Source organism: Aedes albopictus, chromosome 1 (assembly GCF_035046485.1).
Source record: "Aedes albopictus strain Foshan chromosome 1, AalbF5, whole genome shotgun sequence".
NCBI lineage: Eukaryota > Metazoa > Arthropoda > Insecta > Diptera > Culicidae > Aedes > Aedes albopictus.
This window is the reverse complement of record NC_085136.1, coordinates 268,365,172-268,437,260: the sequence shown is the minus strand read 5'-3', so window position 1 is coordinate 268,437,260 and position 72,089 is coordinate 268,365,172. Positions and strand designations below refer to the sequence as shown.

Below are 72,089 nucleotides of genomic sequence, written 5' to 3'. Positions count from 1 at the left end.
TAAAATTCCTGAAGAGGAGACCCTGGATAAATACACGGATGAAATCCTGGAGGAATGCCTGCGTGGATTTCTCAAGGAATCCTAGGAAGAATTCCTGAAACAATCCCAGGATAAACTCCTAGAACTCCTGGGGAATTCCTGGAAGAGTTTCTGGGGGAATCCGTGAAGCAACTCGTGGAGGAATATCTGGTTGAATTGCTGGAGAAATCGCTGAAAAAAAATCCTGGAGAAATCTCTGCAAAAATCCAAGGATGAATCTCTGGAAGAATGCCTGGAAAATTTCCTGGAAGAATGCCTAGGAGAATTCCTAGTCGAATTCTTGGAAGATTCCCTGAAGTAATTCCTTCAGAAATTTTTGGATGAATTCCTGTAGGAGTCTCTGGAAAAATCCTTAGAGGAATCCCTTGAAAATTTCCTGGGTAATTTTCTGTAGGAATTCTTGGAAGAATCCCGGAAGCAATTATTAGAGGAATCTTTGGAGGAATGCTTGGAGGAAGTCCTGAAGGAATGCATTGAGGAAAACCTGGAGGATTTCATGGAGGAATCTCTAAAAAAAACTTGTAGGAATTCTTGGGGGATCCCTGGAGGACATCCTAGAGGCAATCCTGTAGAAATTCCTGACGGAATCTCCAGAAGAACTCCTGGACAAATCTCTAGAGGATTTTCTGGCGGAGTTTCTGAAGGAATCTCAAGATGAAATGAAATTTCTAGAGAAATTCCTGAAGAAATTTGTGGATGAATCTCTTAAGCACTTCATAGAGGAATACCAGGAATAATTCCTGAAGAAATCGCAGATGGAATTCTTGGAGAAATTCTGAAGGAATCCTCGGAAGAGTTCCTGGTGAAACCCAGAAGGAATCCCGGAAGCAATTTCAAGAGGAATTCCTAAGGGAATTCCGAAACAGTTCCTGAAGGAAGTACTGAATTATTTCCTGGAGTTCCTTGAAGAATACAAGGAGGAATTTCTGGAGGAATCTTTAGAAGAGTTTCTGGGAGAATCTTTGTAGAAATTTTCAAAATAAATTGTTCCTGAAAGAATCACAGATCGTATTCCCGAGTTAAGCCCTGCAGAAAATCTTGGAGGAATTCCTGGAGGATATCCTAGAGAAATGCCTGTAGGATTAACGGAGGAATCCCTGGAATAATTCCTGGAGATATCTTTGAAGAAATTCGTGGTGGAATCCCTTGAGGAATTCCTGTTGGAATTCCAGGAAGAACTCCTGAAGAAATCGCAGATGGAATCCGTAGAGAAATCCTGAAGAAATTCTAAGAAGAGTTATTGGAGGAACTTCTTGAGGAATCCCTGCAGCAGTTCTTGAAGGGATCCCTGCAGAAGCTCCTGAAGAAATTCAAGGAGGAATCCCGGAAGCAATTCCTAGAGGTGTTCCTAAAGGAATCCCTAAACAGTCCATGGAGGAAGTCCTGGATTAATACCTGAAAGTTTTTTAAGAGGAAATCCCTTAAAATGTTCCTGGGGGAATCGTCGAAGAAATTTTAAATAATCCCTTGAGTTGTTCCTGAAAGAAACACAGAAGAAATTCCCGGGTGAATCCCTGGAGGAATTCTTGAAGGAAAACATGGAGGAATTCCTTAAAAAACCCCATGAGGAATCCAGGAAGCAATCCCATGAAGAATTCCTTAGGAAACCCCAGGAATTTTTTTTAACAAATTACTGGATAAAAATCTGTTGGAAAAAAATATGGAGGAATGCATGTCTGTAATAATTTTCGGTCGAATTATTGTTGGAATCTTTGGATGGACTCAAAAAAGAATGTTTTGTACAATGTTTTAAGGAACTCCTGATTTTATTTTTTGCAAATCTCTGATAAAATTTATTGTAAGGGCTTCTGGAAAATATTACTGCTAAAATATTTTGAATTATTCCAAATTGAATTTTATCTCTAGTAAAATTCTTGATGAAATCTCTGAAGAAACAGTTGCAGAAACACCTAGAAGAATTTCTGTTGACATTCCTTTGAGAATCACTGAAAAAAATCCTGGAGGGATCCTCGAAAAAAACACTGGAACAATCACTGGGGGAATCTCTATAGATATCCCAGAATAAATGTCCCGAAGGAATGTTGTTTAACCCATAGAGGGACTCTTGAAAAATTCTCTGGAGCAATCTAAATATGATGGAATCACTATGGGGAAAATCCTGGAGGAATTTGTCGATGCATCCTTGCAAAAGTATATATAAAAAAATCTGAAGGAATCGTGGGAGATATTGTTGATGCATTTCTTGGAACAAACCCTGAAACAGTCACAATCGGAACCCTGCAAGATTTCCATGGAAGAATTCACGAAGGAGAATCCCTGGAGAAGTCCCTTGTGAAATTCCTGAAAGAATTCCAGAAGAAGTTCCTGAATAAATGCCTAAAGGATTTTTTGAAAGTGTCCTTGAAAGTATTCGTAAAGAAATCCCTGGTGTTTTGCTCTTAGCATGACGTTTTTTTTTAATTAAATACTAGTGAAAATTCGTGTTGCAGTAGCACAGAACTGCAAAGTCCTTCCTTTTTCCTACCGGAACCGGTTCCGGCATATCTGGAAAATTTGGCATGCTGTTTTTGTATTCCATGAATAAACATCACCAAATTTAGTCTTTTATTCGGTAAAATAATCTAAGATAGATAAGATTAAAGTGTCTCTTGGAGAAATGTTTGACGAAATTTCCTGTGGTTCTCGAGTAAAAAAGGTTTGATAATTGTGGATAAAATCCTAAATTATTAAAATATTATTTTTTTTTGAGAATTTTTTTTCTAGAACTTTGAATTATTGATAATCTTTGAGTTGGCTTGATATTAAAAAAAATAAATCTGGCGGCCTGGGGGGGGGGGGGGGTGGCAACGCACCCCCCCCCTGCCCCCCTCTGGCTACGCCCATGGTTCCACGTACCGAGCTTCCAATCGCAAGTCCTTTTTGTTCGCTGGGGTCGTTGCCGTTGGTCTCGATTCGTATTATCCTGTTGCTGCTTCTCCGTTACAATGGGTTTTTACGGCTGGTTCACAAACCCCCTATTTTCTGGAGGACCATTTAGTGCACAGTTGAGCTTAGAGTCCTTCCCTGGCACTCGGACGTTGATCAGCCGCCCCTAACATGGGGATCAGACGCTGTTGTGAGCCGCTCCTCCTGGAGAGCAGAAGCAAACCCCCCTTCCCTGTCAGCATAGGACCAAAGTTTCCACCGGGGTTGTTTACCCGATCTTCCCTAAGGTTGCTCATAGTTTCCGGTCGGTACCACGAGGAGGTAGGGATAGGAGTTGCTGGGCAGAGGCTAGTGGATCACAATGGGCTTTTTGTTGCGCAGCATACACAGCCTTAACCGTGCTAATATTTATCTCTTTATAGCGAATCGACTCGTTCTAAAGAGTTGTCTCGCGATTTTCACGATGTAAATTTCGATTTCCATCGCACTAACGTAGCTAATAAACAATCAGCTCATGTAAAGCAAGTGAGCAAACACAATGATTTGTTTCTAGTCCTTAAGACTAAGATCAAAGTGTCCATAATTCAGCTGGTAAAGATTCTCCATGTGTGAAGCGCCGAGCCTCCAGACTACTGAATAAATTGATTTGATTACCCATTCGAGCCCCCCCATCAGTATCTTCGCCACAGTAATGCGTAATGTGTCGCTTTGATGTTGAAGCTACTGAAGATGGTTATCAAACATTTTCCAGCATCATTTCTACTCTTCTTTCTGATTTGTTCCACTTATTCGATTCGCACTACGTTGTTGGTGTCATGCGATAGCTAGCACCCTACGGCGCAATTTATTGCTTTGCACTTCAATTATCTGCTACTTACTATCCATATAATTCGGACTGAGCGAACCAATATTTGGATGGTAGGATTGAAGGAAAGTTGATGTATAGTAGAGCCTGAAAGCGGTAAATGTACTCGTATTCAGCAAGACCATGCTGAGGGTGACGGTTTCGATTCCCGGTCGGTCTAGGATCTTTTCGTTGTGTAATATGTTTTCTTGATTTCTTTGAGCATACAGTATGTTTGGCAAAAGGGAAAGAAACAGGTACTGTTCTAGCTGGAACGTAACGTTAGAAAGATTGAAGGAAAAACAGTTACATGATTTTCTTACAGTATTTGAAGAAGGATTTCGTTAAATTCTTTGGGATAACAACTTGAAATTGAATTGGCGGTTAAAATTTATGGATGGAAATTGCGTGGAGCAGCGATGCCTCCATCGTCTACGAACTACATTTCTGGAATTGTACCGGTCCGATGCGCAATTCGAATTCGCGAGTTTACCGTTCCAGTTAGCAAATTTTCCTGTCCAAAGCAGAAAAATATTATTTGTTGCAGGAATGTTGGTGTCATTATTATGTCAGTCACGCACGTGCTGGCTAATCTTCACCATTTGATAATAATCGCTAGCAATAGATTCCAGTAGGTCAATACTCTAGCCTAGCGCAAAGCGCAAAGATAAGCTCCTATCTATTAAGGGCAGAATGCTATCAGAAACGATCCAGATTTCGCCAATTCAATGGAATTAAATACACTGTCTTACATTTGATATTGATTATGGATTTTTTCATGCAAACAAAACCGAAGAAAGAATTCGATTTTAGTCAGACTGACACTGATCATCAGATAAATTTGATCAAATCCAAAAGCAAACTACCGAACCAGAGTGGATCAATTTGCGATGTGTGAAAATCCAAAGCAAACGATAATATCCACCACCTCACATCACAGCTTCTACAGTAGAAGTGAGTATTTTCGATCTTCCTATCGGTTCGTGGATCATCATCATCCATCAGTCAGTAGTGGCTTGGTATCTCGTCATCATGACATTCCATATTGTATGAACGAAGCAGCTGTAGCTCACCGGCAAACGGTCATGCAGGCCGAGTCTGCGCACTTCAGTGCGATAGTCTTCGGGATGAACTCTATCTTCTCACTGTAGTGTGAGAAAAACAGCTCGAATATCCCACCGCCCGGTGTAGGTAAAAGCACCACCGTCGAAGACGGAATCAATCGGGAAAACCGCGCTCGAACCACTTGTTGAATGCACGTCGTCCACGTTTGGATGTGCTTTTTTCGGTTTGGCATCCTCCTTCCGGGAAGTCAGTTCCGGTGCGGTGTTGGGTGGAAAATCGCTTGTATTACTAGTACAATCGGATTTCCCCCAGCAGAGGTACACACAGAATTCGCTCTCACTCGCAGTTAGGTAGGTAGTTCCAATCACGCGGAAATTGAATTTGAGTTTGTTTGTTGGGAAGCTGCAGTAGCAACCGTAGATCAATATTATTAGATTTGAAATCAACACGACAGTTTGGATTGGTGCTAAAAGGTGCACAATTTTCTCGGGAAAGGAAAATAGAGGTGGTGTGGCTTAATGATAGAGGGTACATACAATTGTTTTTGCCAGTGGTCTGCCGTTCCACGCATAATTGTCTCATGTTTTAAACATAATGTTAACTCAAATTCACTGAGCCAAAATTTAAACATCGCGCAACAATAATGACATCGACTCCGACCAAAATCTGGTGATGCACATTGGTCGGGCTCCATACAAAGGGGCGGCCAAAACTCTCAAAAAACGAAATTGATATTTTTAAACTTTATTTCACCTTATAACAAAGTTAATGTATTGTACTTTTATGATTCTTAATTAAAAGCATACCAGCTTTTGTATTTCAATGAAATTTTCACTGCCAAAGTGGCCTAAGTCATAAAATTGAAAATTCGAAAAAAGTAAAATAATAATATTATGAGAATGGAATATATGTTTTAAGTTATCCATCATATGAAAGCTTGTTATTGGACTGTTTGAATGCACGTATGGTGCAAAATTAATATGTCACAAAACTTTTCAAATTTTCATATACTGTACCTTGGAAATTTTGGTAATTTTTAAGTTAAAAAACGGTTCGTGTCGTCACGTGTCGCCGCAATTTCGAATAGTACATCTTAAACATCATGCTTAGAGCTGCCTAAAAACGTTTAAATATTTTGCAGAAATTTGCAGTTTTTCAAATTAGAGCTATTTAAAAAAGTAATGTTTTTTCATATATTTTACGTTATTTTCCATTTTTTACTGAAATAAAATTTATCTTTCCACATTTTTCACACGTTTTGAACAAACTTGATTGGATTTGATCGATTTGATCGATCATTTATTCAAATTCGAATTGATTTTCTAACAAAAAACGCAAAAATATGGGGTTTACTGATTTTTACCGTTTTTGAAATTACGTAATTTTTGAATACCCCTTTTTAAACACTAAAAACACTATATAACATATCTAGGCAACATATAACTTCGATTAAACACATAAAAAGAGTTTTGGCCGAACTTTATCTTTTTCCAACCATTGTGTGATGGTCAAACTGCGCCCAAAACTCTCCGTCATCAACAATGTACGGTACCGGCGATCGCCACGGTACAACCTAGAGCGACTGAAACAACCGGATGTCACCTCAGCATACGCGCAGAATCTTGAGGCCGCGTTGCCAGACGAGGGCGAGCTCGATCTGCTGGAGTACAGTGAATGCTGTCATCAACGACGCAGCCGAGTGCACCATCGGATACGTGGAACGGAATCGACGGAACGAATGGTTCGACGAAGAATGCAGAACGGTTTTGGAGGAGAAGAACGCAGCGCGGGCGGTAATGCTGCAGCAAGGGACACGACAGAACGTGGAACGTTGCAAACAGAAGCGGAAACAGCAGACCCGCCTGTTTCGGGAGTAAAAGCGCCGCCTGGAAGAAGCGGAGTGCGAAGAAATGGAACTGCTGTGCCGTTCCCAAGAAACACGAGAGTTCTACCAGAAGCTCAACGCATCCCGCAACGGCTTCGTGCCGCGAGCCTAAATGTGCAGGGATAAGGACGGTGGCCTCTTGACGGACGGACGTGAGGTGATCGAAAGGTGGAAGCAGCACTTCGATCAGCACCTGAATGGCGTGGAGAACGTAGGCACGGGGGCCCACGGCAACGGAGGAAACGACGACGCCAGTGCAGCGGAGGACGGAAATGAATCAACTCCCACGCTGAGGGAAGTTAAGGATGCCATTCACCAGCTCAAAACCAACAAAGCAGCTGGTAAGGATGGCATCGCAGCTGAACTCATCAAGATGGGCCCAGAAAAGTTGGCCACCTGTCTGCATCGGCTGATAGTCAGGATCTGGGAAACCGAACAGCTACCGGAGGAGTGGAAGGAAGGGGTAATCTGCCCCATTCACAAGAAAGGCGACCATTTGGAATGTGAGAACTTCAGGGCGATCACTATTTTGAATGCTGCCTAAAAAGTGCTATCCCAGATCATCTTCCGTCGTCTGTCACCCAAATCAAATGAGTTCGTAGGAAGTTATCAAGCCGGCTTCATCGACGGCCGGTCGACAACGGACCAGATCTTTACCGTACGGCAAATCCTCCAGAAATGCCGTGAATACCAGGTCCCAACGCACCACCTGTTCATCGACTTCAAAGCGGCATACGATAGTATCGACCGCGCAGAGCTATGGAGAATCATGGACGAAAACGGCTTTCCTGGGAAGCTGACTAGACTGATTAAAGCAACGACGGACGGCGTGCAAAACTGCGTAAGGGTTTCGGGTGAACTATCCAGTTCATTCGTATCCCGCCGGGGACTGCGACAAGGTGACGGACTCTCATGTCTACTCTTTAACATCGCGCTGCAAGGTGTGATGCGACGAGCCGGACTCAACAGCCGGGGAACGATTTTCACAAAATCCGGTCAATTTGTGTGCTTTGCGGACGACATGGACATTATCGCTAGAACATTTGGAACGGCGACAGAACTGTACACCCGCCTGAAACGAGAAGCAGCAAAGGTCAAACTGGTGGTGAATGCCTCAAAAACAAAGTACATGCTGGTAGGCAAAACCGAACACGACCGGATCCGTCTGGGTAGTAATGTTACGATAGACGGGGATACTTTCGAGGTGGTGGAAGAATTTGTCTACCTCGGATCCTTACTGACGGCTGACAACAACGTGAGCCGCGAAATTCGGAGGCGCATCATCAGCGGAAGTCGGACCTACTACGGGCTCCAGAAGAAACTGCGGTCGAGAAAGATTCACCGACGCACCAAATGCACCATGTACAAAACGCTAATAAGACTGGTGGTGCTCTACGGACACGAGACATGGACCATGCTTGAGGAGGACCTGCAAGCACTCGGAGTTTTCGAGCGACGCAGGATAAGGACGATCTTCGGCGGTATGCAGGAGAACGGTGTGTGGCGGAGAAGGATGAATCACGAGCTCGCTGCACTTTACGGCGAACCCAGCATCCAGAAGATGGCCAAAGCCGGAAGGATACGATGGGCGGGCATGTTGCAAGAACAACAACAACCCGGACAACAACCCTGCAAAGTTGGTTGGTTTCAGGTGCGTTACATGGGGCCCGAGTGTGTTTATTTATTTATTCATTTATTTATTTATATCATCATTTATTTATTTATTTATATCATCGAGGGGATTTTGGAGGCATTTCAAGACGTTTCAGAGCATTTTCGGGAAATTCAGAGGCGTAACGGAGGTGTGACGGAGGAGTGCTCAGGGGTTTCGAAGCCTCTTACGTGCGTTACATGGGGTTCCCGTGGGGATTTTTGAGGCATTTTAGGAAGTTTCGCCTACCTCTACCGGGTTCTCTACTGAATATTGTTTTCGCTGAAAATGCACTTCTAAACGATAACTTTGATGGAACACTAGGACCTCTGGTAGAACAATTACGGCAATCAAATGAAAAAAAAGTTAAATCATAAAAACAATATTTATTCATTGTTTTTACTTATTCGTTTATTTGGAGGGCATAACTGAGCCGAAATCATTTGTTTTAACATTGATTTTACATTTTACTATTTATTACTGCCATTATACTATGTAGTTTGGGAAGCCGAGGTACTCGCGGCTGTTTCGAGGTTAGGGTTGAAGAAAAAAAATATAAAAGAAAATGGAAAGAAGGGATTTATGGGCTTAAAACTAAATTATTTGCTAACTTATACTAAAAACATTGATGGGACAAATTGTCCAAATCTGTAACGGAACAAAAAAGAAAGGACATTATCGGTAGACAGCGACAAGAAGAGGGCAAATGTAAGGAGGACGACGACAGACAGGGGCGAACAACAAAACCAAATGGCGGGCAACGAAAACAGGAGACGTATTACATCAAACTGTGACATCAACACGTTTCAAAAATTGATATAAATGAGATTCATGTATTCCAAACCAAGGTTTCTGTTGTTTTCCCCCGACCCGGAGAATTTCATGCAGCTCAGATCTGACCTCACGATACTCATCGCATTTCCATACGACATGTTCAATATCCTGGTAAGCCACGCTACAGACACAGAGATTGTACAATATTTTTTATATAGCTTAGGATTGAAATGTAACAAACGGTAAAACGACAAAAAATAAATAAATGTATACATTTTTAATACAAAGCCTATTTGAAAAGTATCACGACTGTTTATCGGTGTCCTGAGTCTCTAGAATGCCCATTAAACCCCTTGAGAATCTCCTGAAACACCCTGAGAGCCTTTGGGACCCTCTGAACATTATCTCAAAACCCTCTGCCCTGATACAGTGTCGGGCAGAACAAAAAGTCCGTAAGCCGTTTTTCATACAATTGCCATGTTTGATGATATGGTGCTCGGTTTCCAATGAACCAATGTGGTTGAAATTTTGGCAGTCGCCATGGAATTAGGTAAATTTTGATTTGTTTTAAGTTGACTGAGTTCTGTTCACTTCATCAAAAGTAACAGATAGAATACGATGCGACAAAACAATAAGACCACATTTTAACATTGGATATTTGTAGACATTTCAGTAGAAGAGGCCCCATGGTATTCTTATTTTAGCACTAGTTCATCCATTTAGTAGCATTATATATTCATATGTATCCTTTTGTAATGGTAATCTGAAAGTGGTCCTATTGTTTTGTAGAACCGTATATCTGTAGCTTTATATGTAATGAACAGAACTCAATCAATTCAATTCATATCCAAATTCATGTAATTCCATAGCGACTGTCAAAATTTCAGCTGTATCGGTTCACTAGAAACCGAGCACCATATTGTCAAACAAGGCTTGTATGAAAAACGGCTGATGGTCTGATTGTTTTGTTCGATACTATGGCACAGATAATAAATATACACCAAACTGTTTGCAATCATGTTATTGGCAAATTATGCCGAACCATTGCAATTATTGTAATTGTATTTCTGTTTTCCAATTATCACTGATATACTAAAACCCCAATTTACGCTCAAAACGGGGGGAGCACTATTTGGGAACTAGTGCTTAAATCGGGGGAGATTTTTTTTTCCAGTCAGTTCAGTACAAAGTAAACAGGTTATAAATTATTTAGTTACAATCAACAATTTGGCAGTTTTGCTAAATTCAGTGGTTCCCAACCTATGGTCATAGGCACAGCGGATTTCTCAAGAACTGAAGGTGTGAGGATTAAGTGGAAAGGTTGTTCTGATTATGCACCTCAGGGAGTACTCATCACAAAGTAGGTGTATTGCAAAGATAAGTGGTTCTCAATCTGGGGTCACGGGTCAGAAGAATTTCTCAAGAACCGAAAGTGCGAGGATGAAGTGCAAATGTTTTTCGGATAAATCATCTCAATAGATATGTTGAAAAAAATTAGAGGTTTCCAAACTATGATCACGGGCCACGTGAATATCTCAAGAACCGCTAGTGGTTTCCGTCAGTGGTTTCCAATTCATGGTTACGGGTCACGCAAGTGTTTCAGGAGGTCTGTTCTGTGGGCTTCGTAGCCGTGCGGCAGTTGTCTAGGCGTATCGTAAGCCTCGGAGTGTGGGTTCGATTCCCGCTGCAGTCGGTGGAAACTTTTCGTCAAACAGAACATTCATCGCTGGGCCACTGGATGTGTCTGGTCCGTTGTCTAGTGTAAGTAATGTGTTCAGTCTGTGCAGCCTCTGGTTGAAGACGGTGTGAATTGTCTTTTTTTAATTTCAAGGGTTCTCAGGGAATCCATGTGGTCGCAGGGGCGCTTCAGGTGGTCTAAGAGCGTTTCAGAGGTTCTCAGGGAGTTTCAACAGGGACTCCAGGGGTCTCGGGGGCGTGTCAGAGGTTTCCCGGGAGTTTCTGGAGTTCTCAGTGGATTTCAGGGGGATTATAAGAGGGGTCCAGTTGGAGTTCCAGGAGCTCCCAGGGCAGAGTTTCCCATTGCTCATGTGTACATAAATGTGACAACAAGCCTCCCACCAAATTGTCTCTCAGCTCTTCAAAATCGCAGTGTGCTACGCTGCTAGGAGGCTCACAAAAATCTGGTGGGTGCGATATCTAAGGTGAAAAACAACTTCTTGGTAACGTGGAAACTCAACAACTTTTTTCCGTACGCAACCAAGAGTCTGGTTGGTCTATGTGATACGACTAGGGGCTCTCAATGCAATGGTTAGGGTTTCAATTGTCGTTCGTTTAGGAAGTATTTGTCGTGAAGTTTTCTAATTTAATCAGCGCATTAGACGAAGCTCATGAGACACATCTTGAGAAAAATTAGGCGCACAACTTTCAGTCTCAAAATGTACAGTGCTCCTGGGAGCTCGCTTGCAATGTGGCTCCCGTACAAAAGACTTCAGCACGTGTACATCAACTCTGTCCCAGGACGATCCTTGGAGGGCTCAAAGGCGTTGTAGAGGTTCTCAGGAGGTTGCAGGGGGTCCCAAAGTCATTTCAGGATGTTTCAGAGGATCTCAGGGGCGTTTCAGAGAGTCTGAGGGAGATTGAGGAAGATCTCATGTGCGCTTTAGAGGGAAGAGGGGCATCTGAATGGCCAAAATTTGGTCTACATGGTTAATAAACAGACCCACACTATACATACGCAAATAGACCGTTAGTTCAGCTTGGGAACCACTTACCTTTGTAACACCCCTTTATTTTTTAGAAGGGATCCTTAAGGACTCCTTGGGCTTTCAAATTTTGAGAAATTTGCATGGCCCGTGACCTCGGATTGCAAAATCCTGAGGTTTACGACACCAGTATAATATTCTAATGTGTACGCAGAATCTGGAAACCTTTGATTGATTGATTGATTTGTCTTTATTAGAGAGACTTTCAGGAATCTGGAAACCTTTTTCAACTTCTAATCTCACTTTCTGTACTTGAGAAATTAGTGTAGTCCGTGGCTTCTGCTTGGGAACCACTGATCTGTGCAACGCCACTCATTTTTTTTCTATTATAGACGTTTTAACCACAGGGGTCATTCGCGTCTGGACGCCACTCAATTATAATATATGTAATGTACATGCTCCTTGAGATGCAGAATCCGAAAAAAATCTCATCCTCACCTAGAGCTTTCGGATCTTGAGAAGTTCACGTGGCCCGTAATTCAAGATTGGAAACCACTGGTGGTGCTGCTCCTTGAGACGGACAATTTGAGAAACAACTTCAAATTTACATTGTACATTTGTTTCACCTGCTTGTTGTTCCCGAATACCTAGAACCCCAATTTCCGCCTAAGGAGAATTAGTGTGTAAATGGAGGGGGGCGTAAATGAAGTTTGGCGCAAAAAAGCGTAAATTGGGGTTTTAGTGTACAGTCTTGAATAGAACATTTCATGTGAGACTAGCGTAACCCTGTTTCGCGGTTGCACTATTCCAAATGTTCGAGAATTTTGGAAGTTGTGGGCATCCCTTTTCAACCACATATGAGTTATCTTGTAGTAGAATTATTGCCTCAACAAAAGGCTATTGTTCTGCGGTTTTCAACTGATGGATATTCTTGATAGGCAATCTATCATTCGCAGCATCCCATCAGTTGCTAGCTACCGTGCAAACGGTAAAGTTGGGCGAACGCTCGCAAATCTCGTGCAACAGCTGTTCATATACGGTGATTGTATCTAATTGATTGGATCTGTTCCTCCAACCGGGAAGGCATCAGTATCACCCTTAAAATTAAACTGTGAAAACAACTCGCTAGAAACATGGCAAGCGAAGTAAGACTGCGGGACTTTCGCTCGTTAGTGTTATGTGTCTGGTGCGTGGTCTCGGTGCATGCTGCAGCTACAAATACCAACAGTTTGCACCCTTCCGGTAATCCCAAGGGTAATCCCCAATTAGATACAAGTGGTGAGTGTTGACGCCGTCATCCAAAACCGGATTAAATACGAAATACTTATTAAAACAGGTGTCTGCGTTCAAGCTGAAGCTTGCCTGCCCGAGGTAGAATGCAGGGCTGGAAAGTCCGAGCGGACGCCATGCTGGACTGCCAACAATACCCGCGGAGTTTGCTGCGCGGTTCCTGACTCAGACGACAAGCTATTGATCAGCGCCGCCATCGAAGATGGCCGCCGGGAGTTCAAGGAGAAACTCGGCCATATTGAACAACACCGGGACGAGATGGCCGCCAAAGAGAAACCGCTGTCGTTGTTTCACAAACTGTTGAAACCGTCAGCGGGTCAGGAGGCAAATGGCATCAAAACAGATCCAAAAGAGCGGGCCGAAGCGTATGAGAGTGTTTTTGCGAGCCGGAAATATGCCGAGGCGACCAATATGACGAAGGAGGACCGTCAAGGTGGTCGCTTTCCACGGCATCTGGCAGCAACCGTAAGTTGGCCGTACTATGGCGAGTTCAGTTCGGCTTTGTGCAATCCAAATGCACGGTACCGAACCTATGATGGAATGTGCAACAATCCCGTGCCAGAGAGAGCAGCGTGGGGATCCGCCGAGTACCCATTCGAGAGACTTTTTACACCGGCTTACGAGGATGGAGTTTGGGCGCCAAGGTAAGCGGGGTTAATTCTCATTTATGTCCATGTTCTAAATCAGTGTGTTCCAAAGTATTTTGGAGCCTTCGCCACCGTTGAACCGATGTGCAAGATCATATAAATCTTTATTTTCCTTACTCGAAGGTTTTTCTTTCAGTCGCTCCATCTGGGCGATGATTTCCACAGCTTTCTTCTACTCTGTGCGTGCTCAGAAACTCACTTTGAAGTAAAAATCCACTTTTAATTACAATCCGTTTCTAGCACTGAGAAAATATGTTATTCGCTGAAACGCGTTTTTTTTCCTTTCTCGTACACCAAGAGTATACTAGAAAGACTGTTCACTCCAGAAATGACTTTCTGATTGAAGGCCCGGAGGATCGAGTCACATATACCAATCAACTCAGCTCGACGAATTGAGGTGATGTCTGTGTGTGTGTATGTGTGTGTGTCCAAAAAAACTCACATCACTTTTTGATAGTAAATCTCAACCGATTTTAATGACCTACGGTTCATTCGACGCGGGATCTGGTCTCATTGTTTCCTATAGAAAACGATTTTGATCGGTCCAGCCGTTCCGGAGTTATTGTCAAATAGGTGTTCCGGACCAGTACCCCAGGAAAGGGCCAGATATCAAAATGCACCAAACCCTTGACCAAACCCATACATGCGACACATCAAACCGTGGAAGTTTCGAAAACGTGATCAACGGAATGCAAAAAATAGTCTCAGACCATTTCTGAACTGGTAGTGTTCCGTAACCGGTTCCGGGTGTCCCGGAAAGGGTCAAATATATAAGTAAACCAAACCCATGCATGCGACACCTCAAATCACGGCTTTTTAGGTAACGTGATAACTGTTCACGCAAGAAAATATTGTCAGACCATATTTTGGACAACCAGTTGTGTTCCAAAACCAGTTCCGGATGTCCCACCGTAAGTGGTCAAGTATAAAAGTAAACAAGTAGTAAACTAATACATGCGACACATCGAATCAAGGCTGTTTGATAACGTGATGACCAGTGTTCAAGAAAATAGGCTCAGACCACATAAGAGACTAGCAGCGGTTCTGTTCCGGGTGTCTCGATGAAAGTGGTAAAATATAAAAGCACATATGTATAAAATAGCGGCTATTTTGAATCTTATGAACGATCAGCAAGAAAACAGACTCAGGCCACATCCGAAACTAGTAATAGTGTTAGTGTTAAATGGGCACTTTCACAGTTACTACCTGATAGTTTCCTCTGCCAAGCTGTCAACTGAGAGGATATTTGAGGGGCCTAGATGCAAAGGGGTACAAGTGACCATTTGTCAAATTTGAGCATATCAAAATAGTCTTCAGATTTCAAGCTTTTATGAACTTTTTTTAAATTATTTTTACGATGATTACGATTATTATGATTAACAGAATGTGTTAAGAAATAGCCTAAAGATGTTATTTCTGAATTTCTGAAAGAATCGTTGGAGAAATTGGTGGCATTCGTGAGAGAAACATTTGAAGAGTTTTGGAAAAGAAAGTTGAAGGAGTAGTAGGCTGTGCTGAAGGTGACATTAGATCAATGGAGAATTTAACATGACTTCTCTACCAGACCTCAAGCTACAAACAGTGTTTCCATCAATCTTATAGAAGGAATAAATATTTACTGCAATCCTGCACAAAGTACTTCGAAAAGAATACTCGGAGAAATAATTTTATAAATCGTCCAAGAAATGTGTAAAAGAATGCATGAGGATATTCCTAAAGGAATGCTTGAGGTGTTCCTGAAGGATTTTTTTTGAGAATTCTTGTAGGAATTCTGGAAACATTTCAGGGATTTCAGAAAAGTGCTGAGACTATACTGCCGTTCTACGCTAACTATGCGTACTGTCCCATGTTGAAAAACTTGAAGCTGAGGAAAACGCAATTAAAGTTACAAAACGTTTTTGGTTTATTTCGACAAAGCGGTGCAACAAATTGAATTATAGTTTTCATAGTGTTGTGAGAAATCACCGTATATTTCATGACTGAGGTACTCTGCCCTTCTAAGCATATCTGTCCCATGTTGTTTTGCATTTTTGCAGTGTTTTTTTTTCAATAACAGAGCCATTTGAAGTTAATTTAATTTTTTTTTTTTCATTTTCCATCACAAATAAATATTCCACGATAACGTCAAGCATCTTTCTGACATTGATTTTAAGTTGTAACTTAAGTTAGAGCAGTGGGACAGTATGCGTAGAAAAACAACATGGTACAGATATGCTTAGAACGGCAGTACTTTGAATCCAACATTAATACACATATTGGATTTTTTACTAAAAATACATAGTAAGACTGTTATGCCTAAGAAAGTGCTGCTGTAGGCAAAATTTCTACGCATATCAGGTCCACAAAAATTAATCGTCTTTTTTTTCGCTCGACGTGGCCTTATCTGCACGATTTTATTCTAAATTTCAAAAAGGTAACCTGTTCTTATAGCATTACAAAACATTCATTCATAAGGCTCAAATGTGGGCATTTTATATTACCGTACGGGTTTGGGCCGAAGGGTCTCAGATTTTCATGAAACTTTTTCCACATGGATATATGAACAATAAAACAATTGAGAAAAAATCAGGGTAACCTATTTTCCCGGAAAACACAGGTGATTTTTTTTTGTTTTCCCCTGACTCAAATCATAACTCAAGAACGAAGCATCATAGAAACAAAGTTTTTTTTAAGCAAATGAAAGCAAATTTTCTCGGAAATCTAAAAAAAAATATGAACTGGAAAAAGTTTTCCACAAAATTTTCCACAGTTGAGAAAATTTGTGAAGAAAAACCGGAAAAACAATGCCCGAACTCGTGGAAAATTTTCAAAAATATATTTTTGAGAAGGTTATTTTTTAAGCTTTAATCGCTGAAATTTTTGGAATGCACTTTTCTTTTTGTTTGTGAGTTATGGCCAATTTTGTTGCAAAATGTCCAAATGTGTCCTATAAGCCTTTTTTTTTTTGAAAAATCATAACTCAAGTACGAAGCATCGTAGAAACAAAGTTTTTAAGGAAAATGAAAGCAAATTTTCTCAGGAATCAAAATTAAATCTGAAATGGAAAAAGTTTTCCACAAAACTTTACACCGTTGAGAAAATTCATAAAGAAAAGCCGGAAAAACAATGCCCGAGCTCGCGGAAAATTTTCTATAATTTTTTTTGAGAAGGTAATTTTATAAGCTGTGATCGCTGTAATTTTTGGAATGCACTTACTTTTCGTTCCTGAGTTATGGCCAATTATATGAAAAATGACCTTATGTGTAAAAATATTTTGTTTTATACTTTCCGCGAGTTCGGGCATAGTTTTTCCGGCTTTTCTTTATGATTTTTCTCAATGGTGGAAAGCTTTGTGGTAAACTTTTTCCACTTCATATTTTGTTTGGATCAGTGAAGAGAATTGTCAGACAAAAGAAGCACAAAACAAGCAACAAAGAAGGTGCGACGATTACTCTTTATCCCTACTGGTAGCAGATAATGACATGATCTCGAAATTTTTTGTTGCAGACAAAACGGAAGCTGAATTTGTTGCGTAATTTTCAACTCGTGAATAATCAATTATTGCTAACCCAAAGTCGAAACTGTTTGATGATAGAGCTTCACCAGAGTTGCAGTGTTTACCGACTCGAAGTTACCGTTCGAAAATCGCAATGCAAGGCTTAAAAATCTCTAATCTTTAGGTGTACAATGTTAATCCCATTACACTAGTTTACAGCATTTTTGAACTCGGTAAGCTGATGATCATTTTTGGTGTAGAATCATGCCCTGAGTTCGAAAACGCGAAGGAAAAAAAATACAGTAGAGCGGAAAATTTTCCGACTTTCCATACAAGGTTGATGATTTAGAATCGATTTTTGTTCTATTTTTAAGCAACGTCGCTCACTTCACACACCTCATCCTCCGTAATCAATGCTCCGATTGAGCTGAATTTTTTATTGTAACTCGTCTACATATGATATGTCAAATAAACGTCGAGAAAGAATTTTTAAGTTGGTTTTTTCTTATTGAAAAAAATACATTTCTTCAAAAAAATTAGGGAATTTTGCTAAAATTTAAGAAGATTGTCCCTAAAACTCGCCAATATCTTGAATTTCATCAATCTGACGCAAAACCTGTATTCAGATGACCGAATGGTATTGTATTCAGCTTTTAATTTATGGAAAAAGATTTAAAATTGGTTGAACAAAACGCAATTTATTTGAATTTTAGTAAATTACATATTTTTAAAAGTTGCAAAACTCGATATTGAGCTAAATCTCAAAAACTGTTCTACTTTAAATTTTTTGAAGGTCGGTTTCGAAATCAGCACTAAATTGTGCTTCAAAAATGTTGGTCGTTGACAGAAGTTCACGACTTTCGTTTTATTTTGTAAACTTGTGTTATTTTCAAGTTGGGACATACTTATGTCGCATGGGTTTATTTGTCGCAACAAATACAGGTTGCGACATTGTCATTATTGTTGCGCGTTGGTTGAATATTGATTCACTGGTTTGGATTCCTGAGAAAATTTGATTTTATTTTCATTAAAAACGTTGTTTTTACGATGCTTCGTTCTTGAACTATCATTTTTCAAAGAAAAGGCTTATACATAGGACACATTTGGACATTTTTCAACAAAATTGGCCATAACACAAAAACGAAAAAAAAAGTGCATTCCAAAAATTTCAGCGAATAAATCTTATGAAATAACCTTCTCAAAAGTATTTTTTTGATATTTTTTTACGAGTTTGGCCATTGTTTTTCCGGCTTTTCTTCACAAATTTTCTCATCTGTGGAAAATTTTGTTGAAAACCTTTTCCAGCTCATATTTTTTTTTTTTTGATTTCTGAGAAAATTTGTTTTCATTTTCTAAAAAACCTTGTTTCTTTGATGCTTCGTTCTTGAGTTATGATTTTTCAAAGCAAGTAGTGTCAGGGAAAAACAAAAAAAAATCCACCTGAGTTTTCCGGGAAAATAGGTGGCCCTGTTTTTTCTCATTTTTTCAATTGTTCATATATTCATGAGCCCTGCCTGTAGAAAAAGTTTCATGAAAATCTGAGACCCTTCGGCCCAATTTGTACGATAACACTAGTTTACAGCATTTTTGAACTCGGTAAGCTGATGATCATTTTTGGTGTAGAATCATGCCCTGAGTTCGAAAACGTGAAGGAAAAAAATTGCAGTAGAGCGGAAATTTTTTCGACTTTCCATACAAGGTTGATGATTTGAAATCGATTTTTGTTCTATTTTTAAGCAAAGTCTCTCACTTCATTCATCTCATTCTCCGCAATCAATGCTCCGATTGAGCTGAATTTTTTACTGCAAGTCGCCTACATATGATATGTCAAATAAACGTTTAGAAAGAATTTTTAAATTGTTTTTTTCTTATTGAAAAAAAAATACACTTCTTCATATATTTTTGGAAATTTTGCTAAAATTTAAGGAGATTGTCCCAAAAACTCCCAAATATCTTGAATTTCATCAATCTGGCGCAAAACCTGCATTCAGATGATCGAATAGTATTGTATTCAGCTTTTAATTTATGGAATAACATTTGAAATTGGTTGAACGAAACGCAATGTATTTGAATTTTAGTTAATTCCATATTTTAAAAAATTGTAAAACTCGATATTGAGCTAAATCTCAAAAACTGCTCTACTTATAATTTTTTGAAGTGTGGTTTCGAAATCAGTGCTAAATTGTGCTTCAAAAACTTTGATCGTTGACAGAAGTTCACGACTTTCATTTTATTTTGTAAACTAGTGTAATTAAAAAAAATCCTCATGTCTCAAAACACAACGGAGCCGAAAGACAACATAAGTGTGGTTTCACACTTTATCACATTATTCATGATCGGATAGATAAAAATCAGGTGAGTGAAGGAGTTGGTGAATGAGTGAGAAAATAAGTGAATTTTTAAGTGTGTGAGTGTTAGCTGCCCCAAGATTGAGTGAGTTAGTGAGTGAGTCAGTTGCTGACTGAGAAAGTTATAGAGCTTTGGGCAAAGAGCTGTTCCGTGAATTTTAGTATATTAGTAAGAGAATATGAGAATTAGTGAGTAAGAGTATATGAATTAGTGAATCAATGAGTGAGTTGATGAGTTAATGAGCATTTGAGATGTGTTTCGTGGGAGTCAGTATATTGGTGAGTGAACTAGTGAGTTAGTAAGTAAGTGATAGATTGAGTGAGTTAATTAGTGAGTTTCTGAAGAAAATGATTAATGAGGGAGTTAATGAATGAGTGAGTAAGTAGGCATGTTGGAAAAAGATTTAGTTAATTACTTCAGGAGTAAGATGGTAAATGAGTGGGTTGATGACTTAGAGAGTGAAAAAAAAAATGAGTGAGCCAGTAAATAAGCAAGTAAATGAGTTAATGGGTAAGTTTGTGAGATAGTGAGTATGAGAGCTAGTGAGTGGGAAAGTTGATCAGTGGGATGTTGAACAAAAAGGCAAGTGAATGATTTACTGAGCTAGTAAGTGAAGTAGAGAATTAATAAGTATATGACTGAGTGAGCTAGTGAGTTAGGCAATTGCTGAATAGCTTGTTAGTGAATGCATGTGTGATTTAATGAGTGAATTAATTAGCAAGCGAGTAAGTGAGTGAGTCTGTTACAGAGTGAGCCTGTTAGTTAGTAAATGAGTGAATTAGTATGATAGTGAGTAAATTAATGTTAGTAGTAAAGAAATAAATTTGTGAATAGGTTAGAAATATAGTGAGCTAGTGAGTAATGTAGTGAGCAGACAAGCAAATGAGTGAGTGAGCGAGTGAGGAGTTAATGAGTTAGTGAATTAGTTAGTGAGTGAGTCTGTGAGTGAGTGAATGTGTGGGTAAAAAATGATTGAGTTAGCAAGTGTAGTAAGTTAGTAAGTGAGTTAATAACTTAATGAGTCGGTGAGATGTGAAGTGCGTGAGTGAGTGAGTAAGTGAGCTTATTAGTTAGTGATGTAATGAGTTAGTTAGTGATGTAGTAAGTTGATAAGTTTGTAATAGTGGACAGAGAACATCGGAATGTCCCCTGTGGCTGGAGTTATTCCGGTGGGTCACTGGGTCAGATTCTTAAAAAAGGGCTGGTTTTTTGTACACAGCTGCTTTTCATTATGATTCGCAATTAAATTCATTATTTTTAAATAAAGATCAAGTATTCGTCTCTTCGGCAAAAGTTGCTGAAAAAATGTATTGTTGAAAAGTTTTCCGAACATACCATTAGCTTGTTTGATCACTCTTTGTGATAAAATGCATCTTCTTCTGTTTTTTTTTTAATTGGAATAATGCTACAGTGGAACAGAGCCTGCATTTCAACTTCCAAAAAAAATCCAAAAAGATTTCCTCATGGAATCCTTGGAGAAATTTTTGGAAGGGTTCCAGCAGGAATTATGCAAAGCCGTTTCTTTTGTCTTACTCATTCTTCTTTGGGAGCGTCCATAAATTACGTCACGCAAAAATCGACCATTTTCAACCCCCCCTCCCTCCTATGTCACACTTTTTGTATGGGACCTCTGAAATTTTTGTATGGGTCGTCACACTTTGCTGAACCCCCCTCCCCCCTCAAAGCGTGACGTAATTTATGGACGCTCCCTTTATAAACACGAGAAAGAGCGAGATTAAAGACGGGACAAATCTTTCCTTTCGTGTGTTTGCTTAGGAAAACGTATAAGAAAAGAAACTGCCAATCTCTGCCAACGCTAGTTATTACAGCTGAGATTCTTCCAAAAAAATCCTGCTGTGATTCCTTCAGTGATTTCTAAAAAAATATCTAAGAATGATCCCAGTATTTCCTTTTAGAAATCACCTTGAGAACCCTTTGGGAATTCTCGCAGGTATTGCTCCTAGAACACTGCTGGTATTTATTAAGAAACATTTGATAGACTTCATCAGGAAATTTTTCTGGGTTACCTCAAGCAAAATCCCCTGGAATTTTTAGAGCACTCCCAAAAGTTATTACTGGAGAAATCCCAGCTAGAAATGCTTATTAAACTCCAGCAAGAATTGCCAGATATTATTAAGAAATCAATGAGATACCTGCCGGAGACAAGCAGGCACCTGCAGTGTGTGAGCGTTGGTGATCTTCTATTTTAAGGTGACAATGGCGCCTGCCACGTCAGGTTGCAGGTCAATGTGGGGAAGGGGAAGGAAGTGATGATTGCAATCATTTGTATCCACATCAGACCGAATATACCTCTGCGTCTGCACAAATTCATGCGGATGTTGGAGTGTTGGTAAGGAATGGCTGGCATTGGGTTCACAAATTGGAGCGTGGATGCCCGGCGTAAGGTGATAGATTAGTGTAATTATTACTCTGGAGACATTGCGGCACAGTTCGCTTGATTGCATAACTCGTAGGCGTTATATGATAGATTGACACTGTGCATGGAAAGTTGGAAAGAAGGGAAACGGCTTTTTCAACCCGTTCCTGTTCTAGCAATGGCTATGAACTTATGAATATACATGAATTGTATATATAGAGAAGAGAAAGGGATAGAAAGATGCAAAGTAGGAGGAAAAGGACGGGCCAGGGATTGAACCCAGGAACATCTGCATATGAATCAGAAGCGATAGCCACTAGGCCACCAAGCCCTTCATCTCTTATGATTACCTGCTTGCACCATATTTTTTTTAAAGAACCCTTGAAAAAATATCTGGAGGAATCGTAAGGGGAATTTTTATGGGAAATTTTTAGAGAAATATGTGGAAAAAAAAATCCTTGGATGAATTACAGAAGTGAAAGTAATCTTTAAAGAAACCTCTGAAAAGGAATGTTCAGGTTATGGAGGAATCCCATCCGGCATTTGTGGAGGAAAGCTTAGAGGATTTCTACAAAGATTTCTTTATGATAGCCTCAAGAAATGCCTGATGGGATTATCTCCTGCCAGGATCTCTCCAAGCATTCTTGCTGAGATTTTTGAAGCATTTCCAGATGGTATTTTTTGAGTTTTAGCTGAAGGAGTTCTCCAGGATTGTCAGAAGGAATTTTTTGAAAAATATCAGCAAGACTTCTTAGAGGAAACCCACCTCGAATGCTTGGAGAAATCCCAGCAGCATTCCAAGAGTAATTTCAACAAAAACTTTCGAATGAATCTGAAGAGGATTTCCAGTAAGAATACGAAGAGAAATTCTTGTATAAGAATCTTAATGAAATTCAGAAAGAATCCCTGATAAAAAAAAATCTTGGGGTGAAACTTAAGTGGTATGATAATTTTGTCCGCACTGAGCGCAAGAAAATTCTGCTCTTTGGGTTAACACCATCAGTTCCTAATTAATTTGCCATCTTTCCATCTCAAAGTGAAATTCATTAGAGTGTTTTCTCCCGGGTGTTAATCTCTTTGTGCGCTCAGTGTGGTTCTGCGGTGCAGTTTTTTTTACAGTTCGAAATGACGTTAAGGATATTTCAACATCCTTCTATCAGTTTAGATGGAAAGATTTCAAATTTATTATTATTTTGATGGTGTAAATCAAAGGCGCGGAATTTTCATGTGTTCAGTGCGGTCAAACCTTGGAATCCATAGAGAAGTTGCAGTAAAAATCCTATCAAAAATAGTTGGATGAATATCTAGAGAGGTCATCCTAGAGGAATTCTTTTTTTTATCTGTATTAACGAGATTTTTAGCCCTGGGCTAGTTCATCTCGGGACCCACGTTTTACTTCCCTTCCGAAGGAAGAACTCACATTTAGTGAGTTTGTCGGGAGTGGGATTCGATCCCAGATCCTCGGCGTGATAGTCACGTGTTCTAACCATCCAACCAGGTCCGCTCCACAAGAGAAATTCTTAGATAAATTCAAAAGGGAATTCCTGTAGCAATCCTTGGGGAAAAAATATAAACTTCTATAGGAATCCCGGTGGGTATTCTTAGAGGGTTACGTAGAGGAGTTCTCTTGAAGAAATCCACGGAGAAATGTCAAGAAGAACTCTTGGAGGAATCCATGAAGAAATCTTCGGAAAAATTCTTTTGGAATTCCTCAACAAATGTATGATGAGAAATTCTTGACGCGATTGCTCCAGAAGTTTTTGCACGTATTCCTAAACAAAATCATCCTGTGGCTTGCTATATAAATTCCTCTCGTCCAAATTTCTTTCTTTAGGAATTTCTCTTGTAATACTAACAGAAATTTCTGCCAGGATTGCTCCAGATATTTTTCCTAAGATTTCTTAAGAAATTCTTGCTAAATTTTCTCAAACAATTTCAGCTAAGATTTCTTTAGTAATAGGAAGCAATCAGTGAAGTACTAGATTGAAAGTAGTGAGCTGGATTTTTGCATGGTGAGATGATCAATTCTCCGTTTCTGCAATGAAATGGTGCAAACAGCTTAGGTTATATGATTTCTTGCCTAATTTGATGCTGTTTGAGCAAAAGTTTGGGTAACTGTGTTGTTGTATTATTTATTTCTTGCAACTTCAACAACACAGTTACCCAAAGTTTTGCTCAAACAGCATCAAATTAGGCAAGAAATCATATAACCCACGCTGTTTGCAGCATTTCTTTGCAGAAACGGAGAATTGATCATCTCACCATATAAAAATCCAGCTCACTACTTTCAATCTAGTACTTCACTGATTGCCTCCTATTGCTCTTAAAAGTACTCCAAGCATTCCTGGAGGATTCCGAATAAAATTTCCTAAGGAATCCAAGCTAGTTTTCTTGATGCATTCTACCAGACATACCTGAATGAATACGAGCAGCATTCCAGGAGCAATCCTTGCCAAAATTGCCTCGGAATTATCTAGAATTACTCGATAAATTCTAAAAAAATCTTTTGGAATTACCGTAGATATCCTTTAAAGAATCACGACAGGAAATATAGAAGAAAATTTCTGGAATAATCACTTTGAGACCTTTGAGAACCATCATAAAACCCAAAACCTTTTAATTTAGTTTTATAATGGTTTTAAGAACCTCTTTTAGTTTATTTGACAGAAATATTTTACTTGGGAAAGCCCATTGAAACGTTGGATGTATCGGTAGACTTAAATAGACTCTGAAAGCCGAAAAATCCCCTGTGCCAGTATTTACTGTTTGCGTCGAGCAGCTCCCTCCCGACAGGGAATCATTCGAATCTAGCCACTGTTTCATTAGATTGCTTCATAACTTTCTTTAATACTTTATTATTAGGTTAAATCTTATGCAGAAACATCATCTCCATTACAGATCCCGCTCGGTGACCGGCAACTGGCTGCCCAGCGCTCGCACCATCTCCACAGTACTGTTCCCGGACGTTGACCGACAGGATCCCCAGCTGAACATCCTCTTCATGCAAATGGGACAGTTCATCACACACGACATCGCGCAAAGCCAGGCCGTCACGCTCGATGACGAAAAGGACATCCAATGTTGCGCTTCGGACGGTTCGCAACCACTGTACGGGGACAAGTTGCATTTTGCCTGCATGCCCATTGACGTTAGCCCAAATGACCCGTACTATTCGCAGTTTGGCTTCCGTTGTATGAACTTTGTGCGCATCAAGCTGGCTTGTGGACCCGAGTGCTACCTGGGCTATGCCAATCAAGCTAACTCCGTGACGCACTTCATAGACGCTTCGCTGGTTTATGGGAACAGTGAAGCTGCGGCTGCGTCCTTGCGAACATTCCAATATGGTAAACTACGTTCCTCGCATTCAACTGGAATCGAGTTGCTCCCATTCACGCGCCAGCCATCAGACTGCGTCCCTTGGGCTAGGGTGTGCTTCGAAACGGGAGACTTCCGCGCCAATCAACTGCTAGCGATAACCCAGTTCCAGACGATGTTCCTCAGAGAACACAACCGGGTTGCGGGTGGGCTCAATCACATCAATCCCCATTGGGACGACGAACGGCTTTTCCAGGAAGCCCGAAGAATTGTCATCGCCGAACTTCAGAACATAGTGTTCAACGAATACCTTCCCGTACTGCTCGGAAGTAAGAAAGTTATGCAATTCGGTTTGTTGGATCCCGTGAATGGCTACGGTAACTCATACAGTGCAGATATACCTCCGATGACTCTGACGGAGAGTGCGGTAGCAGCGTTCCGATTTGGACATTCCACTGTAGATGGATTCTTCAGGTATTGAACGTCTAAGAATGTAATCGAATTGTTTTTCTTTTAACATTCCACGAAATTTTCAGACTCCTGCATCGCGATGCTCCTGCGGAAGACCTTCACATAAAAGACCTCTTCTTCGACCCCTCGAAAATCCATGAACCGCACAGCTTCGACAGAATGATGTACTCCTTCGGCCAACAATCACAGCAGCTAGCGGACAACTCCATGTCCGCCGGCCTTACCAACCACCTATTCCAAAAAGACAACCCGTTCGGCTTTGACTTGGCCTCACTGAACATCCAACGAGGACGAGACTTTGCCGTACGTCCTTACAACGACTACCGGGTCTGGGCGGGGCTTCCTCGGATCACCGACTTCTACCAACTGGGTGAAATGGGCTCGCTGTTGGCGCAGATTTACGAGTCTCCCGAGGATATCGATCTGTGGGTGGGTGGTCTCTACGAAGCGCCCTCTTACGGTGCCGTCGTTGGACCAACCTTCAGTCACCTGCTAGCGGAGATGTTTTACCGATTGAAACGAGGCGATCGGTACTATTTTGCAAACGGACCGGAAGTGAATCCGGGCGCTTTCACCCCATGGCAACTGGGTGAGCTACGAGCGATCACGCTGGCTGGACTCATCTGCTCGAACGTGGATGATCGATACGATTTCTACCAGGCACCGAGTGCGTTCTACAAGTCGTCGTGGGATAATGAACCGGTGCCTTGTGCGAGCTATCGCCCGCTGGATCTAGAAGCTTGGCGAGAATAATTTTTGACGTAGCTGTTTGTTTATTTGTGTGATACTTTTATGTGATATTTGACCGTTTTTATGTATCGATTTACATGACGAACATATGCGATGACTATGTAAGTTTTTGCATGACAAAAATAAATCAAAACAAGGTAAAAACATTTTGGAAGTCTTTCATATTGATATGAGAGGTCAATTTCTCTTCTTAGATTTTTTTCTTCGGTTTGGTGTTATCAATGTAAGAATTCCTTTGTATGAGCTTAACAGGAATTCCTCTAAAAATCTATTTAGAAAGTATTCCTCTCCATGAATTTCTTCAGAAGTTTCTCAAGAAACTTCGCAAAAATTCTATTAGGAACTATAGCCCACGGATTTCTTCAAAAATTCTTGCAAGAGACCGTCCATTGATCAAGTAGCATTTTAGGAGGGAGGAGAGGTGTCTTATTTTGATACGAATCATGTATTAGGTATGGGAAAATATGGGACAAGGGAGGACGGGGTGTCCAAAACGACCTAAAAAAGTTACGTCATTGCCTCCCAACAATTATTTCAGGAATTTCTTGTGTAATTCCCTCTGGAATTCCTTCACCAATTTCTTTCAGGCTTACTTCAGAAATTCGTGCAAGTCATCCTTCACGCACAGAGAACAGACGTCTATCTTTGCTTTCTGCCTTGTGTAAAACTTTGTAACGGTCATTTTAAAGTATGTGGTTATGCTCCCGTTGCGTGGCGCCAGCATCCCACCACTTTCATTGTCGTGTTGTCATTTTTGTTTCCAGTGCTCGCCGGTTTTTGCCGTTTGGCGCTCGTATCGCTTTGTGGGTTAGTGTATTTTAACGACGAACACTGCCATCGTGTGGTCAAATCGACTTTATATGTGGGGCAGTCTCCGTTGGTGGCGTTGAGGTACACATAAATCCTTTACACACGATTTCGACGTATTTTTCTTCGAGCTTAAACGTCTGTTCTCTGTGCTTCACGTATCTATTCAGTAATTTGGTTTGTAAAATAGTAAAATAGTAGTCCAGGAATATTATCAGAATTTCCTGTGGATTTTTGACGGGATTTTTTTTCAGGAATTACATATTTTTTTTTTTTAATTTTTTAGGGGTTTCTCCAGGTATTCCTCCAGATATTCCTCCCGAGATGCTTTCTGAAAATGCATTTCTAGCCATCTCTTCACATATTCTTACAGGAACTCTTACGGAAAATCTGGCATGAATTCCTATAAAGATTTCTGCAGAGTTTCATGATGGAATTTCATTAGGGATTACTTCAGAAATTGAAAATTCTTGTTGGGATTCCTGCAGAGGTACCTACAGATATTCCTACATATATTCATCCAAAGAAATCTACAAGAACTCCACCAGGGATGTTCTCAAGCATTTTTCCAGAAACTTCTCCTTAAAACTCAGGAACTTCTTCAATGAGTTCTCCAGGTATCGAGGGATTGCTTCATACATTTTCTATAGGTTTATTAAAACCTTTCCACAGGTATTCCTTCAGAAATGATTTCAGTGATTCTTCGGGAATTTCTCCACAGATTTTTCCAGGAACTCTTGCAACAATTAGTCCAGGATTTATTCCTTGACGTTCCCCCAGGAATTTTTCAAGAAATTATTTAACGGATGTCTATACCGAAGGTTTTCAAGTTTTTTTCCGGTATTTTTTCAAAGATTTTTTTTATTTATTTTTTCTTTTGAAATTCCACAAGGCATTGCTTCATTATTTTATTCACTTATCCCTTTAGAAATTGTACAGTAAAATCTCTGGATTTTTTTCTCTAGAAGTATCTGCCCAAGTTCTTATAGGTATTTTTCCATAACGTCCTCTTGGGGTTTCTTCAAGAACTGCTTCAGTTGCTCGCCTTTATCTGCAATTTCTGCCGAATATTCCTCTGGAATCGAAATCTCCAACATAAACTAACTTTAAAAATTTATAGAGGGATTTCATAATCTCATACAGAACTTTTCCTTCATTTTAATTCCACAGGTTTTAGAGAAGTGAAATGTTTCTAGAAATGGCTCAGATTTTTTTTTGGGATTTCACCAGCAGTGCTTCTAGGAATTTCACCGGGGGATTCTCCAGGAATTCCCCTAAAAAAACTTCTTCAGAAGATGCAATTCTAGGGTAAATTTTTCACGGAGATTTGCAAATTTTTCAAAGTATTTTTCATAAATTCCTGTAGGACTTTCTCTTAGATTTTCCTTTAGAAATTCAGGAATGACTCCAGGAACTCTCCAAAGATTCTCTCAGTAATTACTGCAGAAATTATTCCAGATTTTGTTCATTGACATTTTTTAAGAAAGGTTTGAAAAAATTCTCCTATTAATACCTATTCATACTTGTAGTTCTTCCAGGTATTGTTTCAATGAATGAGTAAAAATAAAATAGTCAGAAATTTCTTCAGTGACTGTTTAAAATATCCCTCCTGGATTTTCTTTTGCTTTTTAAGGTTTCCCTTAGAAATTTCTAGAGATAGTACTTCAAGAATTCTAGTGCACTTATGCCTTCAGAGATTGTATAGGAAATTCTTTGAAGTATCCCGTCTTAGATACCAGGTGAATTCCTTTCGGAATCCCTAAGAAATTTATTGAAGGTTTTCTTCAATTATTTTACCAGTAGCTTTGTCTGCAATTTCTACAAACATTTTAAATTTTACTTCCGGATTGAGCATGAGCATGAGCATAGATGACCGTACAATTCGTAGTTGCTACTCCGTGATTGATCAGAACAATCGAAATTGCAACAAGGAACCAACAAACGGAGCTTGGGAGTATCTACCGCTCGCAATGTGCACAGTTCGAGTATTCCAAACTTTATTAGTCAATAACGGCGCCGGCCACGTCCTTACGGTCATCAAGGAAGGAAAGGAATGTTAGTGTGACGTACGTTGCTACTAGAGACCGAGATCACCTCATCTTCTCCACGACTGTCACGGGAATTAGTTTTTGTTAGTAGGGAGGGGGAGAGTCACATGATTTCGATTTACTTTGGTAAGTGTTGTGATTCATGCAACCTTTATTTGAGTCAAAACATTTATTTATTTTGACTAAAATATTTCAAACAGCGAAGATGACGAACCGGAACCATTCAAATTTATGTGTACATGCAAAAAATGAAATAAAAATATTTATTATCAAATAAATGTGCATTTAGAACTAGCGCCGACACATGACGTGACGAACTTTTCAATATTTGTTAGATAAATACACAAAAACCAAAGCAGAATTTTATACATCCTTTAGCATTACACAGATAAAAATAATGAGATTTAGACGTCATTTTAGTCATGTAAACTTAGTGTTATGATGGTTTACATGATATATCATGTAAATTTGTGTTATATGTCATGTAAACTCTCAGAGTCATGCTGAATTACATGACATATAATGGAAGTTTACATGATATTTAATGAACTTTACATGATATGTCATGTAAACGTCTGTGATATGCCACGCTCCAATTATGTGCATCATATGCCACAGAATTTTACACTCTTTTTTCGATCTGTGTTATTAATATGATAAAATGGAACGACCTCACCAATAAACATCCTTCGAAGTGTCCAGTGCGTATGTGCTGCAGCATCTTCCACTAACTGGCCTCGAAATCACACTGAATCGCTACAACTACACACGGGTACGACGATGTGCCCATTCAAATTGACGACGACGACGCGGCCGATCCGAATGAAAAAAGCGACATTTCCACTTCGCCTCCAAAAACACACTAAACCGCCCCGTACGAACATGAATACTGTCCCGCACACAGAACGACGACACGGTGCAACGACGAACCAAGATGGACTCTGATTGGCATAACTTCCGGATTTCCTCCAAAAGTTTTTCATGTTTTTTTTTTTCTAGAAATTAACGAGATATATTAAGGAGCTCCATCAGACATTTTCCCAGGAATTCCTCCAGAGATAACTTCATAAATTGCTTCATTGAGTATTTTGTGATTTTTTAAAGAATTTATGTTGAGAAAGATCTGGAGAAATATCTGTAGTAATTCCTTCAGGAATCTCTAAAGGTACTTAGGATATATTTCTGACGAAATCCTTGGGACAATTTGTGAAAACAAAACTCGCAGAAATTTCTCAAGGAACTTTTGGTGGAACCCTTTCGAGAATTACCAAAGGAAACTCTGCAAGGTTGTTAAATAAATTTTAAGATGTATTTCCGTAAAATCTCATAGCTTTTGGAGAAATCCCTTAAATTCTGAAGAAGTATCTGGAGATGTTTTTGAAGGAAACCCTTAAAGAATTTCAGAGGCAATCTGAGCAGGAATTCCATAAAGAAACCATGAAGGAAGTGCATTTGAATGAATCCTTATGGGAATATCTGATAAAATTCCTGGATAAGTACCTAAAGAACCTCCTCGGGAGACCCCTGGTGGAATTCCTGGGAACGTTAATCGAGGTTCTTTTTATCATTTTCTGGAGAAATCCTTTAACATTCCGTAACTCGCGCGGTTGACTACCTGCGTCAGCACCACACTAATGCTGAGTACAAAAAGCGAGATTTTTTCAACGTGTTGTACAAAATACAACAGCGCGATCGCTCGAGGGTTAATTATATCCCTGGAGGTTTTCCTGGAAGAATTTCTAGAGCAATCTGTGGACAGTTTATGTGCAGTACCTGTGAAGGAATACTTCGAGAAATGCTTAGATAAGTATCTGTAAAAAATTCAAGAATGACATGATCCAAAAGGTATAAGTTCCTTGGAAATATTTCTGAAAAAAAATCCTTAGAATTCAAAAATTCATAAGGTTATGCTTGTAGGAAAAGTTAGATAAATATCTGGGAAAATATGCAGGAATATCAGGATGTATTCCTGTCTATATCACTGAAAAAAATAATACAAGAACCTCTGTAGGAATATCTGCAGTATTTTCTGGATGAGTCCCTAAGGAAATTCTTAAACACAATTCTGTGGGAATTTTCAATGGAATCCATAAAGCCACTACTGAGCAAATCTCTGGTTCATTTCTAGAAGTAATACTTGTTCAAATTTCTGGTGCAATCTTTGGAAGATTTTGTAAACAGACCACTGGAAGGATTTATGAAAGAAACTTAATAAAATGTCTGAAGGAATCACTGTTCAAAATTCTAAAAGAATCTCTGAAGAAATTTCCAAAAGCTTTTTTTAGAATTTCTATAAGAATTCCTACAGTAATCCATTCAAAATAGTTCTTATATGAATTTATGAAAACACTCTTGAAGGAATATCAGTCTAAGTCATGGTATTTCTTCAAGAGTGTTTTCATAAATTCATATGAGACCTCTTTTGAATGGATTACTGTAGGAATTCTTCTAGGGATTCTTAAAAAAAATTTTCTTCAGGAATTCCTTTAAAAATGTCTCCAGGAGTTTTTGCTTCAAATTACTTTCAGAGCTTCTCCAGGTGCGGTAGTTCGGCAGCAGCAAAGTTTCGCGCGCTCGCTTTGCTAGATTTTTGCGATTTTTTTCCTCTTCTCTCTGCGGGGCTCCAACGACGGGACGAGTGTGCGCGCGCCGTGGTTCGATCCGGTTCCAAATTTTTCGCTTCCCTTCGGCGCTAGTTTCCAATACACTTTTAGTTGATAATACATATTTTCTTTCATTTTTTTGCATTTACACAAAAGAGTGAAAAATGTTACTTCGGGTTCGCCGGTCGAGAAAAAATCCGGGCGCCGACAAGTGAGTCGCGTTCAGTGTATTTCTGTGTGGAATAGACTAAAGGTTTCTGCTCCCTAGTGGAGTGGAGACGCGCGATAGAATTTTCTTCTTGCGTCGAAAAGTGGTCGGTTGTTAACGGCGGTTTGTGTATATTGATCCATTGTCAAATCATATCACCAACCATAGGTGACTCCCGGACTGACAATGTCCTAACAAAAAAATCCTTCCTGAGACAAACGTGGAGATGCAGCGATTCGCGGTCTTTATAACAACGTTTGTCTTACTAACATTCCCTTCCATCCTCGATGACCGTAAGGACGTGGCCGGCGCCGTTATTGACCTTATTAAAGTTGAGAGCTCTCGACCTGTGTACATTGAGAATAGTAAGCTAGTCCCAAGCCCTATTCATTGGTTCCTTGTGCAATTTCGATTGCTCTGGTCAATCACGGAGTAGCAACTACGAATTGTGCGGTCATCTATGCTCATGCTCATGCTCATGCTCATGCTCAAATTACTTTCAGAGCTTCTCCAGAAGCTTCTCATATTTTTTGGAATTCCTCCAGAGGTATCTCAAGTTGTTTGTTTAGTTATTTTCCTAAGGATTCCTCCAGGAATTCACCCACAGGCTAAGAGTTAGGATTAAGATATTCCTTCTAGATTTTATATCCGGAATACTTTCCAGAAAATCTTCTAATTTTTTTTTTTGAAATTTCCATATTTAGCTCTGGAAGTTCTTTCAGGAGTTCATAAATGAATTCTTTCAAAAAAAATCTTCTGGGATTCTTTTTAGAATTCCTCTAGTTTTTAGTGCAAACTCCAAAAGAATTTTCGAATCCGGTATGAACATCTGGATGAATTCCTGGATAAATCTCTGAAGAAATGCTGCATGATATGTCTGATGGAACCACGGGAACAATTTCATATGGACTACTTGAGTCACTGAAGGAATTTTCCGAGAATTTCTACAGCAATTCTTGAAAAAAATTCAAAGAAATTCCTGGAATAGGAAAAAAACTGTGGATCAATTTTTGAATAAAGTCCTTGCTGAAATTCCTGAAAAGAATCATTTAAATATTGAAAGAGTCTTAGGATATTTTTCTGAAGGAATCCTTGAAGAAATTTCTGAAAATAACTCCAGTCGCACTCCTATAGATGAGTATAGAAATCCTTGATTAATCCGAAAAATCCCTGGAGAATTTTATGAGGAAATTCTTAAGAAGCATCGGAAGAAACTTTCCGGGCAATTCTTGGTGGAATTCCTGAAAGATTTTTTTTGTTTTTTTTTTTGATTTCTAGAAAAATACCCTTGTGGCGGAGGTATTTCTGAGAAAAAAAATCCATGGACGTATTTCCGAAAGAGTGCCTGTATGAATATCTGGAGAAAATCATAAATAAACTTTTTTAATCCCTGGGAAATTTTCGGAAGTAATCTGTGGAAAATTAGGAAACTTCTTGATAGACTACGAAGGATGCTCTGGAGAAATTTCTAAAAGAATCCATGGAGGAATTTTGGAGGCAACCTTTGGAAGGTTTCGTAGATGAAATACTTGAAGAAATTTCTGGATGATCTTCTAATCGAATTTCTGGAGGAAACTCTGGAGAATTTTTGGAAAAAAAATCACGGAGAACTTTTTGAAACAATTCATGGAAATTAAAAAAAAAAACAATCTTCTAACAGAATCTCTGGAGAACTATTTGAAGGAATTCATGTAACATTTTCCGAAATGATTCCTGGAAGATTTTTGAAAGGATTCCATTGAGCAATTTAAGAAAGAGTCCATGGAATCCTTGATAAAGGAATTCTTGGAAAACTATGTATACGCATCTTGCATCACTGCTGACGCATATACCATGTGTGAACCATGTTTTGTTCCTGAAAATTTACCTTATCTTTGGTCATGCAACCATATATGTTTATTGTCAATTTAAAAACAACCCAATCGTCCTTTGGTCGCTAGACCTTGATAGAATACAAACTCCGTCTATGGTTGTGTTCAAAGGCAACTTTAAATGAGGGAAGGGGAGATCCCTTAATGTGAATACAAACAGATTCGTGCTGAATCTCATCCATTTATTCACCCCAGATAACCAGTCATCGTATAAGATGCTGCATAAGATGATAAAGTGGATACCATATGCATGCATCCACTTTGGCGCATGTAAAATGTATGCATATCGCCTCCACTTTATCATCCTATTCAACATCTTATACGATCACTGGTTGACTAACCGTCTGACTATGAATATGTTGAACCCTATTTTTGGTTTCTTCCAGATATCAAGAGTCATCGAAATTTTCACAAATTTTGGAGAGTTATTGCTGTTATTATAGAAAGGTAGTGAGGCCTGACATTGGAATAAATCTGAAAATAAATTGTTGAATTACAATTCGTTATGCTTCCAGAGATATTATTTTGGAAGTAGTAATTTCTAAATTTCATCAAGCTATGGGACAACATTGAAAAATAACAGAAATGCAGCGTAAAATCCAGTTTTATGAATGGTTGCCAATGAACTTTTCATATTTTGCATAGCAATGTGAATTTCATTTTTTCAAATCAATATTAGAAAAATATTCAGATTTGAAGCTTTTCATGACTTTTTAAGGATGGTCTTTGCGTTCATTAGTCAGAATAAAATGCAATAAATCAGATAAGATGGGATTATTTTGCATGCTTGATACATTTTTTATGAGAAGAAAAAAATTCGAAAAAAATTTATGCTTGTTTTTTTTTATTCTGTATTTTTTTTTGTTATTTACACCCCTTGACACTACTGCCTTTAATCAGAAACACTGAAAAAAGGTTTTGAAAAAGCGTTAAGAATTGTCTAAACACTTTTATTGACCCGTCGACCGGTGTGGAGTGAAGCATGTGGACCGCGGCCGTAAAAGATTGGGCATGTTTGTCTTAAGCCATCTAGTATTTTTCCCACTTCAAAAAGTCACAAGTATAAACAAAACAAACATGTTTGGATGTTCAAATGGTTGGGGCAAGGCCCAACTAAAGTACTGTCAATGTCAAAATCTGTGTCAAAACGAGTTTGACGTCTGGCCGACGACCCATCGCAGCTCCCTTGGTTCCCTTATAAGCATGTGGCTACCATTTTCATCCTACGAAAAACAAAGGGTTGAAGCGCTGTTCGTTTTTCTTTTTATTTTAATGTTGTTTGTTAGAAGTAATCACCCATGAAAACAAATTGAACAGAATTAATCGGTGACGTAATCGCTTGTTTTCGAATAGGATGAATATGGGTGCGTGAGATTACTGATGGCACACAAACCCTATATCCCTTTCGTGACGAACCAGCACGATTGTGCTGCTGACTGTTGAGCAATAGCAGTTTTGTATATTTTTTCATGTGTTTAGTCTTTGTTTTATGTGATATAAACTGTTTTAATAATTGACCCATTATGTATACTTGTATGTGTGAAAACAAACTTTTGTTAACGTTTCATGTCAGATTTACCCCAACAAGTTGAACAAAAAGTGGAGAAAATCCGTAAAACATGAAAAAGTTTCATCTTTCACATATTTTTTTATATCGGATTTATATTAGCAGGCAAAGCTAGAAATCGAAAAATTAAAAGTTTTTTTTTTCAAATGAGGAACAACAATTGTTATTTTGTTGGAAAGTCTAAAAGTTCTAGGGTGCCACAATGGAATCATTTGTATGGAAATTGTTTTTTTGCGCTCCATTCCAAAAGGGATTTTTGCCTTTCTCGTACACCAAGTGTACTGGAAAGGCTATATGTTCACTCCAAAAATGACTTTTTGATAGGAGGCTCGGAGGGTCGAGTCACATATACCAATCAACTCAGCTCGACGAATTGAGGTGATGTCTGTATGTGTGTATGTATGTGTGTATGTATGTGTGTGTATGTGTGTGTGTGTGTGTGTACAAAAAAACTCACATCACTTTTTGGCAGTAAACTTCAACCGATTTTAATGACCGACGGTTTATTCGACGCGGAATCTGGTCCCATTGTTTCCTATTGAAAATGGTTCGGATCGGTCCAGCCGTTCCGGAGTTATGGCCATTTAGGTGTTCCGGAACGGTACCCCAGGAAGGGACCAGATATGAAAATGCATCAAACCTATGCATGCGACACATCAAACCACGGCATTTTCGATAACCTGATGAGCGGATAGCAGAAAAATAGTCTAAGACCATATCTGAACCGGTAGTGTCCCGGAACCGGTTCCGGGTGTCCCGCCGGAAGTGGCAAATATCAAAGTGAACCAAACCCATGCATGAGACACATCAAACCACGGCATTTTCGATAACCTGATGAGCGGTAAGCAGGAAAATAGTCTCAGACCATATCTGAACCGGTAGTGTTCCCGAACCGGTTCTGGGCGTCCCGCTGGAAGTGGCCAAATATACAATTGTACCAATCCCATGTAAGCGACACATCAAACCACGGCATTTTAGATGACCTGATGGACAATGAGCAGGAAAATCATCACAGACCATATATGAACCGGTAGTGTTCCGGAACCGGTTCTAGGCGTCCCGCTGGAAGTGGCCAAATATACAATTGAACCAAACCCATACATGCGACACATCAAACCACGGCATTTTCGATGACCTGATGGACAATGAGCAGGAAAACCATCTCAGATCACATCTGAACCAGTAGTGTTCCGGAACCCGTTCCGGGGTTCCCGCTGAAGTGGTTAAATCTGAAAGAGAAACAAACGCGTACATGCGTCACATCAAATAGCGGCTTTTTAGATTACCTAATGAACGGCCAGCAAGTATTTCGGAATCGGTTTTGAGTGGCCGGAAGAGGCCAAATGTAAAATTAAACCAAATCCAGGCATGTGAAACATCAAATCGTGGCTTTTGCGATAACCTGATGAACAGTTAGCTAGAAAATAGCCTTACGTCACTGGTAATGGTCCGGAATTGGTTCAGAGAGTCCCGTCGAAATTGTCAAACCCTGCATGTGGCACCTTCAATTTGCAGCGTTTTTGGTTAACCGATGAGCAGTTAACAAGACGATAATGTTTGACCATATTTGGTGCAGCCGGTAGTTACCCGGAATCAGATCCGGGTAGTAAAATGTAAAATTTTATCAAACCCATGGATGCGATACATCAAATCACGACCAGTCTTGTATACATTCGACACTTTTTACTACCTTCATATCGTTGCCGCAGTCGGGTGTCAGTCGGCTTTGTTACATTCGTGCGCTATCGTTACCTCTTACCTACACACAACACGAGCAATAGAACGAAGACTGATCACGACTTATCGACGACCTGATGGAAAAATAGGGTCAGACCACATTAGATTCCCGGTAGTGTTGCGGGTTCAGCTGTGGCTTCGAAAGTGGTTAGAAGTAAAAGTGAAGCAAACCCATTTATGCGATATATCAAATCGCGGTGATTAGGTAAAGGTGAATAAAAAGCAATAAAATATTCTCAGACCATAATTGGGACAACCGGTAGTGTCATGGTCCATGACTCATGGAATCAGATCCGGCTATCCCACCGGAAATTACCAAGTATAAAAATGAACCAAACCCATACATACGACACATCAGATCGCAGATTTTTTGATAATCTAATGAACGGTTAGCAAGAAAATAGCCTTAGATCACATTAGAGATTAGATGTTGTGTAGCAGAACCAACGTTCATGTGAAAAATTAAATCGTGGCTTTGTTTAATGGCCTGATAAACATTAGGCATGAACAACGGTGACGAATAGGTCTAAGTTCTCATATATGAGAACAAAATATAAACAAAACTAAAGCGTTCTCATCAAATCGTACACTCTTAAAAAATTAGGAATTTACACGTGACGTAAACCATCAACGTACGTAAACATTCTATGACTGAATGGCAAATTTGACTCAATTTTACATCCATCATGTAAGCTCGAGTTGATTGCACAAAATGTCAACAAACCTATCTGACCAGGTACGTAGAAACAGTTTCACATTTATCATTTATCTCTCAACTCGTTGATATAGCTGAAAGGTAAAGTGGTGGCTTATCAATCAGAAGACCGATGTTCGAATCCAGGTCAGCATTTTACTATGTATTTTACTTTCATGTTTTACCTGTCGATTCGGTTCTAGTGATTGCTAGCTCGACTTTATTCGTGCTAGACGACGTAAATTTGAGTGAAACGGGCCGCTCCTTTTATGTGCATCCAACAAAACTTAAATTTACATGATTTTTTCTAAGAGTGTACCATTTCAGATTCCTAAGGTGTAAAGTAACAGCAGGATTGGTCAACGTTGAATGGAAAAATATGAATTTGATCGCGTAAACAGAAGATGGTGGCTGTTTTAAGGAATTTTGAGCTCCAAAACTATGTAAAATAAGTGTATTTGGTATGGGAAATTTGTTTGGAGTCCACCAGAGTATCCAAAATAGCGGTCCAAAGTCCAAGATAATGGCCCAGTATTAATCAGTATTAATTCAGTATTAGTGTCTATTTTATAGGATTTTTAATTCTTGCATTATGGGCATATTTTGTATGAAAATATGTCCAGAATTCAAATTTTGTAATCAGAAAACCCAAGCTGTGCGCTGTTTCACAAGGTCTGCAATATGACTATAGTTTGAATGGGGAAGAATGCCGGTCTTCGTCCAAAACTGGTAACCAGAAAATCATAAACGACATGCCAAAATTCAATACGGCGACTATTTTATGTAATTTTAGGTACAGAGTCCAAAAATGAATACCAGAACATCCAAGATGGTGTCTCAATGTTCAAGATGGCGGTTAGTTTAGTTGGGGTAGATATCCGGAGTCATAAAATGATGACCGGAAAATCTAAAATGACGTTTCAAAATTTTGCGGCTTCATGACACTTGTTTGGTTTGAGTTTTGGATCGTTGTCTTATATTTTCTGAATATTGGGTGTTATGCTAATATAAAATGTATCCATATTGAGTAGATTTAGCAAGCAGTTTTCATTTTGTATTTATGTCAATGTCATCAACATGTCGCTCGAGTTTTGTTGAAAGGATATTTTAAAGCACGAGAAAGGCACCATCACCACTAGCTGGATTAATTAGGGTTTTTAACAATTAAAAACGCCAAAAATGCAATGAATAATTCAACTGTTGTAAAAAAAAGCCATTTTTCCCACCAAATAACTTCGAATTTTCCATAAATAAATCCGATTTTTCCATAATAAATTAGAAAATTCACAATAAAAAAAATATCGAAAAAGCAATAAAAAATTCAAAAAATGCACCGATGAAATCAATGTCCTTTTTCAGAAAATAAAGTTTGCCGACCAAAACAGCCCGATTGATGACAGGGATAAATAAATAACTCGCAAAGAAAACCCATAAATAGGTAATCACAGTCTTGGAGACAACCACCATCATCGACCGCACGTGTCTTCATTTTCCGGTTTTCATGGTCCTATGTTTGCGCAGAAGTTTGACACCCACTAATTAACAAATATCATCTCCATTCAATTAATAGCTGTAGGGTGAAAATAAAAATAAACATCCACCAACAGGCGACGCCCATTGCCCTCGATACCAAAGAATCACCAACAGGCGACGCCCATTGCCCTCGATACCAAAGAAAGCGAACTGTTTGATTAAGATGATGAGGAGGTTGTAGTAATGTAGTATCATTTTGATGACTATCCAAATATATTTTGCTTTCATGTAAACCATATAATCAGCGTTTGTCGACTGTCTCGAATGAAATACATAACAAAAGAGTAGTGTTAACTTGAGTAAATCTAGACACGACACGTGCAATTCATAATTCAGATCGGACGATTGGAAAGTTCAGCGCCCACCAGTTGACAAACAAAAACGGCCAACGACTCATCGATTTCTCCGCCTTCAAAAACATTGCCAAACGGAGCACACTTTTCCAGCACAGTTTCCCTAATTGTTACACCTGGAGATCACTACAGTAGACGGAATCACAAAATGACCACGTTCTGATTGATGGACGGCACTTCTCGGACATAATCGACGTCAAGACCTATCGACTCCAATAACTACCTGGTGAAGGTCAAAACTTTCCGTCATCAACAGTATACTAAAAGAAGCCATCAACATCGCAGCCGACAGTACCATCGGGTAAGTGGAAAGAAGTCGACGGAACGAATGGTTCGAAGAGGAGTGCAGAGCGAAGTTGGAGGAGAAGAACGCAGTGCGGGCTGTAATGCTGCAACAAGGAACCCGGCAGGACGTGGAACAAACAGAAGCAAAAACATCAAACACGCCTCGTTTGGGAGTGGAGTGCGAGGAAATGGAACTGTTGTGTCGTTCCCATGCAACACGGAAGTTCCACCAGAAGCACAACACATCCCGGAGGCTTCTTTATGGACGGACGTGAGGTGATCGAAAACTATAAACCGGCTATTCTTTGTTATAATTGGTCTCTAAACAAATTCAAAGACCAAAAAAATGAAATTGATTTTTCGATAAGAACATTTTATTCTACGACTTTTTTGAAACACTTAACAGTGAAAACTATATTTTTACAAACAAAAATACAAATTTCAAACAAAAAGGAAAACAACACAGAAAAATCAGACAATGTTACAACTTTGAGAACATTTACACAATAATACCAACAGATTTAAAATCCTCCCTCTGCCCACAATCCCAAATTAACGTTGGGATAGTTGACACAAGGGACGGGAACATTATCGCTGCTCGACTGCAGGAACGCTTCCGGGGCTTGATAAAAGTCCTCCCTGTGATCCGCATTGGCACAAATGATACTGGCCAGCGTGGTGCGCCTCAGCTCACCCAGCTGCTGTAGAGTGAAGGCACCCGGGTTTACCTCTGGACCATTGGTGAAATAGTACCGATCGGCACGCTTGTAGCGGGTGTAACCAGCGGACAACAAGGCAACGAACGTTGGACCCACAACGGCACCCTCCGCTGGCGGTTCCAGCACCCCACCGGGCCACAGATCCACATCGTCCGGGGATTCGTAGACCTGCGCCAACAGGGCACCCACTTCACCGAGCTGACTGAAGTCGGTTATCCGTCCTAGGCCAGCCCACTCGCGGTAGTCGTTGTACGGACGCACGGCAAAGTCACGACCCCGTTGGATGTTCAGGGAGGCTAGATCTGATCCGAAAGGTTTGCGTTCCTTGAAGAGGAACCGCGTGAGACCGAACGTGATGAAGCGGTCCATCTGTTCCATCGGTTGCTGACCAAAGGAGAACATCATCACGTCGAAACTGTTCGGCTCGAGGGTCTTGGAGGGGTCGTTGAAGATGTCCTTGATGAAAACGTCCTCCGGCGGTTCTTCGCGGGTGAGCAATCTGCATTTGGAGGAGGAAAGTGGTGTTAGATGATTGATTTAGTGTATGACGAAGTCTCTACTGACCTGAAGAAACCTTCCACGAGGGAATGTCCGTAGCGGTGAGCTGCCGCAGCAACCTCGGCAAACGTCATCGGACGAAGGTTCGGGTCGTAATAGTTGGTGTACGAATCCAAAGGATCGACCAAGCCCAGCTGCTGTACCCTTTCGTGACCAAGCAAAATTGGCAGAAACTCGTTGAAAATGACGTTCTGGAGTTCGGCAATGAGAATCCTGCGCGCTTCTTGGTACAACCGTTCGTCGTCCCAGTGCGGGTTGACCTGACTCAAGCCCACTGCCAGTCGATTGTGTTCTCTCATGAACAACGTGTGCACCATGGTCAATCCCAGCAGCTGATTCACCCGAATGTCGCCAGCTTCATAGCAAACCCGAGCCCAAGGCACGCATACCCGACGATCTCTCGCGAATGGAAGCAACTCAATTCCATTTGGGAACGAGTCACGTAGTCTACCCTGCTGGAATGTCCGGAGCTCTGCGGCCACATCATCAGTCGAACCGTAGACAGTGGACGCATCGAGGAAGTGGGTCACCAAATCGGCTTGTTTGGCATATCCTAGCTGGCATTCGGGTCCTTGGGCAAGCCGGATCCGGACCAGGTTCAAGCAGCGTACCCCGAATCTGGAGTAGAATGGATCGTTTGGGCTGACTTCAATCGGGAAGCAGGCAAAGTGCCGGTGAGGCCCGAAAAGTGGCGCCGTACAGTTGTGGGTACAACACTCGATAGGATCTCCATGTTTTGTGGTGAAACTACGGCTAAGGGTGAAGTCGTGTGCTATGAACTGGCCCATCTGCATGAACAGGATGTTCAGCCGCGGATCCGGCCTGTACTCATCCGGGAAAAGCGCAACGGAAACAGTTCTGGCGCTGGGCAACAAGTTTCCGGTCACCGAATGGATTCTGAAACACGAGAACACCTGTAGATTCTGAGTCACAAAGTTTATTCTAAGTACTTACCTTGGAGCCCACACGCCATCCTCGTACGCCGGGTACAACACTCGGTCGAACGGGTAACCCTCCATGCCCCAGCTCGTGTGAATCGGGTTGTTACACGACCCGTTGATCGTTCGGTAGCGGGCGTTGGGATTGCATGGCACAGGCGGTAGACACCGTTTCCGTATCGCCCTAGGAACCCTCGCAAACCGGTCTCCTTGACGTTCCTCCAGGGTCATATTGGTCAACTCGGCAAATTTTCGGCTAGCGAAAACGTGCCCGTAAACATTGGCCTCCTCCTCCGGATCTTGGACGTCCTTACCAGAGGTCTTCAATCCTCCGGGAAGAAGCATACGGTGGAACAAGGATTCCGGTTTCTCCTTCGCAGTCATCACCGTGCGGTGTTTGTCTTCAAGGCGAAGCTTCTCGTCGAACTCGCGACGACCTTCGTGAATGGCACTCAGCACCAACTGCTCGGTGCGCTTCTGGGCTTGGCTGCTAGTTTCGTTGAGCCCGCTGGACGGGCAACAAACTCCATCGACGCTGGGCACAGACGAGCATGGCTTCAAGTTGGACTTTGCCACGGCGTCCAAGGTGCACTCGACTGACGCCAGGCAGACTTCATTTTGTTCGCACCCATCTAGAGAGATGTAAAAAATCACGTCGTTAGAATCTCTTCAAACGCCATCCGTCACAACCACCACTTACCGCCTTCATCAGGCTTTTGAACAACCGTGTAGTTCAAATTCGGAATGTCGGAACCCGACTTCGAAAGTCTACCCTGGACAGCATCGATGCCAAACCACGTGCACAACACTGCCGAGTACAAACTCAGCAGTAAAACTTTTCTCGTCATCATGCAACTATACGAGACGTTAACACTCAGATCGGAGTGTTTCCTTTCCTTCTTATAAAATCTACACTTTTAAAACTGTCTACCAAGCGACAAACACTCGAGCACAGAATCCGAACGCTGCCGGTCTGATTGGCCTTCACCACTTCTGCGAGCTCGCAAACGACTGCGACGGTTCGAACTGCGGGCGTCAGTCATCCCTGCCACAAAGTCGACTGATACTACAAGGTTACCGAAGGCGAAGGATGAATGCTCGGGAACAATAGACCAACAAAGGCATCAGGCTGTGATGAGTGCGCAGTGAGCGCGTTGATTGATGAAAAGTCCAACAGCTCAACGACCGGAAGCGGAGAAACGCAATTCGATGACGCATACATAGATGCCTGGTTGAAGACTGAAATACAAGAGCTATGGAGTCGTACCCAAAGTGTTATAAGTGCAATCTATAAAATTTATACCGACGATTGAAAAGGCCTTTTTGCCTATAGTAGATTGACTTTGGATTGGATGTGGTTTGGATGTGGATTGGATGTGGATTGGATGTGGATTGAATGTGGATTGGATTTGGATTGGATTTGGATTGGATTTGGATTGGATTTGGATTGGATTTGGATTGGATTTAGATTGGATTTGAATTGGATTTGGATTGGATTTGGATTGGATTTGGATTGGATTTGGATTGGATTCGGATTTGGATTTGGATTGGATTTGGATTGGATTTGGATTGGATTTGGATTGGATTTGGATTGGATTTGGATTGGATTTGGATTGGATTTGGATTGGATTTGGATTGGATTTGGATTGGATTTGGATTGGATTTGGATTGGATTTGGATTGGATTTGGATTGGATTTGGATTGGATTTGGATTTGGATTGGATTTGGATTGGATTTGGATTGGATTTGGATTGGATTTGGATTGGATTTGGATTGGATTTGGATTGGATTTGGATTGGATTTGGATTGGATTTGGATTGGATTTGGATTGGATTTGGATTGGATTTGGATTGGATTTGGATTGGATTTGGATTGGATTTGGATTGGATTTGGATTGGATTTGGATTGGATTTGGATTGGATTTGGATTGGATTTGGATTGGATTTGGATTGGTTTTGGATTGGATTTGGATTGGATTTGGATTGGATTTGGATTGGATTTGGATTGGATTTGGATTGGATTTGGATTGGATTTGGATTGGATTTGGATTGGATTTGGATTGGATTTGGATTGGATTTGGATTGGATTTGGATTGGATTTGGATTGGATTTGGATTGGATTTGGATTGGATTTGGATTGGATTTGGATTGGATTTGGATTGGATTTGGATTGGATTTGGATTGGGTTTGGATTTGGATTGGATTTGGATTGGATTTGGATTGGATTTGGATTGGATTTGGATTGGATTTGGATTGGATTTGGATTGGATTTGGATTGGATTTGGATTGGATTTGGATTGGATTTGGATTGGATTTGGATTGGATTTGGATTGGATTTGGATTGGATTTGGATTGGATTTGGATTGGATTTGGATTGGATTTTAATTGGATTTGGATTGGATTTGGATTGGATTTGGATTGGATTTGGATTGGATTTGGATTGGATTTGGATTGGATTTGGATTGGTTTTGGATTGGATTTGGATTGGATTTGGATTGGATTTGGATTGGATTTGGATTGGATTTGGATTGGATTTGGATTGGATTTGGATTGGATTTGGATTGGATTTGGATTGGATTTGGATTGGATTTGGATTGGATTTGGATTGGATTTGGATTGGATTTGGATTGGATTTGGATTGGATTTGGATTGGATTTGGATTGGATTTGGATTGGATTTGGATTGGATTTGGATTGGATTTGGATTGGATTTGGATTGGATTTGGATTGGATTTGGATTGGATTTGGATTTGATTTGGATTGGATTTGGATTGGATTTGGATTGGATTTGGATTGGATTTGGATTGGATTTGGATTGGATTTGGATTGGATTTGGATTGGATTTGGATTGGATTTGGATTGGATTTGGATTGGATTTGGATTGGATTTGGATTGGATTTGGATTGGATTTGGATTGGATTTGGATTGGATTTGGATTGGATTTGGATTGGATTTGGATTGGATTTGGATTGGATTTGGATTGGATTTGGATTGGATTTGGATTGGATTTGGATTGGATTTGGATTGGATTTGGATTGGATTTGGATTGGATTTGGATTGGATTTGGATTGGATTTGGATTGGATTTGGATTGGATTTGGATTGGATTTGGATTGGATTTGGATTGGATTTGGATTGGATTTGGATTGGATTTGGATTGGATTTGGATTGGATTTGGATTGGATTTGGATTGGATTTGGATTGGATTTGGATTGGATTTGGATTGGATTTGGATTGGATTTGGATTGGATTTGGATTGGATTTGGATTGGATTTGGATTGGATTCGGATTGGATTTGGATTGGATTTGCATTGGATTTGGATTGGATTTGGATTAGATTTGGATTGGATTTGGATTGGATTTGGATTGGATTTGGATTTAATTTGGATTGGATTTGGATTGGATTTGGATTGGATTTGGATTGGATTTGGATTGGATTTGGATTGGATTTAGATTGGATTTGGATTGGATTTGGATTGGATTTGGATTGGATTTGGATTGGATTTGGATTGGATTTGGATTGGATTTGGATTGGATTTGGATTGGATTTGGATTGGATTTGGATTGGATTTGGATTGGATTTGGATTGGATTTGGATTGGATTTGGATTGGATTTGGATTGGATTTGGATTGGATTTGGATTGGATTTGGATTGGATTTGGATTGGATTTGGATTGGATTTGGATTGGATTTGGATTGGATTTGGATTGGATTTGGATTGGATTTGGATTGGATTTGGATTGGATTTGGATTGGATTTGGATTGGATTTGGATTGGATTTGGATTGGATTTGGATTGGATTTGGATTGGATTTGGATTGGATTTGGATTGGATTTGGATTGGATTTGGATTGGATTTGGATTGGATTTGGATTGGATTTGAATTGGATTTGGATTGGATTTGGATTGGATTTGGATTGGATTTGGATTGGATTTGGATTATATTTGGATTAGATTTGGATTGGATTTAAATTGGATTTGGATTGGATTTGGATTGGATTTGGATTGAATTTGGATTGGATTTGGATTGGATTTGGATTTGGATTGGATTTGGATTGGATTTGGATTGGATTTGGATTGGATTTGGATTAGATTTGGATTGGATTTGGATTGGATTTGGATTGGATTTGGATTGGATTTGGATTGGATTTGGATTGGATTTGGATTTGGTTTTGGATTTGGATTTGGATTGGATTTGGATTGGATTTGGATTGGACTTGGATTGGATTTGGATTGGATTGGATTTGAATTGGACAACCATTTGACAATGCGGAGAGCAGTCAGTGTTGCCAAGAATTCTAAAGGGAAATACACTAAAACCGTGTTTCAGTGTACCACCAGCGGTGTTAGAAAATTTAGTGGTTCCAAATCTTGAATGACGGGCCACGCCATCTTCCTAAGATCCGAAAGTTGTAGGAGAATGTGAGATTTTTTTCGGGTTCTGCATCTCAAGGAGCATATATATTACATGTATTGCAATAAAATGGTGTTGCATAGATCAGTGGTTCCCAAGCAGTGGTCACGGGCCATACTAATTTCTCAGGTACCAAAAGTGCGATTATTTATTAAGTGAAAAAGGCTTTCAGGCTCGGCGTTTAAAGAAGCATTTATCACAGTATAGTGGCATTGCAAAGATCAGTGGTTACCAAGCTGGAGTCACGGGCTAAGCTGATTTCGCAAGAATCAAACATCCGAGGAGAAGGTGTGAATGTTTTTAAGATTCTGCGTCTCGAGCAAGGATTACTTAATGCAATACAATGGTGTTGCAAAACTCAGTGATTCCCAAGCTTGAATTACGGGTCATGCTAATTCCGGAAAAACAGAAACTCCTGGGAGAAGATGTAAATACTTATTTGATCTTGGATTTCAAGGAGCACTAATCGCAATAGAGTGGTGCTGTAAAACTCACAGGTCTCCAATCTGGGGTAACGAGCAATGCTAATTTCTCAAAAGCCGAAAGTCCTAGGAGTCCTAAGGAATCACTTTTTACAATAAATGGTGTTACAATGCTTAGTGGTTCCCAAGCCAAAGTAACGGTCCATTTAGCGTATAGTAATCTAGTATGGGTATGTTCATAAACCACGTTAACCAAATTTTGGCTATTTAGATGCCCTTCGTCCCTCTGAAGTGCCCAAGAGGCTTCTTGAGATCTCCTTCAAACCCCATGAGAACCTCTGAAACGCCCCTGAGATCCCCAGAAGCTTCCTGAAATGACTCTGGGACCCCTGGAACTCCCCTGAAAACCTCTGCAACACACCGCCACCCTCCCCTGAGCCCTTCTGGGACTCGTGTAGGACCTCCTTGAACTCCCCCCGAACTCCTCTTATAATCCCTTTGGAGAACCCCTGAAAACCCCCTGGAAGTCCCTGAGAGCCCCTGAAATGACACTGAGATCCCCTGCAACGCCAATAAGGATTCTCAGACCCCTTGAGAAACCCTGAAACCACCTGAGACTTCCTGAAAGTCTCAAAAAAAAATTTCATTTCGTTCTCACACTTTCGGTTCTTCAGAAATTCACGTGGCCTTTGAACATAAATTGAAAATTACTGATATTTGCAACACATCTAGATTAAAGATACTCCTTCTTGAGATCACCATTGACCAATCTGGAAAACATGTTCACTTCTTCTTTACACTTTTCTGTTCTTGCGGATTTTTGTGTGGCCCGTGAACCCAAATTGGAAACCATTGAGTTTTACAGCACAACTATACTGTAATCAGTGATCCATGAGGCGTGAATCGAAATAAAAACTTATCATTTAATCCCCAAATTTATGGCTTTTGAGAATTTCGCGTGGCTTGTGACCATGAATTGGAAACCACTGATCTTTGAAATGCATCTGTATTAGAGATACACACTTAGAAAAAATCAGCGACTTCGGTAGTTTTTTTTACCGAAATCTCAACCGTTAAGTTTTTTACCGAAAAAATTCGGTGACGTTTACCGAACTTCGTTAAATTTTGACAGATAAACGATAACATTTTACCGAAATTTGGTAATTTTTACAGGATTTCGGTAAAAAACGCTCAGCAGTTGAGATTTCGGAAAAAAAAAAATTACCGAACGCGACTAGCTGTGTACTACTCCTTAAGATGAACAATCCGGAAAACATTTGCACTACTTTCTAGCACTGCCGGCGCTTCATAAATTCTCGTGGCCAGTGAAGTCAATTGGGAACCACTGGGCTATATTAAAAAATGCATGGTATGTCTCTCTCTCTCTCTTCTTGGCGTAACGTCCTCACTGGGACAAAGCCTGCTTCTCAGCTTAGTGTTCTATGAGCACTTCCACAGTTATTAACTGAGAGCTTCCTCTGCCAATGACCATTTTGCATGTGTATATCGTGTGGCAGGCACGAAGATACTCTATGCCCAAGGAAGTCAAGGAAATTTCCTTTACGAAAAGATCCTGGACCGACCGGGAATCGAACCCGTCACCCTCAGCATGGTCATGCTGAATACCCGTGCGTTTACCGCCTCGGCTATGTGGGCCCTGCATGGTATGTATGTACTTCAAAAGGAATCGCTCAAGAAATTTTCGTTCAGTGCATTTTTTTCCGTGACCGGAGTGGTCAAGAAATTTAACACAGCAAACCCTATGGGACCGTTCATAAACCACGTAGACCAAAATTTGAACATCTCACTGGACTTTTGTCCAGACTTTTGTCCATACAAAAATTTTGAAATTTGTATGGAGCGTAGACTTTGGCTAGACCCCCCCCCCCTCCCCCCAAAAAGTCCACGTGGTTTATGAACAGCCCCTATTTGATCCCAGTCAACCAGTGATCGTATAAGATGTTACATAAGATGTTAAAGTGGAGGTGATATGCGTACCTTTTACAAGCGCCTAAATGGAGGCATGCGTGCACATGGCCTCCACTTTATCATCTTATGCAACATCTTATACGATTACTGGTTGTCTGGGATTTGTTGTTTCGTTTCAGCTCTGTACTAGGATTCGGAATCAAGCGACACGCTTGCTCATTTCTTGAGCGATTTCTTGACTGAATTTTACACGCATCGAGATGGCCCAAGAAATTTCTTGCGATCTGCGTACTACTCATAAGTTGATAATCCGTCGTCACACTTGCGGTCCGTGGGATATTCACGTGTCCCGTGACTATAGATTGGAAACCACTGATCTTTGCAATACAACTACATTGTGATAAGTAAATACTATCTGAAATCAAAGATTTTTAAGTATATCTTTATCTATTATATTTGCTGAAATGTAGAATCCGAAAAACCTTTTCACTTCATCTTTACAACTTTGATTCTTGAGAAATTCGTTTGGCCCATGGCCGTAGGTTGGGAATCAATGAACTTACGCTCCCCCAATTTACGCTTCCCCCGTTTTGAGCGCAAATTGGGGTTTTAGTGTATTTCACCCAAGTTTGGTCCAAATCCATGAAGGTCCATAGGAAAAACATCGCAAAACATCATTGAACAGTGTCCATCCTTCAAAAGCCTTTTGATTACAATGCGACTCCATTAAAACGAGAACAATAGAAAAACCTCAGAATCTGCTTCAAAACGCGCGCGAGCGTCCTTTCCATCACATCCATCCATCACGCCCGTTCGATATTTTTACTCGGTCCGGTTCGAGTGCCCAGGCCGTAAACCCGAAACCAGTGGTGTCGCCCTCTCGAGCGTCAATATCTCGTTTTTCGTTTCTCGACCAGATCGATGTGTGTGACAAATTAACAAAATAAAAATTTCCCTGGAAATGAAATTACTCAACTCGAGTGAAGTGGTGCGTCGCTTTGATGTGGCGCTCCTGATGGTGCTCATGGTCCTCATCGGAGAAGCCATCCCGAGAGCAACGGCGGCCATCCATACGGGCTACTGGCACCAGACAGAAAATACGTTGGATGAGGGTAGGTACCTCTGCTCTATTTGGCGGTGATGGAAAATTTCGATAACACTGTACTGTTGGAGAGTGATAAAAAGCCCATGATGGACGCGATGGACAGGATGTCATATGGACTTGATTTTCACACCAAAAAAGCATTGCCAAGTATCAAATGAAGTGCTGTTTTACATGTAATCAATTTTGAGAGCTATTGGGAGGGTCAACGGACGAGTTCTGAACACTGAAAACGTTGCGAAAACAGTAAAAACTAAATTGACTTACACTACGTCATTGTCAACAAAAGATTTAATACTAGGCAAGTTCGTCTTGCGAATGTTTGATAAGTATGTTTCTACTAAGCGATTAATGTGCCTCTAATCGGCACTTTTACCCTACCCATGATTATTATGGAATAGAATAATGGTTGTTATGACGAACACCGGAGAAGTGAGTAAATTTACACAGTATTGTTTCATGTTGAGGTTAGGTATGAGGAAGTGTACAACACGAATCCATCTCACGAAAGCACATCCGAATTTACATTTCCATTAGGTATACACGAAACCGCCAAACTACCCAAAATTGAGTTCTATTGACGCAATCCCATAGTTCGGCCCAATAAGCCAAATTTGAGTAAATCGATTAAACTCACACTAGGTAAATTGCCTTCACCTCCAGCAAAAACATTTACTTAAGAGTAGGTAAATTCAACTCAAGACCCCAACCCCCCCAACCCCCCATTCAACCCAAATTTGAGTAAACCTGCATTTACCCAAAATTGGCTTATTGGGCTCAAGGACCCCCGTTGGGTAGATGCATCTCTGTTTGTTTTTGACAACATCGGTGAGGAAAAGAGGGAAAACAACCTAATTTTGGGTAACTAGTTTATTCGATATACTCAGCTTTGAGTAAAATCGACCCAAAAATTAGGTAGTTTGATTTCTCCGTGTAGGAATAGCATAGGCCACAGACCAGAGCCAATCAAGCTTTGCGTTACTGTTTGCATTTCATCTTGATTTATTACAATCTAATTCGTTTCGATAGGATGATCTTTTTGGCGCGAAAGTTTTTTCTTCTTATTTCCCGCTATAGGGTTCCTGAAACCTTAATTATCTGGCTCCTTTCCTTACAAAGTGCTCAACAATTCCCGACAATATGGAAACATAAAGTGAAAGGATGGAGAGACAAGGACTTAGACCATCAGGAGGAGTTTTTGGGGATTAAATTTGGGAAATATCTTCTGGGTATATTTTGGGTAAGGAGCCTAATCTGTTATGGAACCAGGCCCGTGCACAGAAAAGGCGTCAAGGGTGGGATTTTTCCTAATTTTGGCCTATGGCAGAGGGGCGCCTATAGACTGTTTCAGAAATTAAAAATACACTTTTTTTTATTAAATAAAATGAACTGTTCTAATGATTTTTACCAACTTTTTTCAGAGTATAGCATATTGTACTCCATAGTTTTATATTGTCTTTCAATTGTCTTGATATTTTAAGGAACAGTCGAGTTCTCTAACAAATAACTTAATTTTTCATATATGCATTTGCACAAAGGTGTTTTTCAAAGATTTTAACATTATTTATCACTTAATACCAAAAATTATCAATGTGTTTTTCACATTCGCTTTCTCAACAAGTTGTCTAAGGAATGCATTGATCAAAATTAGGGAAAAATCAATAAAGCCATTCCCACAACATTTTTTCGGAGATCAAGTTTCTTATTTTTAAGGTTTTCTACGGAACATAAGAACTACCACACAGTTTCTTGGCTTTCCTGAACGCATTTAATCTAAACAAACTTATTTTTTCAGCTTATTCGATCCTTCAGATGGCAAAGCTTGGCATACCATAAAAACAAATGCAGTAAGCAGTAATTAAGACATTCTTTTGCTTAACGTTTGTTGCTACTGGTGTTGTTAAGAAATTTTAAACAAAAAAATTTGTTTTGAGAAGGCCCGTAATGGTAGTTCTTGATCAAATATTTCACTAAAAATTACTCTTACCAATCGAGAAATATCTTTTGTTATCGATACAGCAATTTTGATTGTGTTTGAAAATTAAATATTTTGTCTGTGAGATTTTTTTCTTTTCTACTATGCTACATTTTTTAACCACTTTGTGCAACTTCAAATTTTAATTACTAGTTTGCAGAGCCCTATTTTTTTAAATTTTACCAGAAATATCAACATAATTGGTATTATTTGCTTCGTTAGCATGTTTGTTTATTATAAGAGCTGGAAGAAGCTTTTTGGATATTGTGCTCAAATTAAAATGGCAGTTAATCGTTAGTGTTTTTATAATTTCTGAAACAATCTATAGTGTACGGAACATTGACAATGGGAGGTGTTTAACCCCCTAAACTACTCCCTTGTGCACGGGCTTGTATGGCATTACCACAATAATAACTAGAAGACTTACGAATATCGGCAATAAATCAATGATAGCTTAGTTTCCATACTTCACAACAAAAATGTAAAAATTGAGTCAAAACTACTTTTAGTAATTCTAGACCAACATTTAAAAAGGGTGGAATATCAATTGCACGCCTCAGCTTCTTTCGGCTCTCCTAGGCATATTTTATTTTTTTATAAAAACTCATCTCATTATTAAATAGAAGAAATCTGCTCTAAATCAAATCTTTGTGGCTTTACGTCCCCACCGGGACTTGGCCTGCCTCGCTTCAACTTTGCGGTCTTTGAGCACTTCCACAGTTATTAATTGAAGGGCTTTCTTTGCCTGCCATTGCAAGAATTTGTATATTGCCTATGCCCAGGGAGTCGAGAAAATTTTCTCAACCGGAACGGGAATCGAACTCGCAGTCTCCGGATTGGCGATCCATAGCCTTAACCACTAGGCTAACTGGAGACCCCTAAATCTGCTCTAAATACTACCGGTAAAAGATTACATCAACAATTGGGTTCTTTAGGGGTATCTAGATTATTTCATAATCGGATTCTCCACCCAAAAATCAATCGAAATCCAAAATTTCATAAATTTTGGAGTTCGGGAACTATTTTATAAAATGCATTTTAAGTTTGTATGGGATTTTTTTTTGTTTGTGTCCAACTGTCACTTTATCGATTAAACTGTCATTCTATCCATTAAAACTGTTTTGTTAATTTAACCATCAAGGTATTAGAATGGCATAACATCACGTTATATTCAGAAAAAATAGCTCTTTCGATTAGACTACAGAAAATAGCAATATTTTTATTTACTAAACAACCCAATTGGAGAAGCAGGAATTCGACTTTATGGCTGTTAGCCTAAATTTATTATGGCGTGTGCCAATTACTCCATCGCCTCCCTTAAATTCTCTTTTGACCCCCTTCTACTTAACTTAATTGAAACCTATGCAAGACCAACCCACTAACTTTCTCATAAACCTATCCCTCAAACCTTGTTAAATACCAATGGGGATGAAGTCTCTTCAAAAATCACCTTGTACTTCCCTCATAGCTTTTGCAAACCTTTCCTACTCAAATCCTGTTCACGTCGTTGCCCATGCTCATGAATCCTCGTTCAATCCCCCTTGAGCAAATCAACACCAAAAAGTTAAATCTTCAATATAGAAAAATCTCGCTGAAACCAGGCCACCATTTACATAAAGTCGGGGATTATTGTTTTTTGCAACTTCTCATCGTAATAGGTCATTTTACCTCACGCAAATCTGACAGGAAAAGGCCTACTTTCCCACACCAAATTAACAGTGCTGTTATGGTTCATTACAGCACTGATTTGCGTTGCGTAATGAACCATTACAGCACTGTTTTCAGTTTTGATCAACTTATTTCTGGACGCAGGTTTGAAAAATTGTGACAACTGCACAGTATAACCTGCTATGATCAGACTTCCTTAACCATGGCGCTGAACATCAGTGTGCAGTCTGATGAAAAAGTTTAGTTAAAAACTATCCTCAAATGGTAATTTATAAAGGTGCAAAAAACATTGTACGCAACTCGGTGCAGAACTCAATTTTTACAGCACTCGTCGTAATTATCCAACTCGGCAAGCCTCGTTGGATAAATGTACGACTCGTGCTGTAAAAATCTTCATTCTGCACCTTGTTGCGTAAACTACTATTTCTTATTCGCTTGTGAATGATAAAAAGGATGCAAACCACTTTGGCAAGATAAATTTGATGGATCCCTTGCTTGCCAAGGGGCTGACAAGGTGACAAAAATGACGATTTTTCATAAAATTGCACCTAATTTATCGCGTAATATGTACAGAAGAAGGCCAAAATGTTTGGGATAGGCAACTTTTTTCTCCCACAAAAAGGTTCAACTAGCTGTAACTTTTCATAGAGAGCATCAAAAAATCTAAAATTTTGACTGTTAATCATCCTATCAGCATTGGTACAAATTTGAGCTCGATTGGTTAATCTTTCGCGAAACCAGAACAATTCTAATGAAATACAATTTTTTGGACAACTGATTTTCGAACTGTCATATCTTGAAAACCAGAGAACCCATTTGAATGAAATTTTGAACGTTTATCAACAATATATTGATAATTGATTCAAAATTATAACATGTAATATTTTCTCACGACATACAAATAAGTCAAATTTACAAGACCACACAAAAATTTCTAAATGTGTTCTTACTTTAATCCAAATAGGCTCTAATATATCTTAATAGAGCTATCTTGAGAACAGAAGATCTTTGGATAGCAAAACTAAAATTTAATGACATTGATGTAAAAAATTTACCTTTTTTCGAGAAACATGCAAAAAGTGTCCATCCATCATAACTTTTTTCAAGATAAAAAACTACCTATGTTTCAATAACTTGTGAAGCATTAATATTGTTGATAAACGTTAACTAACGTGCCTCTGGAGCCGACCTACTGATACCTGAAAATTTAACTAAACTCTTATATGTGACACATCAAATCGAAGCTCTTTAGGCAACCTGATAAACGGTTAACAAGAAAATAGCTTCAGACCATATTTGGAACAACCAATAGTGTTTCGGAACCGGTTCCGGGTGTCCCGCCGGATGTGGTCAATTGTAGAAGAGTACCAAACCAATGCCTGCGACAAATTAAACAGCGGCTTTTTAAATAACGTGATGAACGATTGGCAAGAAAATAGGCTCAAACCACAGCTAAGATCTTTTTAAAGACTTCCAATGGTGTTCCGGAACCGATCTAGGGTGTCCGCCGGAAGTGGCCAAATGAAAAAGTGATCCTATCCCATGCATGCTATACATCAAATCGTGACATTTTCGATAACCCGAAAAACGGTTAGCAAGGAAATTGGCTCAGACCACATTTAAAACTACCGGTAGTGTTCCGGATTCGGTATCTCGGGTATCCTACCGAATGTGGCCAAATACAAACCTAAACCAAACCCATGCATGCGAGACATCAAACTGTGGCTTTTTTTACTAACCTGAGGAATGATTAGCAAGAAAATAGGCTCAGACCACATTAGAGGCTACCGATAGTGATGCTGAACCAGCATTGCAATGGGTGCTTCGCAGGAACTACAAAAGTGAACAAAGTCAATGCAAGTGATAAATATGTGTAAAGCTGTTAGTGCACAGGGTCAAATATTTGTCCAAAAAGAAACCAATGCTCAAACATCTTGTTTGACTCGATTGAATTATCATTAGTGTCAAACTGATGTTGTTTCTTGAGTTCTTTCCTTGTTAAATATTTTACTCCATGTACTACTGGCCTAAGAGAACAAAATCTTGACTGAACTAAGGCCACATACAAACGAACGTCTCACTCTACTCACTACCCATCGTGCTTGTTTTTAACGGTTACATCAAATATTAATCGTTTTTGTTCATTTGACGTATACCCACTACCGCCACAGAGAACAGACATCCAGGCTAGAATAAAGTTCATTCAGAAAGTTGTGTAAGGATTTGAATCTTCACTTGAGTAAGGTTGCAAACCAATACACGATGAAAACACTAACGCCACCAAACACCGTATTGCCACAGTCAGTGGTGAATTGAAACATTTCAAGTGGTGAATAAAGTTAGTATGGGAAATCAATCGATTGCAACGCCACGATGTTGCCACTTGAGTTGCAGATTTCAAATGGCCGGTAAATTCCTTACACAGTTTCGGAACTGGACTTCGATGTCTGTTCTCTATGCTACCGCTATCAAGCTAGCAGCGGATTGTGAAACGCAACCTGATTAGCTGGCGATTATTTTTTTTTCTTGACAATGAATATAATAGCAATATGTTCCAAATGATATGTCTGTTTGTCTGTACTAATGTAATCTCATCAAATCACACCATTTCAGACTTCTGAGGTGTAAAAATATACAGAAGGATGGGACAACTTTATATGGGAAAATGAAAATTATCGCATCAAACCCGGACATTTTTTTTTACAATTCTCTTTTGCGTCTAAAACTACTGGGAACATTTTTAATGGGATTTAGTATGGGCAATTTCACTTGTTTACATTTTTTGTCAAATTTTACATAAATCTTGTAACCTATGATAATACATTTTAGTCTAAAGTGTGAAGAAAAAACTTTGTAGAAGACCGTGAAGTCATATGTGATTGTGAAAGAAGTTATATCCTAGCTTGTATTTATCGTCTTGATGTTGACCGACAGTAAAGGTGCTCAAGTAGTCAACTGAAAATTCTGATATTTTCTGCTCTGTCCATACGTTTAACATAACGTTGGAATATGTTTCATTATTAAGTTGCCCAATTATATTAGAATAATTATTCTTCTTAATAAAGTATTCTCAGGATTCAGGAACAGTCCGGATTACGTCGACGGAATGATGGCTCATGCACAGAAACTTGCTGAATAAAGCAATAGTGGAAGATTCCAAAAACATACTCCTTAAAAAATAGGAATTAACACGAGACGTAAACCATCAACGTATGTAAACATGTCATGACCGAATGGCAAATTTGACTCAATTTTACATCCAGCATGTAAGTTCGAATTGGTTGCACAAGATGTCAACAAATCTATCTGACCAGATAGGTAGAAACAGTTTTACATTTATCGATTGTTTCACAATTCGGTGATATAGCCGTGCTTCTCAATCAGCGGACCAGAGTTCGAATACAGTTGATTATTTTACTTACATATGTTTTATCTCTCGCTTCAGCTCTAGCGATAGCTCAGTGTGACCAATTTAACCAATAATTTACCCATCTGCACATATGTACGTTGAGTTATTTGAATTTCATAATTTGACCACACGGATTGGTGTTACCGAAAATTTGCACTTCAAGTGAGTCGTTTTCGAGCATCTACCTCTACGTAGTTATCCGTCGTATCAAATAGAATGCGAACGACGCGTTTTATCGCCTTCCAGGTAGCATTGTTCTTCCTCTACAAGTGGTTGAGGAAGCGTTGCCTGTACGATAGGCAAACAGTTTCGAACAATAAACAAATCGCTTTCGCTCTTCGTACATATGTACAACAGAGATGGTTATATTTGCGGTTTAGGGGAAGATGATATAGATCGATGAGATTAGAATTGAACCTTATGACAACTAAGTTGCCGGGTCATTAATTGGCTCGGTAGCTTAGTTGGTAAAGCACTTGTCTAGCGAATAAGGGTCGTGAGTTCAAATCTCACCTGAGCTGTGGATTTTTTCCCAATTTAACCAATAATTTACCCATCTGTACATATGTACGTTGAGTTATTTGAATTTCATAATTTGACCACACGGATTGGTATTACCGAAAATTTGCACTTCAAGTGATTCGTTATAATTAGCATCTTGAATTTTGAAACGATGTTGAAATTTAAGAAGATTTGGTGTTTTATTAGAAAAATAATCTAATCGTTATCGTCAAAAGTTTTTCAAAGCTCATTATATAAGTCATAAATGGACAAAATTTCATTGCATTCGGTTCATTGAATCCGGAGATATAACAGCTCAAAGTTGCCAATCAGACAATTCTACCTTTTTTTAATATTTATAACTTCGTACAGAATAGTCCGATCTTTTCCAAATTTTGTCCGCTGATACAAAAATAGTTGGTCAACTTACAGTGAAAATTTGAGAATAGTTGATGCACATTTCGAAAAGTTACAGCTTTTTAAAATTTTCTTGAGAAGTGAAAATTTCGCCTGTCCCGATCATTTTGTCTATCCCCTGTAGTTTATCTGGGATTTATTTCTGGAAAAATTGAAATTTTTCAATGCTGTACGTTATATTGAAGATTACCTGTATACGAAAATTCAGTGGCATTCGTGAGACTGTGCATCACACGCGAACAGAACGCTGAATTGGGTTGTCTTGGTTTTTTCCTGTTAGTTTTCACCCAAAAACCATAGAGAAACTGAGCTTTTTTAATCGAGTTTTCATAACTACACGTTGAACGGGGAATTGGACTTTGATAGGTACTCAAAACTTCAAAAACGCAAAGTTAGCCGGGGACAGCTTGCTTTAATTAAATCTTCTGGCAGATAGACCTATTTCGTCTGTGACTTACAGACTTCTTCAGTATCAAATTTTTTACTCGGATATCCCGGTAGCCATTTTTGGACTACGGACGACTTCGCCAAACCAAACATACCCATATTGCATAGATTTAGATCCTGAAGCCTCATCTAATAATAACTTTATTGTTTTGAATGTCTCCATGCGACCCTTAATTCAATAAATTTTCAAATGTTTGCCTACCATCTTGAATTTTGTATTCCCATTTTCAGCCTCAGAAATTCTTCTTCATACCAAGTATACCCACATTGTTTTAGTGATCAAAACTCCATGAAACGGCAACCATGAATTTTCGGAACTTCGAGCATCTCTTCCAAACCAACTATTATAGCATAGTTTAAGGGTTCAAAGGTCTATAAAACAGCCGCCATCTTGATTTTTGGTTGACCATCTTGTCATCTTCCGCAAACCAAATATGTCATTATTGCATTGTTTAAGATTATTCACGTACACATTTTTCTCAAAATAGAAAATATGTTAGTTGTCAACCCTGTTGACTTCATCGAGGCGGCCACATCAACAAGCCAAAATGCTCACTCTCATAACTAACATCACAACTAATTTTCCTAACATTTTCTCGCTTTGCTGACCTGCCCTTCTCTCGTCATCCTCCAGGCCCACCCTGCCCCACCGGAACGACTTGCGTACGGCCGATGCGGTGCGACGCGGTAATGCAACTTTACTGGACCAACCTGACGCTGGCCATGGAGATGGGCCCCAACTACTGGGATTCCGCCTACGGTCTTGCCTCTTCCCCGTCCCTGCTGGATGCGGCCTTTCAGCGGTGTTGGATTTTCACCGAAGCCAGCGGTCGAGCGCATCACGAGGGCATCTGCTGCCAGCTGGAGGAACCACGTGTACCCGAACTCAGCGACGCCGCCTATGTGGAAGGAAATGCCTTGCCAATGTTCGACCCGGACGATGACGTGGAGAAGGTCGACGATGGCCAAGCGGGGACGGTAGAAGGGGAGGACGAACAACAACAACAACAACAACAACAACAGCTGAGTAACGACATCGACCAGGACTGGCAGAATGGTAACATTCGGAAGAGCAGCTCGATTTCGGATTACGAGCGGCTAATCGGGTAATTATAGTGCGCGGGTTTGATGGTTTACCGTCTCTTGGAGGTTTGTTTATTTTAGTGGAATGGTTCGTGGTGGGTGGGTTATCGATAATTTTATTGCAGCTGTGTATTAATGCGAAGAAAATGTTTTTGGAGGATTATCGTGTTTATTGGATTTGGTTTACGATTGCTATTTTGGTGACGATCAAAGATTTCACTCAATAGATGTGCCTTTGATTTGTCCTCTGCACCGTGGAGGATGCAATAAGGTGCATTTGGTGTGTGGGTGAATCTTTTTAAACCGCAGCTGCTCCTGGAGCCCGTAGTAGGCCCGACTTATTCTGCTGATGATGTGCCTTCGAATTTCACGACTCACGTTGTTGTCAGCCGTCAGTAAGGATCCGAGGTAGACGAATTCCTCCACCACCTCGAAAGTATCCCCGTCTATCGTAACATTACTACCCAAACGGTTTCGGTCGTGTTCGGTTCCGCCTACCAGCATGTACTTTGTTTGAGAGGCATTCACCACCAGTTCGACCTTTGCTGCTTCGCGTTTCAGGCGGGTGTACAGCTCTGCCACCGTTCCAAATGTTCTGGCGATAATGTCCATGTCGTCCGAATAGCACACAAATTGACCGGATTTTGTGAAAATCGTTTCCCGGCTGTTGAGCCCGGCTTGTCGCATCACACCTTCCAGAGCAATTTTGAAGAGTAAGCATGAGAGTCCATCACCTTGTCGTAGTCCCCGGCGAGATTAGTTCATTCGAAACCCTTATGCAGTTTTGCACACCGTCCATCGTTGCTTTAATCAGTCTTGTCAGCTTCCCAGGAAAGCTGTTTTCGTCCATGAGTCTCCATAGCTCTGTGCGATCGATACAGTCGTATGCCACTTTGAAGTCGATGAACAGGCGATGCGTTGGGACCTGGTATTCAAGGCATTTCTGGAGGATTTGCCGAATGGTAAAGATCTGGTCCGTTGTCGACCGGCCGTCGATGAAGCCGGCTTGATAACTTCCCATGAACTCATTCGTTTTAGGTGACAGACGACGAAAGATGATCTGGGATAGCACTTTGTAGGCAGCATTCAAAATAGTGATCGCTCTGAAGTTCTCACATTCCAAATGGTCGCCTTTCTTGTGAATGGGGCAGCTCCGGTATCTGTTCGGTTTCCCAGATCCTGACTATCAGCCGATGCAGACAGGTGGCCAACTTTTCTGGGCACATCTTGATGAGTTCAGCTGCGATACCATCCTTACCAGCTACTTTGTTGGTTTTGAGCTGGTGAATGGCATTCTTAACATCCTTCTGTGTGGGCGTTTGTTCATTTCCGTCCTTCGCTGCACTGGCGTCGTCGTTTCCTCCGTTGCAGTGGTCTCCCATGCCTACGTTCTCAACGCCATTCAGGTGCTCATCGAAGTGCTACTTCCACCTTCGATCCCCTCGCATCCGTCCGTCCGTCAAGAGACCTCCGTCCTTATCCCTGCATATTTCAGCTCGCGTAACGAAGCCGTTGCTGGATGCGTTGAGCTTCTGGTAGAAATTCCGTGTTTCTTGGAACCGGCACAGCAGTTCCATTTCTTCGCACTACGCTTCTTCCAGGCGGCGCTTTGTCTCCCGAAAGAGGCGGGTCTGCTGTTTCCGCTTCTGTTTGTAACGTTCCACGTTCTGCCGAGTCCCTTGCTGCAGCATTACCGCCCTCGCTGCGTTCTTCTCATCCAAAACCGTTCTGCACTTTTCGTCGAACCATTCGTTCCGGCGATTCCGTTCCACGTACCCGATGATGTTCTCGGTTGTGTCGTTGATGCTGTTTTCAGCAGTCCTTTAAAGGAGCCTCATCGAGCTCGGCCTCGTCTGGCAACGCGGCCTCCAGATCCTGCGCGTATGCTGAGGCGACATCCGGTTGCTTCAGTCGCTCTAGGTTGTACCGTGCCGGTCGCCGGTACCGTACATTGTTGATGACGGGAAGATTTGGGCGCAGTTTGACCATCACCAGATAGTGGTCCGAGTCGATGTTGGCGCCACGATAGGTCCTGCCCTGACGTCGATAATGTCGGAGAAGTGCCGTCCGTTAATCAGAACGTATACATCAGGGCTGTCCAACCTTTTTAGCTTGTTTCATACATTTTTGGTTCGTACAATCGTAAAAATGATCAGACATTAGATCTTTTAGCATCCAATGGAAACCTGGTGTTAGGGCTAATGGATGCATGCATTGAAATTCAAATTTAAACTGTCCACTTAGCTACCGTGACAATTCAGTCAAAACCCGCGGGCCGGACTGTTTTTTGGGTTCAACCAATCCCAACTTTTTGACTTGGATTAGTTAGATTTAACACTGAGCTTTCATTTGGTGCCAACATAGGTATTTCATATTTGACTTGCTTTGCGAACGTACCGATAAAAAATGTCTGAAGCATGCGAAAAAGGTTGGGCAGCCCTGGTATACATGATCTAATAATTGAGGAAGTTTCCCCAGACCTCATTGCTATAAATCCCGAACAACGGAATAATGTGGAACCATCATTTCGGCTTCGGAAACCAGAAGGATCTCATGATCCACTGTAAAAATTTTACGAATTTTGATTTCGAAATGACTGGGGAATCATGATTTTAAAGTTTTGGAATTGGGTAAAAATGAGGGCCAGGCACATAGGTATTAATAACTGTTGAAGTGCTGCTCATAGAACATGAAGCTGAGAAGCAGGCTTTGTCTCAATTGGAACATTGCGCCAAGAAGAAGAAGAAATGAACAGTAGTGCTTCTTTGGTAGGTGAGCTCAATGCGTTATTACCTGTTTTGTCATCGTCGGTGGATCCAAGGTTGTTGTTTTGGGGGGAAACGAGCTTTTTTCAACTGAGTTAAACTTCAACATTTTACTCCATTCAACGTAGGTAGGTAGAATGTTTAGAAGTTATCTTTTCCGGCTTGTGGCGTTTTGCATCCGTCGTGCGCTTAGTGAGCGTAGGCGAGGATGCAAAGATCAGATTAAGTGTGGGTGAGATAGGTGAAAAGCCTTTGTCAGCGACAAGTGGACGGACATGGGAGAAAACATAGTTGGGTTGTAGCTGGTTGTGGCACACTCGACGTAAATAAACAGGAAGTTTCCAGGAAGAATCGGCTGTTTTGTTATCGACGTAAATAAATTCCGGAAATGGCTGCCTACATTGGTTCCTGAAATAATAGAAGATTCAAAACCAAAACAACGTGGTTTTCACTGGGAAGTTTGAATACGTGCAGGCTTATTTCCAGCTAAATAGATTAAAAAGAGACCGAAAATGTATGGGATTGCAAAGTTTTTCATTACACTTCAGAGTAAATGTCCAATCGCCTTTTAAAAAAGGACGACATATAAGGTCAATATTTTGTAATTCTTTACGTAATAAATCACAGATGGGGTATAGTACAAAAAAAACAACAAAGTAGAACAACGTCAATATGAAATTTTTATCATGATTTTTTTCCTTCAAAACATTCAATAAAGATAAAACAACATTTGAAAGATTTCCGAGGAATATTTTGGATTATTCCTTCCCGAAATTTTTGTAATTTCTGAATGATTAGGGGATTTTTACCTTTCTCGTGTACTGAAAGGCTATCTCCCTCTCTCTCTTCTCTCTTCTTGGCGTAACGTCCTCATTGGGACAAAGCCTGCTTCTCACCTTAGTGTTCTATGAGCACTTCCACAGTTTTTAACTGAGAGCTTCCTCTGCCAATGACCATTTTGCATGTGTATATCGTGTGGCAGGCACGAAGATACTCTATGCCCAAGGAAGTCAAGGAAATTTCCTTTACGAAAAGATCCTGGACCGACCGGGAATCGAACCCGTCACCCTCAGCATGGTCATGCTGAATACCCGTGCGTTTACCGCCTCGGCTATATGTTCACTGAAAAAACGAATTTTCGATAGAAGGGTCGGAGAGTCGAGGCACATAATACCAGTCAACTCAGTTCGACGAATAGAGATGATGTCTGTATGTGTGTATGTACAGGGGATAGACAAAATGATCGGGACAGGCACAATTTCCACTTTTCAAAATAGTTTCAAATAGCTGTAACTTTTTGAAAAGTGCATAAAATATTCTCAAATTTTCACTGTGAGATGATCAACTAGTTGTGTATCAGTGGTCTAATTTTGGAAAAGATCGGGCAATTCTGCACGTACAGATTCTGAAAAAAGGTATAATTAACCGATAGCCAACTTTGAGCTGTGATATCTCCGGATTTAATGAACCAAATGCAATGAAATCTTGTCCATTTATGACTTATATAATGATTTCAAATTTTTAACAAGTAAAAATGTTATTGCGATCTCATTTATTTTGTGATTTTTTAGAAAATTGGTCTGTTTTTTTAAATGCATCCTATTCTTTTTTTTAATTTATTGCTGGCTATTTTGTTACTTTCCTTCAAAACATATTTATATTCAACTCAATTAAAGGGAATTTCAATGAACTATAATTAGTATTTAGAATTTTCAAATGATGTTAATGTTTTGGATAATTTGGTGTTTTATTAGAAAAAATAATCTATTCGTTATAATTTTCTTCCGCGTTGAGAATTTAAGTTTAGTCAAACGTTTTTCAGAGCTCGTAAGTCATAAATGGTCAAAATTTCATTGCATTCGGTTCATTGAAACCGGAGATATAACAGCTCAAAGTTGGCTATCGGATAATAATATCTTTTTCTGGAATCTTTATTACTTCGCACAGAATAGCCCAATCTTTTCCAAAATTGGACCACTGTTACACATATAGTTGATCATCTTACAGTGAAAATTTGAGAATATTTGATTCATTTTTCAAAAAGTTACAGCTATTTGAAACTTTTTTGAGAAGTGAAAATTTTGCCTGTCCCGATCTCCTGTATGTCTGTGCACAAAAAAGTGCACTTATTTTTGAGGCACTTCCCGTTGGCCGATTTCACGGATTATAGCTCGAATTGAACCGCAATTTTACCGCATTGTTTGCTATTGAAAATGGTTCGGATCGGTCAAGGCGTTCCAAAGCTATGGCCATTTTAGTGATCCAGACAAGCACCGCTGAACTGAACCAATTTATATCATGCGCCGAATTTTGTAAACTTTAGAATGGTTGCCATAAAGAGAATCCTGTCAGGATTCTGTAGAGAATTCTGATTAAAATTTCCGGCTAAAGTCCCTTAAAATTTCCGACGAAATTATGCGAGATTTATGCGGAAATCATCAACACGATGCCAGCCAAAAATCAAAGATGGTGACCTAAAATCCAAGATAGCGGCCCACAACTAGAAGATGCGGCTATTTTAAGAAGTTTAATGCTCTAAAACCATGCCATATGGGTATATTTGGTGTGGAGAAGATATCCGGAGCCCAAAAATGGGAAACAAAACAATCATAATAGAGTCCCAAAGTCCAAGAAGGAGGTTGTTTTAAAGGGTTTTAGGCTCTTAAACCATGCAATATGGGTATATTTGGCATAGAAAAGATGCCCAGAGTTCAAAAATGGTGACCACAATATACAAGATGGCGTCCCAAAATTCAAGATAGCGGTTGTTTAAGCAGTTTTAGACTCTCAAATTCGAGATGGTAGAAATTCTATGGAGTTTTGGGTTCAAAAACCATGCAATGTGGGTATATTTGGTGGGGAGAAAGGAGAATACCCAAGTTGATGACCCAAAATCAAAGATGGCGGCTCCAAATTTATGATGGTGGTTGTTATAAGGAGTTTCAGCCTCCAAAACCATGCAAGTTGGATATATTTGGTAAGCGTAAGACGTCCGAAGTTCAAATGGTGGCTCAAAATGCAAGATGGTGACCAACAATTAGAGATGGAAACTGACTTGAGGAATTTTAGGTTCTAAAACCATGCCATGTGGGTATGTTTGGCATAAGGATCAACATATCCTAGAAGACTGCCCTAAGTTCAAGATGAAAGATGTTTTCAAAAGTTTATGCTCTAAAATCATGCAGTATAGGGATAATTCGATTTGATGTGTTAAAAAAAACGAACATACAGTCAGGTCTTTTTTTACGCGGTTTTCATTTACGCGGCCGCGTAAATGAAAACTCCATACAAAAAAAAAAATCATCGTCTTACTTTTGCATGATTCGTCGAGAAATGGTGAGACTTTTTTTACGCGGTTTTTTTAATTTTGAACTGAGTTTTATTTTTACGCGGTACGTATCCCCCGCGTAAAAAAGCCTGACTGTAATATACAATATGGCGCCTCAAAATTAAGGATGACGACTGTTTCAAGGAGTTTAAGGCTGTAAAATCATGCAGTAGGGATTTTTTTTTATTCTTAATCACTTAACCTAATTTACAGCTCCTTTGTCCACTAGGGCACTACGTGAGCGATTCCAATTGGTCGCTGCACTTACCATTGTACAGCGCCTAAATGTATACTATTCTAATTCAACTATTTCGAACTGGCGCCTTGTGCTGCTTTCACTTTTCTACCCTGTCTACAAATAGAATGATGAGCACGATGATGCTGATGTATAGCTGTTGTTCCTTTTCCAGTCCAATTGGGGGTCGTCCATTATGAGTTGCGGTTCGCCGATATCCAAGTTTCCGGGTCCGTTAGAGCATATGCTCCGAAGAGGGTCAGGTGTCAGCTGCTCTCGGGGAGGAAGAGCAACTGACGAAAAATTGCAAGTGCCGGGGCTGGGTTCGAACCCATGACCATCCGCTTATGAAGCGAACGTGTGAACCACTACGCCACGGGCCCCGACATGCAGTAGGGATTGTTTGGTATGGAAAAAACGTAGAGTCCAAAAATGGCGATCAAAATATTCAAGATGGTGGCCAAAACATCAAAATGGTTGCTGTTTTGAGGAATTTTAGGATCTAAAACTATATAATCCCAAGCAACACACATGGTTTCAAAACAGTCACGGTGGTACATGTAAGGGTTGCACTGTAGAAAAAAACTAAAAGATTTGAAATCGGCCTGCGTCATTCTGAGATATTGAGTGTCAAAAATAAGCTATTTTTAGAAGAAAACCATGAATAACATTTTAAATTGAGGATATGGAACCTTGCTGTCTGAAGAAAAATTTTTAACACTGTTTACGCTCTTGGGGTTGCTCTTGAGATTCACCGAGACGTTCCTTCCAAAATGTCGACAGGAGTTCCTCCGAGGTTTCCTTCAGAATTTCTAACGCGAATTCTTCCAGGTTTTTTCTCTGAAATTCCTCCAGAAATTCTTTCTGATATACCTCCAAGAGTTCTTTATGAGGTTTCCCCAGATTTTTTCTGGGATTCCTCAAAAAAATTTGTTCAGGATTTCTGGGATTTTCCAAGGAGTTTTTTTCTGACATTATTCGACAGAATCCTTCAGGGACCAGGGAAAAGACCAAGGTAGGGGACAAAATAACGGGCAAAAAATCTCATGGATGCCTCGTACTTAGAACTGAAGCGTGGTTTGTGTCGTAATGTACAAATCAGTTACAGCACGCCCCGATAGCTGCTGCATCCATCATGAACATCGCCAGAGGAAGGCAGGGGCCTAGAATTTCTCTAGGATTTTTCCATAGCTTCCTTCAGTGATTCGATCGTGGATTCCACCAGAGATTCATTCATGAATTCTTCCAAGGATTTCACCAGGGATGTCTCTAGAGGTTACTCCAGTGATTATTCTAGGTGCTTTTTTCGAGGATTCCATCAGATATTTCTACAGAACTCCTCCAGACATTTCATAACGAATTTCTCTATACATTCCTTCAAGAACTTCGCTAGACATTGCTCAAATATTTTCATCTGGAATCTAGTGCAGTATTTCTGCAGGATTTTTTTTCGAAATTCTTTAAGAAAATTATACCAGAGCTTATTAAAAAAATAATCCAGAATTCTTTCAATTAGTCGTCCGTAATTTCTGGACATGGATTCCTTCAGATTTTTTTTTCAGAGATTCCTACTGAAATTCTTCCGGGAATTCGTTTTGAAATCTCCTCGTATTTACTAAGGAATTCCTCATGGGATTTGAGATTGCTTCCAGGATTCCTCCTGGGGTTTCTTCAAGGTATTCATTCCTCCCGGAATGCCTCCAGGGATTCCCTCAGGAGTTACTCTACGGATTCACTCGAGATTTCCTTCTGACAGTAAATCCTTCTCCAGGATTCCTCCAGGAATCCTTCTTGTGATTCTTTGAGGAATTCCTCCTGGAATTCTTTCAGGAACTTCTGCAAGAATTCATCCAGAAATTGTTTGAGGATTCCCTAAGAAATTCCTCGAGAAGTTGCTTTCGGGATTTCTCCTGGGATTTCCTGGGATATTCAACAAAGCCCAAAATAAGCCAAAGTCTCTGTTAGGGATTCCTCCAGGAGTTCCTCTTGAATTATCTTCAAATAAATCTACCTGGGATTCCTCCAGTAATTCTTGCAGGGCTTTCTCCAGTTATTCCTCTAGGAATTCCTCCAGGGATTCCCGCAAAGGTTCCTTCAGAAATACTTCCAGGAATTCCTTTAGGCATTCATCCAGCGATTGATCAGGGAATTCCACTATTGATAGCTCCAGTAATTCCTCTCGGGATCTCTTCAGAAATGTATTCAGGCATTCCTTCAGAAATTTCAGAAATCCTTCCATCATATTTTCCAGAGATGCCCCTGAGAATTTCTCCAAGGATGCCTCCAGGAACACCTGCTGATCAATTACTTCAAGGATTTCTTGAGGAACTCCTCCAGCGATTTTTATTGGAATTCTTTCAGATAATTTTACAGGAATGCAAACCGGAGCCAGGAAGCTCTCCAAGAAGTCATCCAGGATTCTTTCACTATTTTCTCCAAAAAAACCTTTCGGAGTTTATCCAAGGATTTCGTCAGGAAATTATTGAAGGATTTCTTCAAGAGTACTCCTTGTAATTCCTACGAAGGAATTTAAAAAAATCGTCCTGCGATTCTCAAAGAAATCCTTCAACCTCATGGATTGCTTCAGTAATTCTTCCAGAAATTCCTCTAGGAGTTTTTCCTGGAATGTTTTGAGGGTGTTGCTTCAAAAATTCGTTCAGGTATTCTTACGAAAATTTGTCAATGGATTCCTTCAGAAATTCTCCCGAGAATGCCTTGACGGTTTCCTCTAACGAACGTTTTAGGACTTCTCCTAGGATTCCTTCAGGAATTCTGTGTAGGGATTTCTCCCGATATTACTCTAGGAACTTCTCCAAAAAAGTTGCCTAAAACATTTCATGGATTTTTTCGGGAATTAACTCAACGATCTCATCAGAAATTCTTACAATAATTTCTCCAGGAATTCCTTCAAACATTTCTCCATGGGATTCTTCAGGAACCCACCCAGCAAAGCCTCGTTGGATTAATGTGGGACTCGTACTGGAACAATCATTATTTTGCAACTTATTGCATAAAACATCTATTTTCCTATACTAATCAGTCTTCAACGCTTAGTCTATCATCCAATGAAGCACACATCCGCACCAAGCGCTGCTTAATCGGACCGGAATGCACGTTCAAACAACATCGCTATCGTCGATTCAACGGGCGCTGTAACAACATCCGTACCGGTCGATCACTCTGGGGCTCCGCCGGCTATCCTATGGAACGTATCCTTCCTCCTGCGTACAATAACGGAGTCTCTTCTTCCCGTATGCTGTCCAGCGATGGCCGATATCTGCCCAGCTCCCGAGTCGTGTCGGACACCATGTTTGCAGATCTGCACATTCCGCATCGCAAACACAACGTGCTGATGATGCAACTGGGACAATTCCTAGTGCACGACATCAGCCGCAACAAAGCTGCGGTAGTGCATTCAAAGTGCTGCCTGCCAGACGACAGCCACCGGAACCCTCATCCTCACCCGGAGTGCTCGCCAATTCGGGTGGCCTCCAAGGATTCGTTCTACTCACAGTTCAATGTCAGATGCATGAATTTCATACGGACGGCAAGGGCTCCTCTAAGTCAATGTAACGTTGGCCACGGCAGACAAATTTCCGAAGTGACGCACTTCATCGACGGCTCCATGATCTACGGAAGTTCTAAACAGGAAGCGGATTTACTACGCGCCCACCAGGGAGGTCGGCTAAAATCCGTTCAACATCGTCAAGCGCGCTATGAACTTCCTCCGCTGGATGCGCCCTTCGTTTGTACCTCAGCCGCAAAGGCTTGCTTCAAGGCAGGAGATACTAGAACAAATCAAGTCTTGACGCTGGTTGCTTTCCATACGCTGTTCTTGCGCGAGCACAACCGAATTGCCAGAGAACTGGAGAAGATCAATCCACATTGGTCTGACGACATCCTGTTCCACGAAACACGCCGCATCGTATCATCGGTATTCCAGCACATAATCTACAACGAATATCTACCGAAAATCGTGGGACCAGACTTCATGGAGATGTACGACCTGCACACTTCCCGGGGGCACAGTAACTTCTACAATGCAAACAGAAACCCCGCTCTGACGAGTGAGTTCTCAACGGCGGCGTTCCGGTTTGGACACTCCACCGTTCCAGGACAGTTCGAGTAAGTATGGGCAAAAAACATCGATTAAATTTACTATAACCCACGATTTCATCTTCCCCAGGCTTCCTCGACGCCTCATCAACACTCACGAGACGTTCTTCAACCCGTCTGCCATCACGGAGCCAACGTTCTTCGATGAGCTGTTGCACGGCATCATGCAACAGCCCATGCAGAAGGTGGACGACATGTTTACCCACAGTTTGACGCGTTTTCTGAACCCCGAGGAAGGTCGTCCGTACGGAATGGACCTAGCTGCGATCAACATCCAGCGGACTAAGGATCATGCCATCCGACCTTACAACGACTACCTCCGGCTGAGCGGACGGGAAGTAAAGCGCAGTTTTGAGGACTTTGGTCCGGTCCATGGACCGAAGCTGGCCAAGCTATACTCGAGTCCGGACGACGTCAATCTGTACGTTGGGGGCATTCTGGAAGAACCGGTTGCCGGTGGTGTGGTTGGACAAACGTTTGCCGAAATCATTGGCGATCAGTTTGCGCGGTTGAAGCAAGGGGATCGGTACTTTTACAGCAACGGGCGCGTTACCAATCCGGGGCACTTTACGAAACCGCAGCTGCAGGAGGTGCAGAGGATGACCATGGCTGGGATTATCTGTGCGAACGTCAACGACAGGACCGGCTTTGAGGTGGCGCTGGAAGCACTGAATTTGCCGGATGCTACCAAGTAAGGATTTAGAGGTGGCTATAATGGGTTCATGAAAATAATCGTTTGTATTGTATGTTCACAGCAATCCCCTTGTTCCGTGTCGGTCGAATCAAATACCTCAGTTGAACTTGAAGTGGTGGAAAGATTGATGAAGGTCCATGGAAGCGGAACGGTTAATCTATTTAAAGTGTTGTTATATTGTTCAAATATATGTGTTCATTTTAGTGCATGTTGGAAAGATTGTAAAATAAAAGCAGATCATGCTTTGTTTTGTTTGTTTTCAAGCAACAGACTTATAACTTTTAGTTAACGAAGGAATTACCATTTTGTAATTGTCTGCAAAATATTATCGTAAGGATACGGACTATATATATACTTGAAGGAAATTAAATGAGTCAAACTTCAGAAACGTTTCAAGGCGTTTCCAATGGCCCCCTTCTCAAGCTCTCAGGAGAGCTTCAAAAAGTATAAGGGGTGTTTAAAAGACTTTTCAAGGCATTTCAATGCATTTCTAGGCGTTAAAAAGCAATTCAGGGCATTTCATGGCATTTCAGGAAGTTTCAGATAAATTTTAGGGGGCTTCACGGGCTATCAGGTGACCTTCAGGAAGTTTTCGGGGGCAATGCTGAAAATGTAATTTCGACTTATCTAGATTCAATCACCTACAGTTCATTTCAGAAGCTCAACCTGAAGATATGGCATATGAGTAACTTGTACGGCTAGTCCACTTCTACAAAAAAGTCACGGAAAAATTCACTTTAATTGATAATCATGATGAATATCAATTGGCATTTTTCGAAGCTATATAAAGCTGTGAACATCGCGTAGCTTACCGGAACAATCCGTTCCCAGCATACGCGCCAACTTGTGACGTAGTTGGGGGGGCAAGGACTCTCAAAATCAATGAAATTCGGATAATATCGACGCAGTTCACCTAGTTTAGGCATATTTACGTGAAAACCAGTGCATTGAGCTGAAAAAAGTTGAATATTGTCCAATTTTGGAGAGCTTCGCCCTCCCAACTACGTCACAAGTTGGCGCCTATGGTTCCCAGCCATCTTCGCAAACTACAGTAGAATCACTTGGCTCCGCCAAAGCTCTAGTCCTCAATGAGGTAGCATCAGACTGCCCACCTCGTCATGAAGCTTTCTGTCATCGACGCTTGCTAGGGGAAGAACACCCAAGGGCAATGTCACTAATCTTTGTT

The 72,089-nt window shown here is 40.4% G+C and overlaps 3 protein-coding genes across 3 annotated transcripts; 2 read left to right on the top strand and 1 right to left on the bottom strand.

The window, feature by feature from the left end:
* Positions 1-12,754: 12,754 nt before the first annotated feature.
* On the top strand, positions 12,755-26,627 carry LOC109429357 (chorion peroxidase-like). Its single transcript, XM_029860327.2, has 4 exons — positions 12,755-13,085; positions 13,144-13,741; positions 24,844-25,734; positions 25,797-26,627. Exons 1-4 carry the CDS (start codon positions 12,941-12,943, stop codon positions 26,482-26,484), a joined length of 2,322 nt encoding a protein of 773 aa, XP_029716187.2. The 5' UTR covers positions 12,755-12,940; the 3' UTR covers positions 26,485-26,627.
* A 13,912-nt stretch (positions 26,628-40,539) lies between these two features.
* LOC109399008 (chorion peroxidase) lies at positions 40,540-43,582 on the bottom strand. Its single transcript, XM_019671454.3, has 4 exons — positions 43,103-43,582; positions 42,419-43,034; positions 41,471-42,361; positions 40,540-41,405 (listed from the first exon to the last, which is right to left on the bottom strand). Exons 1-4 carry the CDS (start codon positions 43,251-43,253, stop codon positions 40,709-40,711), a joined length of 2,355 nt encoding a protein of 784 aa, XP_019526999.3. The 5' UTR covers positions 43,254-43,582; the 3' UTR covers positions 40,540-40,708.
* A 6,325-nt stretch (positions 43,583-49,907) lies between these two features.
* LOC109399009 (chorion peroxidase) lies at positions 49,908-71,166 on the top strand. Its single transcript, XM_029860296.2, has 5 exons — positions 49,908-50,275; positions 59,317-59,788; positions 69,148-70,218; positions 70,280-70,900; positions 70,965-71,166. Exons 1-5 carry the CDS (start codon positions 50,125-50,127, stop codon positions 71,029-71,031), a joined length of 2,382 nt encoding a protein of 793 aa, XP_029716156.2. The 5' UTR covers positions 49,908-50,124; the 3' UTR covers positions 71,032-71,166.
* Positions 71,167-72,089: the final 923 nt, after the last annotated feature.

Coding starts and splice junctions, on each gene's coding strand:
- LOC109429357 (XM_029860327.2), top strand. CDS start 12,941: ATGGCAAGCGAAGTAAGACTGCGGGACTTTCGCTCGTTAGTGTTATGT. Junction 13,742..24,843: donor GATGGAGTTTGGGCGCCAAG/GTAAGCGGGGTT, acceptor TCTCCATTACAG/ATCCCGCTCGGTGACCGGCA. Junction 25,735..25,796: donor ACTGTAGATGGATTCTTCAG/GTATTGAACGTC, acceptor CGAAATTTTCAG/ACTCCTGCATCGCGATGCTC.
- LOC109399009 (XM_029860296.2), top strand. CDS start 50,125: ATGAAATTACTCAACTCGAGTGAAGTGGTGCGTCGCTTTGATGTGGCG. Junction 59,789..69,147: donor GATTACGAGCGGCTAATCGG/GTAATTATAGTG, acceptor TTCAACGCTTAG/TCTATCATCCAATGAAGCAC. Junction 70,219..70,279: donor ACCGTTCCAGGACAGTTCGA/GTAAGTATGGGC, acceptor CATCTTCCCCAG/GCTTCCTCGACGCCTCATCA.
- LOC109399008 (XM_019671454.3), bottom strand. CDS start 43,253: ATGATGACGAGAAAAGTTTTACTGCTGAGTTTGTACTCGGCAGTGTTG. Junction 43,035..43,102: donor TCAAAAGCCTGATGAAGGCG/GTAAGTGGTGGT, acceptor ACATCTCTCTAG/ATGGGTGCGAACAAAATGAA. Junction 41,406..41,470: donor CTCGTGGAAGGTTTCTTCAG/GTCAGTAGAGAC, acceptor CTCCAAATGCAG/ATTGCTCACCCGCGAAGAAC.